The following is a 71363-nucleotide window of genomic DNA, read 5'->3' as shown; positions in this document are numbered from 1 at the left end:
CGCGTCTGCGACAATATATGTATCGCCTCATTGCTGATTTGATATTTTTTCACTCGTAAAGACACCGCTCCATTCGCACCAGAAACGCGTTTCACGGGTTTTTCGACCGCTACGGTTAAGTTTACGTGAATAACGCAAGTGCCGTGGCTCACTGCCAGCCAGCGCCTAAATCTTGTTCCAACGTGTGACTAGCGCCAGCTCAAGCGTCCCATACCGATTCCGTATTTGGTGGGTTTCACTAGTTTCACAGACAAAACAGTTTTTCTATTGACTTCGGTGCTGGAACCCGTAAATGCCATGCGATATACGATCTACGATAGTTTACGTATGCGATAGTTATACAGTGTTGCCGTGGTTTAAACCAATGTAATGGCCAATAGCAATGAAGATGCCAGTGGCGCTCGAGTGTGAATCATGAAATCGTGTGAATCCGTGAAAATCGCATCGCTAGCAATGACGAAGGAACTATGTGATGTGATATGGTGTAGAATACATCAATGATGAACAGAAAAAAGTGCTTATTGGTAAGTGACTAATTACCTTCATCTCACAAGCACCGTTTGACAGACTATGGTGCGAACTCCTAGTTTGGCCACTCCGCCTTGCAACATTGAAATTCGTATGTCTGCACATGACTCATTTTTTGTTCAACCAAGTATTTTTCGGACTCTGTGTCTGAAGTTATGTAAACAGTCAAGAGCAACCTGACAAACTGATGATAATTTATGTTATCCAACTCTCGATTCAGTATTTCCCTATATATATTTTAATTACAGAATTTATGAGTGAACATCTCGAACTGCATGGAGGCAAGTTTCTTACCACCTTTACATATAAACATGGTCAAAAACTTTGGGAAGAAGTTACAGCAATACTCCCTGAGATACCTGGTGCAATAAAACAATGAAAGCAATGGAAATAGGTATATCTTATGTAGATAGCATGCTTAGATTTATCGTAAAAGACAAAATTTCGCGCTTTTTTATGATATAACAATTTATGACTTGATTAATCATTGAACAGCTGGTATTAATCATTGCCTTGCTGATTTCTACTGTAGAAGCATTGAAGCTTGAATCAATCTGCTGTAGGCCACATTTCTTTGGACTCAGTTCTTAGCTTATTATATGACTGTACTATTACACAAATTAACTTTAGATGCATCAGATTGTTTTAGATTTCTTTTGTGAATATTTGGCAAATTACTGATAATATTTAAAAATCATCACTTTCATAAAATTTAATTTTTCGCATGACCAAATAGCCAGTTTGTCGAGTTTATAGCCAATAGTAGATACTGGTGATAAAATTCATATTCACTACACACAACTGATTCTTTTCCGCATCTTATTCTCAGACTTGGCAAGACATGCGTATTTTCACGAAGGCCGAAAATACTTCTCTCAAAAACCATACCAGAGGAACTGGAGGACCTACCTCAAGTCAGGTTTTCACCAAAATAGACTAAAACGTCCTGGCACTCATTGGTCCAACAGCTGTGGAAGGGCGTGACACAGTACAGGAATCCAACGTGGAATTTGTAAGCAAGCATCATTACATTCTAATATAATTGGTTCGCCCTTTGATGATGATTTCATGAATTAATCGTGATTATTACCGCCTACGTTCTAGACGTGGAACGATGATCCAAAAGGGTGCGATGTAGAGTACCTCTCGGAGGATGAAGGAATGGTAAAAATGTCTTCGATGCAATACACCCTGCGACGCCTCGCTTCGGCGCGATCTGGACGAAACGGAAAAACAGAAAACGGAATTGGAAGATTATTGGCCGCCAGACGCGTAATCGCGTCACTGACGAAATTCGACAAAACTTACTTAATTAACAGATGCAGATGCGGCGAAGTGGCTGGCTGGGCACAGGCTGTTCACCAGCGGAATAAATGGTAGAGTGGCATGGGTCAACAACGAAAATTTGGGCACAAACAAAATACAAGGAAAACACAAAGCAAATTGGTAATTCCGGGAGACCGTATTTCAACAAATTCTTCGGCAAGAAATGCAAAATCGGGAGGTTAACAAAATCGGAAGTAATTTGATATAATTCGTTTAATAGCAAGAGGTTATTTACACGGTACTCACAGAATCATAATTGCAGTATTCGGGAGGCCTAACGAGAGATTACTGATAACTTTAACGAATCTATAAGATGTTGGGCGATAATTACAAACGCGAGAATTGCACGGTTTTACACGGATCGCTTCTTTGTGACTGATCTACGGTAACAGAGCAAACATATTTCACAAGATAATCGGAAACGAAACGGAACAAATTATTAAATTCAGGAGTAACAAATTACTCAAAGAAATTACATATCATACCGTACAGAATCACCAGATATCACCAAGGCTTTGTTACGTCCCAATAGCATGCACCAGCGCTCTCTCTTAGATTACTTAGACACGACATGTAATTACTTTCAAACTCTCGTAAACGTTCTTTACTTGTAATATTTCAACTACTTTCAACTTTGTCATGAATACTCTAGAATAATCTAGTATGAGCGAAAACTTGTCGGGTAATCTGAAAAACCATAAACTCTATAACATAAACATTTTCCAGGGTCCAGCACACATTTTTTCCAAAGATATGGGCAATATGGTCATGCAGCAATATGGTCATGCAGCAATATGGTCATGCAGCTGCACGTGCAATCACTTGAGATAGCCGTCACACTACGATACCAAGAAAAACCATAAAAATAGACACCCCGAATCCTGAAGACTCAGTTAACGAAAATCAAGTCCTAAAAACGGAACACACTGAACACCCACATCCTAGAATAATCCTGCGAACTCTCAGACACGAGGGTCCATCCCTCAGCCCTCGCGTTGTCCGAATCACAGCATCCCTACCGCATAGCATCTTTTTTCAAGTTCCAAATTAACCAATAGTACCGTATTAGTCTGAATGTAAGTCGAGATTTTTGGTGACCAAACGTTACCCCGAAATCTGTACTCAACCTAGATGCGGGGTCGACTGATATTCGTGATTTCGAGAATACTCTTTTTATTGACCGAAAACACATTTTTATCGACCGTTCATGAAAATAGTTCACCAGTGGAATCCACATCACGTAGTATGCACAAGCGCGTAATGAATATCAAATATTTAAACTTTAATTTTTTCAAACAATGGTCTTACGTGTTGAATATTTACCTACAAATAGAATATTTTGCACGCGCAATTGTGATGATTGTGAGGAAAATGGACATTTGAAACGCGGATAAGTTAGAAACCAGAGGTTCCTCAGAGATTTCAGCTGAATCGAAAGACTCGTCATAGTTATGACGTGAATTTCAAGCTGATGGTAAAGCGGGAAGCAGGAAATGGCAACAATTGTAGAGCTGCGGCACAATACGGCATTTCAGAGAGAAATGTTCGTGATTGGCGTCGTATGAAACAGAAGTTGAAAGGTGCGAATCCAAAACGTCGTAGCTTCAGGGGACCTGAATCGGGAAAATATTCAGATCTCGATAATCAAGTTTTAGCCTATGTATCCGAAAAACGATCCGAAGGTTTTGAAATTAGTCGCGAGGTGATACAGTTTGAGGGTCTCGAAATTGCAAGGGCTATGAGTATACCGCATGCACAATTCAAGGCCAGTACGGGATGGTGCAGACATATGATGAGGAGACATGGTCTATGTTTACGGAGAAGAACTACCCTGGCCCAACGATTACCTGATGATTATGAAGACAAGCTACTCCAATACCAGAGATTCGTATCACAACTAAGGAAAGAACACAACTATTCACTTTGCCAAATGGGTGACGCCAACCAAACTCTAGTTTACTTCGACATGCCTGCTAATACGACGGTAAATGCGAAAGGTGTGAAAAGTGTACTGATAAAAAGTTAAGGAAATGAAACATTGAGGATAACCGTTATGATGGCGGTCCAAGCCAACGGAATCAAACTACCACCATACGTAAAACGCAAGCGTCCACCGAAAAAAGAGCTCCCGTCTGGTATACACGTTCGCTGCTAAGACCACAGATGTATGAATGAAGATTTGGTGAAAGACTGGCTGAAGGTGATGTGGAACAGGCGACCTGGTGCTCTACTCCGGAAGAAGGCAATGCTTGAACGAGACGCATTCCGCGGGCACACTTCTGTTGATGTCAAACGTCATATGTTAAATTTCAAATACAGATTTGGTTATCATCCCAGGAGGTATGACATCACAATTACAAGTTCTCGATGTAGTGGTCAACAAGCCTTTCAAAGACAAATTCAGGTCTTGTTATACGAAGTGGATGCTGGAAGGTGACCATGCTCTGACACCGACTGAAAAAATTGGGAAACCATCCGTTCCTTTGTTATTGCAGTGAATTAAAACGGCCTGACAATCTATACAAAGCGAAACGATTATCAGAGGTTTTGAAAAATGGTATATAAGTAACGAAATGGACGGAATCGAAGACGATATTATCCGGGAAGATGGGAATGATTCCATACCAGATAACGAAAAATCATCTACGGACGACGACTCTGACTAGGATTCAAGACCCGAGAAGAACACTGAGGAAGACTGATATTTAGACGAACCTAGACTCATACGCACGTATACGTCTATTTGCTAATCTGAGTAAAACATGCAATACCTATTATGAATAAAGGATAAATAGTAGTAGGTCTTTGTGATGATGGGTGTTCTATCGTTTCATCAAAGTCAACTTATATTGGGCGCCGAAAAAAATTCTACAGATGCAAATTGTGGAATCCGGGGTCGGTTTGTTTCCGGGGTCGACTCATATTCACACCAATACGGATATTCTCGTGCCCACGCGGTTATCCGGAATTGAACCCCTCCGAAAAACTCCCCTGAATCACTCATATAAAAACCCGATCTCGGCAGATCTCATCCTTCCTCTCAAGATCGCAACTTTCAGACATTTGGATCCAGATCAAAATTGTCAGACAATTTTCCAAAATCTCTACAGAGAGGACAACATGAAATCGCGCACTCAATTCTTGTGCGCAAGCGCGAATCAAAGCGACAGCTGCTAGCAGGTTGTACCAATTGCCTCACAATCAGATTTCAGCGTTAGCTGTTAAATTGTCGATCGCCAATACAGCTGAGATCGCGGTATTTAAATACGACTGAGATATGTTGTGTCAGGTGAATAATGCGACACAAAACCTGACACAGATAAGTGGGGTGGCACAGCATGGAATAAAATTGATCAATTGAATGAGAGATTAATTAAATGTAGTGTGACGTTGCATTTTTGCAGCCGTCACTTTTGCCCGGAAAATACCGTTCACGTCCCGTATTGCCCGTATGACATCCATTGCATTGCCATCTCCAAGAAACGGTCTTTGCTTAGCCATTTGTAGTCATTTAAATTTCTCGCCCAGACTCATCGAGACCATCGAGATCAACAAGAACCTCCGGGATATCAAGAGCATCTGGACCTTTGAGACCGGTGATTCGCCGAAGTACCGCCGAAATACCGAACCTGACGCTCTGATGAGAAGGAAGTGTGAAACTGCGTCTGGATGCCACGCCAACGGCGTACAGCGTCCTCTGAAAAGCGCAGGACTAAGCCTCCCGTTGCCCAGACTCACCAGCCAGGAGCTGGACCAACCCCTCAAAACCTACTGTCTCGGCCGTTGAAGGATCACCGTGGTTGGCCAAGAAAGCTCCCGGTGATCCATCGAAGAGGACTGCGAGGAAGGACGTAGATGCAAGTCCCAATGTGGCGCATCACGATCCCGCTCCTCCGGTGCATGTTGGCCCGAGGAGAGACCCGGAGAAGTCTTCTGAGATGGCGACAGGACCAGGAGAACCGAAGCCAGCAATACGCCAGTCAAATACTGACCCCCGTCACACGTCGTATCACCAACGGTTAGCCCCAGGTGACACCACGTATCGCTGATTGCTCCCACCAGCCATCCCGTACCGCGGCACGCGTTCCGCGCACGCTAAAAAAAATCTACCTAGGGTGGGAAACCGATATCCAATAATCGCCGGAATTATGGATCACGAGGTCAACGACCGTCATCGCACACCGAAATCATCGCCTGATCCCCGGAACCAGCAAGGATCTCGATCTTCTCCTACGCCGACAGTCTTTGTGACCTGACGCATTTTACCAAGCTTTTCGAGCCCGATTTTTAGCCGTTTTCTTAATGTTAACTAAGTTTTCTTTTCTGTTATTTTCTTCTTTTTTCTGGTGCCTTTTTGATTTTTCTTTCATTCATTTGCGAAAATTTCTTCAGCGTTAAGTGATAATTGCGAGTGCATCCTGCTACCGCCAGCAAGGTAAGAAACCCATATATTTTATGTGAAGCCAACGATAATTCAGCGAGGCAAAATTTATCCGGTTGATCGCTCGGAGTGTTGGATCGAGGGATCTCTCTCCGGATTCCCTTATCGTCTGCCGCCGATCTGAATTATCCGAGGGCCGAGTCTTTAATGATTGGGGATTGTCGCTATTTCGCCTATCGCTATCGCCAGCTTACGCCCTATTGTGTTATCCCGCTTGGACTTGGTTATCTGCAATTTTATTAATATTATAATTCTGTTATTACCGCTTCACTGTCTTGCCACCGTTCTTGGAGACTTTCGCCGTAGTTGTAGCCGTGGGATTAGCGCCCGTAATTTGAAGATCTATCTATTTCCGGTTGATGCTGTAAGACGCCACGTTAATCCGCCTAACGGATCTTCACGCCCGCTGCCTGAAGCAGCGTAATGATAGTCTTTTCTTGTGTTTCGCTGGAACAATTGATTCCCAATTACGTGATAATTCGCCTGTTTATTGTGACACAATTCCCGACAGCTGATCGTCGGTGTTTACGACCACTCCGCGGAATAGCGCTGAATTTGGAAAGATTGTATTGCGCCCGGCGCGAATCCGCATCGTTTCTGTGGAATTCATCGGAGTACCGACCCCGCCAACACATTTTCCAGTATTATAATCACCTGATTGATGAGGAACTCATGTATTATTGAATGATGATCGAATATTGAAAATCGAAATCGATATTAGAATTGAAAATTGAATATACGGAAAGGAAATCATCGTTTCGTGATTGACGGCAAACCCAGCCCCTCTACCTTCTTTCCCACGCGCAAAGGAATCGACCCTAGCATGAAAAGTCCCGAGAGCAGCCCGAAGATAAACACCTAGCTCTTCATCAGAAGCTGAAAAGTTCACTGTGAAGACTTTGAAATTCTCGAGTAGCAGGTTAGACTCTACTCCCCAAATGTTCCAAACATCCTACGGGTCTAACTGTCAAACAGTTACTACTTAACCCTTCCGAAACTTTGTAGTTGTCGAACATAGGAGATGCCAAACAAGTGTCAGGTGTGCGAGATCGCCTGTTACTAAGAGAGGCCTGTTACTCAACAAATGCAGAAAACTGCGCTCGCACAGATTGTAAGTGAATTAACCCAAAGAATGCATACAAGCGAGACGTACAATTTTTTTCCACATCCGAAGACGCTTCTGAAGAAAAAGAGAAAAAATCGATATTATGAATAACGATAGGTTCCGACTGGCAGAATTGAATCGGAAGAACAAAGAAATTACTGAAAACCACTGAGAAACCACTTCTTTCCTACGCGCAAAGAAATTACCCTAGCATAAAAAGTCCCGAGAGCAGCCCGAAAATTAACAACTAGGTATTCTTCCGGAGCTGAAGAGTTCTCCGTGAAGACTCTGGAATTCTCGAGTAGCAGGTTACAGCTCATGTGAACCTAGCATCTCATTTGCTAGCATCCGTTGAAAAACTTGGAGTTCTCGAAGCATCCCCTCGAGTTCCATAGTTCCTGAAAAGTTAAATCGATAGTTCTGCAATTTTTACCCCCAAAAAACGTTTTCGGAGAAATGAGATGCCAACGGCCGGAACCTAGCATCTCGTTCGTTAGCATCCGTTGAAAAACTTCAACGATCCTGGAGTTCTGTGATGAGTTCTGGGTAGATTGTGAAGAGTTCTGACGGCAATCCTCATGATTTTTTTCCGTAGAACCGATACCGAAAAAGTTCCAGGACGTTAACAAATCCGAAATTCGGGGGTAGTCAATTTTTTGAGAGTTCCAGGAGTTTCTTGATAAGTGGTAAGTGACGGGGAGTTCTGGCCTCTGAAATCATCTGAAACAATTGTTTATATCATTTTCCACGACCGCTCTACCTCCGAGAGTTGTAAACAGTCACGCGAAACGAGAAACGAACCTAAATAATAGCGCCGGTATACATCGTACCAACGTAAATTTTTTTTCTGATATTGATATTTTTTGATATTTTTTTGTATTTTTCAAAATTTTTCTCCATATTTGCATCAACTTCATAATTTTCATTATCTGCATCATTATTTTCCATTATTTTTATCATTGTTTCTTCAATTTTTTATGATTTTCAATATTCTTCCCTCCATTCTTTCATCATGTTCATCATGTTTATCATTTTCATCATCATTGTTGATGATTTTCATTTTTTCTTTGTTCATTCCATATCTCTTTTGTTTCAAAGTATTTTTATTTCTTCCAAATTCTTTTTTTATCTTCATTCTTCCACCTATTTTCCTGCTAGTTTTCCTTGAAAATCAGAAAGCACATACATGAAGAAATGGGGTTTAATTTCTTCAGTCGGCTTAACGCTTTCTCGTCTACGACGCATGTCATCGTACTTGCACCAATACAGTCCGGTCTTTGCATAAGCCACATAGTGTTCGCAATCATAGTGAACCAATCCAGCAAGAACGTAAATATTACCGCCTAGCGAGATTGTCGATGATACCGATTCAAGTCGGTGAGGCGTTGTCAGACGTGCTGAAACGTAATTCGAATCCGTTATGATTGACAGGTCAAGCAATATGTGAGGGCCGTAGACGACTTCATCCTCTCGCACATTTTTGCAATTCCTGCAGGTACGTTTTGACACGAGAGCGTCATCTATTGCTTCTTGCATCATTTGGAATCCCTTGTTTAACAATATATCCACGTTAACTGATAGTGCAATGCAAGGATGACTGTTCCGATAGCCGCAAGTACACGAAGTATTTGTTGTACAACTTGGTTGCTGAGTAAAAAGATAATCAGCTAAGTGGCTAACATTGCATAGGGCATCCAAACGCATGATCGTTCTCGTAAAGAAGACTATCGTATCTTTGAACAGGCCCAATTCGCACAATATGGTGGCTCTTTCCACGTAATGTCTAGCAAATATTTTTTTATCCTTTAACACTGTAAGTACTAGTTGAATTAGCGGACTCGGAGATGAGTTGATTTGATCGTGGTAATTCTTGTTACACGCAATGCCACTTAAAGTTACCTGAAACAAAGAATCAAACGTACAAGTCCTGATAATATTAATGGACTTTTTCTTTATAGTCATTTGACCTTTTAGAAGGCCATTTTGGAACATCGGCAGTTGTGAATGTCTCACGTTCTTGATGTAATCCCATTCCGGACATTTGTCAAGACATGTTGGATGACATTTTTTTTTCGGAAGAGGTTCATTGTCAGTTATCTGAGTTACGTCTATTTTCTCGGCCTGATCACCCCAATTTTCATTAATATTCCACTGCTTGAAATCAATGGGTGTACTGGTCTGACGCACTTCATCGATAACGAATGTCGAATCATCCAGTGTGACACTACTTGGAGATTTTCGTACCTGTGCATCGGGCCCTAGAGTCACTGGAACATCGGTTATTTGTTGTTTTGACGTATCGTGAATACCTGATAACAAACCGGCACCATCTTTTTCATTCTCGCTGGACTGTAGTTCTGTCGAGTCGTTCTCATACACTCTTTCAGAACGGGTGCTAGCTTGTAACTGTGCAACTTCATTCGATGCAAGTTTCAACTTGCCATCTAGATGGTCATCGATGTGTTGCAGAACGAATTTGTCAGGGCGGGTTGGTAAGATGCCTTTCAGCGATCTTTTCATATCGCCAAACTCTGCTTCTACGGCAGAAGATGTAGCGATCGACATGCCTCGTTCAAAGTGAAGGCGCATTATACCGGTCCACAGCGGTGTATAAGGCATGAGCTGCTTCTTAAATTGTTCGGCGAATTTTGGATTATAGCAACCATTGATTACGCTTCCTTTTGTAGATTTTTCTGCGAGATTCTTTGCAGTATGATAAATTGTGTCAGCCCACGTCCTCCAATCTGTATCGGATGCATTTTCGTCCTGTAGATGATCATCTTTGTCTTCATGTCCTTTTTTTTCATCTCGGTCTCCTTCAGAATGATCCTCTTCGTCATTCACAGTCGTGCCTCGGATGACATCATTTATAGATTGTATGCATGTTTCAGCGGCTACTGCTACATTGTCCTTTGTGTAACCGATGAACTCACTCAATGATACTACGAGTATCGCTTCGAAAAAGGCAGTCAATATTTTCAAATTTGACATTTGATGCGCCTGCCCTATACTGTACCGGTTTGCTTACAATCGGCAGATTTAATGTGAATTTTGGGCGCCAAGTTGAAATTCAACTAATTTTTTAGACTCTTCTCCTCGGTCGATTGGACATACGTCCTTGGGCCGGATACAAAAAATAAATAGGACTGGACTATGATTGCGTCGTAGGAAGGAAGGATTTATAGTGGAACATAGGTTTTTATTCAGGACACACACAATGATATGGGAATGATAGGAATTTACAAACACTTTTTCTTAAGGCTAAGAGGATTTCTTTCCTTTTTTCACAAATTGTTTAATAACAGATATCCTTTTTTAGGGACTATCCTATCTATCTTTATAACTCTTTCACGTTTAAGGATTCTACTATTTTCTATACTAGGGTCTCCTATACTTAGTAGAGAACAACCATATCCCGGATTTTAGATACAAGGAGGGAATTTAATGCAACCTCAATGCGTTGACTTTTAGTATTCAATTGAGTTTAGGGGGAAAGGAATATTGAGGTGGTTATAGCTCCGGACAGGCAAAGAAACCGAAGCGTCTCCGCGATGCCGGCATGCGAACCAAAAATAGGGGAAAATCAGAGATCTGGACAGGCAGCGAGACCGAAGCCACTCCGCGATGCCAGCAACTTTACCGGGCAAAAGAAGACTTTTTAAGAGACCTTTTGAAGATCTGGACAGGCAGAGGGACCGAAGCCACTCCGCGATGCCAGCAACTTCGCTAGGTGATCAGGTACAAGGGATATGGTGATCCTGTTTGAGCGAGGAATTCGGTGGATTATATATCCCCTTCATCCTTTTGTTCCCACGAGAGGCCACTATTCGTTCGTCTCCCTCTAGGAGTCACATATTCAACTTATCTTATTTGCTCGGGGCCTTCTGAGGTACTCCCGGCGATCGTGAAATTAAAACAATTGCTAGCTCGCTTCACGTATACTGACCTACACACTTCCGTGGATCGGTATTCGTGTCGCTTACTTCTACGTATCTTTTTCTTCCTATCTTTAGAGGATTGGGCGCACCACGTTACAATGCTCCCCTAATGAATAGGTCTAAATGAGGAGAGTTGATCGCAACGTTTTTCGTTGAGTAGATCTCGATGCTTTTAGACATATTTATTACAGTAAGGACCGTGGTGTAGACCTAGTTTATATGTTTTTTTTTTTTTATTTGAACATAACACATAAACATAAACATGTAACACGTAATTAATAATAGTATTTCCAAAATTGTCTCTCTTTCGTAACATTGGGGATCATCACGTTCTTTGGATTTAGAAAAGTGTTTTTAATAAATTTAATTTGTTTTTTGTTAGTTTTCGAGGAATTATTCTGTCGAGGTCGATGCACACTTTTATTGGGGAATGTCTTTTTGGGGCCAGGGATTTTGGGGGGATAGGGCTGATGCTTTTCTTCTGGGGTTCTGGGAAAGATTTGCACGGGGAAGGGGGTAAGGGTGTGATGAGTTCGGGGAACTGATAGAACTTTTGTATCACCTGGTCGATCAGATCTTCTTCGTGAACCATAGAAGTGGCGAAGCTGGATGAATGCACAGGTGTGTAGCCTCCTTCTTCGTTTGTGTATCCTTGGAAAAAGAACGGGTCACTCAATCCTGGCGTATCATTTTCTATCCCGATATAAGGGCTGTCGCCTATCCACCATAGATGAGCGGGACACGGGTATGGACGACGGGCCTTCCTTTCAAAGACGATTCCTGGTTGGTCTATCGGAATGAGCTTCCAGGATTCACCCTGTTCATCTTCTTCTGGCGATACCTCCGTTTGGACACCGCGATGAGTCTTGCTGCTGAGACGAGTTGTTTGCTGGCATCTCCCCAGCACATGGCGCCCCTTGGCTAGTATCCAGGGTCCAGGCATCAGAATTTTCTGGGCGGCATATCCTGCGATTGCTCGGAGGAACACTCCTTCTTTACTGGTCTGAGTACCGACCTCCCGGGTTCCGGGGAGATAGCAGCTAGTTTCTTGGTCAGGCATCTTCCTCGTTAATTGCTCGATTTTGAACTGTGACATTTCGTCAATCAACTGTGATTTATATAGGGATCCGTTTGCCATCGCCCGCACCAATCAGATGCGATTTCTTAGAATGCGTTTTTTGTCTTTTTCATGGCATTTCTAGTTTTGGCACGGATTTTGAGTTTTCGTGGTGTCGTGTGCATCGTCATCATGGCTTTCCTGAGCGGGACCACTTGGAGTCTGCTGGGTTTGATTGGCTTTTGTTCTCCCAGCTGATTTCTTATCCTCGTCGTTTTCGTAGATTCGTGATGTCCCTCGTTAGTTTAATTTGGTTTTTATTTTCATTTAGGGAGGAAATACTATTGCTATACTACTCTCTATTTTACTTTCCTAGTTCTAATTTTCCTTATATCTACGAAGGTTATTCCGGTGGAACACCCCTTTGATCCTATTGTCCCTATGAATATCTGTTAATTCATAGGCATTTGCATGAGGTCGACTAGTTATAGTGAATGGTCCCTCATATAGGTGAAAAAATTTATTTATTTTCTGTTCACCGACGGCGGAGGTCCTCAATGCTGTCACTAAAACTTGCTCACCTATTTCTAACGGTGTTGACTCGATTTTGACTTTATTTCGTCTCGTGGCACTCCGCGTTAGATTGTCATGAATTAATCGTATTTGGAGGTTGCGCGGCACCTCAGAGTTCCACGGAATTTTCAATAATTTTCTTATCTCATCGTCTGGTTTCTGACCGAAATGTGCCTCGTATGGAGTGAATTTGGTACTTTCATGGGTTGTTAAGTTAACATATTTTTGAATTTGGGGAACGATATTCGCCCAACTAGTGTGTCTCGCACTGCAGTACGTGCGAAAATAACGCCAAAGTTCCCTCATGATTTGCTCGGTCGGGTTACTCTGCGGATGGCGAATTGGGGAAAGTAATAATTTAATGTTGTTATCCCTGCCGAACTTCTTCCACGTGAGTGAAGTGAATTGGGTACCGTTATCTGACAAAATTCTCTTTGGCTTTCCGAAGTTTCTAAAATAATGCTCCCGTAATTTTCTCACGCAAGTGATGGCGTTTGCCTTTTTTATCGGGTATAGTGTGATGAATTTGGAAAATAAATCCATGGTGACGAATAGGTATTTTACGCCAGCTGTAGATACGGGTAGGGGACCATAGATGTCTACTGTTAGAACTTCATTTATGTTCGTAGGGATGTAACTGGACATGTGCACATTCATTGCGCTATTATTAGGCTTCGTTCGTTGACATATATCGCACGACACGACATACTTTCTAATATCCCGGTGATATCCCGACCAGATGAAAAACTGATCCATGTACGCGATGCATTTCTTACTACCCGCATGCCCTGTGATTCGGTGAACATGCTCAATCATTTTAGTAGTCATGAGGCGCGGAAGGCAGATCCTCCATGACGGATCACTACGTGTATTTTGACAAAGAACCCCATTAACGATTCGATATTGAGGGTTTGGAGAATCCTGATTCTCTTTGACTTTTTTAATAATCTTACTATATTTTTCATCTTCAGCTTGGAGTTGAGCTATATTCTTGATATTATTTTTCAATTCGCGACTGATCCCTACTTCTAGACGAGAGATATGGACCGTATCCCTTTTTTGTGCTTCGACTTCAGTTTTGTTGTCTTTCAACGGATTTCGACTGAATAAATCGGCGACCACATTATCGCGACCCTGGCAATGATGTATCTCAAAGTCATATTCTTGCAAGAATATAGTCCACCGGGTGATTCGACTATTGTGAAATTTTGCCTTCATTAAGAAGGATAACGCTTTATGATCTGTGATGATTGAAAATTCTCGCCCTAACAGATAACTGCGGAATTTCGTGGCCGCGAACACTATGGCTAACAGCTCAAGTTCGGTAATGGAGTAATTCTTCTCAGCGGAATTCAGGCAACGGCTGACGAGGGAAATGATTCGAGCATGATTTTCATGATCATATTGATAAAGTATAGCGCTGATCCCCATCAAACTCGCGTCGGTTTGGACATAAAACTTTTGATCCAATGAATAATGACTGAGAACCACAGAGTTGAGAAATTTTTGTTTTAACTCGTCGAAATGGCGATTATGTTCCGGGGTCCATTCCCATTTATTCTTAGGACTCAAGAGATTTCGAAAAGGATCGGTATAGTTTGCGTATTTGGTGATAAAGCGACGGTAATAATTACATACACCGAAGAATTTCTGTAGTTGCTTTAGATTTTTGGGTGGAGAGAAATTTTGTATTGCCCGTATTCGATCCGGATCAATTTTCACTCCCGTAGTTGTTGAAATATACCCGAGAAACGTGATCTCCTTTCGGCACAGAAACGTCTTTGATAATTTAAGCGTGAACCCACATTGAATTATTCGCTTAAGTACTTGATCAAGGTGATCAAGGTGTTCGGAAAATGTCTGTGACGTTATTAATAGATCGTCCACATAAACGGTAGTAAATTTTGCGAGATCGTTTCCAAAAGCGAGATTGACGGCGCGTATGAATCCGCTGCTTGCAGTTTTTATTCCAAATGGGATTCGGCAGAATTGATAGAGAGAAGAGTCATGTAAGAACGCGGTGTAAGGGCGTGACTCGGGAGCAAGGGGTACCTGCCAGTATCCGTTCGTAAAATCTGTTGACGTTATATATCGAACATTGTCATATTTCTGAATGAGATCGTCTACTGGTGGGGGTCTTTCATGATCAGCCTTCATGTATGAGTTTAATTTTCGAGCATCAAGGCAAATGCGAATCGTTCCATCTTTTTTGACAACAGGGGTAATCGGATTGAGATAAGGCGAGCTACTCCGCTCAATTATACCATTATTTATCATTCGATTGATTTCCTCACTGACCGAGGCCCGACGTGAATGGGGAACTGAATAAATGGGACCAGTGATGGGACTATCCGTAGTTAAATGTATTTGATGTGCGTATCCCTGAACACATCCGGGTCTATTACTGAAGGCTTGGGAGTTTTGTAAAAGCACTTGCTTTAGATCTCCTTTCTCGGATTCGTTCAGAAAATCTATTTTTGTTATCATCTCCTCTATTCGAGCTGGAAATGACACTTCTAATGGCACGGGTACATCTCTTGGTACAAATATTTGCTCAAATAAATTATTATCTGGAGGATTGGAATTCCCTTCTAAAATGTGATTTAGGCCTGCAGTTAGAGTCTGGGGTATCTCTTCGGATGGAATGAATTTCAACTCGTGACTGTTCGTTTGAGGAGGTCTGGGATTGCAACCGAAAAAAGGTTCCGTCAATGTAATCCCTTTTATCCGAATTGATTGTGACTCACTATCGAAAGCTACCTGATTGTTATGAATCCAGTCGATTCCCAAAATTAAATCTTCATGAGCTAGCGGGAGTACGAAACAGATGGTTTCAATTGTTAATGAATCGACTTGTAAATCTAACATAATTTCGTGTTTCACGATAGGAGATTTGTGAAAGAATGCCCCGTGAACTTTCATGTTTTGAACGGGTAGAATTGCTAATTTATGACTTTTCTTGAGCTTTTCAAAGAATTTTTCTGATACGCATGTGATTTGGCTCCCCGTATCTACCAACGCTTGAATTTGAATGTCTTCTACGAGAACCTGGAGTCGTGGACAGCCGATTAAGTTAGATGAATTTTCATTAATTTCGCGTGGAGGGTTGACCTCGTCCATGACTTCCTGTGTGATAGTGTGAATGCTCTGATTAGGGTCTAGACTGAGACTAGGTTGGTCTAGACCCGACGTCGGTTTAAGGAATCTCTTGACTCTTCATTTTGGGATTGTATTGGTGCGCGAGTTGCTTCTCGAGCTTGGGGTAAGGTATTCTGACTTTGCTGCCGTGAGTTTTGATTCGAGGGTGAACTATTTGAATTCAATGAATTGATCTGACGACGCGGTGGTTCGGAGTTTTGAGGTGGCGAATTTTGACTTTGCCATCTCGATCGCGAATCTTGATTCTGCCCCTGCGAGCTTTGATTTTGCCAACGCGAGTTTGAATTCTGCCAACGTGAGTTTGAATTCTGCGCATTATAGTTTTGATTTTGAGAGTTGTTTGGATGCGTATTGCGATTGACACTCTCCTGATCTTGATTAGATGCCGATCTTTGGTTTTGGAAAAACCGATTGGAAGAGTTCCCAGGTGGGTTTGGGTAATCTAGATACATTGGATGCTCCATGATGCTTAACCGTTGGATAATCGAGTCGGTATTGGCGCAATCAACACTTCCGATGAGTGATTGTACTACTTCGAAGGGAAATTGCCTAATTACATTGTAATTTATTTCAAACGTCGTCATGCGACTATCAACTTGAAGAGCTCGATGCACCTGGTCGTAGAAATATTCCGTGAATGATAAATTTTCCCGGGGATCTAACCTACGATTCAACCATTCAGTTTTTCGACGAAGACGAATTGCCTCGTTCCAATAAGTCCGTAAGAATTCTTCGACAAATTCTTCGTAAGTTCGAATTTTTGTTTTTACAACTCCAAACCAAAGCTTGACACTCGGACCGAAAATGTTGTTACGCGTTTTTATCTCTGCCAGTCGGGCATCACCTATGATTCCCCATTTTTCAAACCAATCATTTAAATCGCTTAGAAATTCAGCAGGAAACACGTTGTCTCTATTAGTAAACACGGGTGGGTTACTTCTAGCTAGATTTGCTAAAACCGGTAAGGGAAACTCAGTTAAATTCCGCGGTGGAGAGGGCTCGGGTATGACGTTATTTTCACCTGCACTTTCTAAATCATGGATTAAAACTTCTACGGGATTCGACCTGACTGTAATATGATCGATCTTTCGTTGTAACCGTTCTTCGGTAAATTCTATTTTTTCGAGGGTTTCTCGATTTTGAACTGTTAACTGGTGCATCCCATGTCGTACTTCGGTGCAAAAGCTATTAAAAGAAGATACTAGTGAAGCTATGGTACTACTTTCTTTGTCTGCCATTGAGGAACCTTCGTCGCCAGAGTTATGTTCGTGAGGGTTTGCCTCTTGTGTTATGGTTTCCTTATCCACTAAGGACACGGATCCTAAGCGTCCTTCACCACGGGTACGCGGCATAGTGCTTTTTTTTTTTTTTATGAATGAATTACTTTTTGTTTCCAAAACAAGCCCCGCGTTGGGCGCCAATTGTACCGGTTTGCTTACAATCGGCAGATTTAATGTGAATTTTGGGCGCCAAGTTGAAATTCAACTAATTTTTTAGACTCTTCTCCTCGGTCGATTGGACATACGTCCTTGGGCCGGATACAAAAAATAAATAGGACTGGACTATGATTGCGTCGTAGGAAGGAAGGATTTATAGTGGAACATAGGTTTTTATTCAGGACACACACAATGATATGGGAATGATAGGAATTTACAAACACTTTTTCTTAAGGCTAAGAGGATTTCTTTCCTTTTTTCACAAATTGTTTAATAACAGATATCCTTTTTTAGGGACTATCCTATCTATCTTTATAACTCTTTCACGTTTAAGGATTCTACTATTTTCTATACTAGGGTCTCCTATACTTAGTAGAGAACAACCATATCCCGGATTTTAGATACAAGGAGGGAATTTAATGCAACCTCAATGCGTTGACTTTTAGTATTCAATTGAGTTTAGGGGGAAAGGAATATTGAGGTGGTTATAGCTCCGGACAGGCAAAGAAACCGAAGCGTCTCCGCGATGCCGGCATGCGAACCAAAAATAGGGGAAAATCAGAGATCTGGACAGGCAGCGAGACCGAAGCCACTCCGCGATGCCAGCAACTCAGACTGTGCAGGATTTTACGGGTAAAGATCTGGACAGGCAGAGAAACCGAAGCCACTCCGCGATGCCAGCAACTTTACCGGGCAAAAGAAGACTTTTTTAAGAGACCTTTTGAAGATCTGGACAGGCAGAGGGACCGAAGCCACTCCGCGATGCCAGCAACTTCGCTAGGTGATCAGGTACAAGGGATATGGTGATCCTGTTTGAGTGAGGAATTCGGTGGATTATATATCCCCTTCATCCTTTTGTTCCCACGAGAGGCCACTATTCGTTCGTCTCCCTCTAGGAGTCACATATTCAACTCATCTGGTTTGCTCGGGGCCTTCTGAGGTACTCTCGGCGATCGCGAAATTAAAACAATTGCTAGCTCGCTTCACGTATCAGGGTGGCCACAGGTCAGGGAAAACCTGGAAAACCTGGAAATGTCAGGGAATTATTAATCGGTCAGGGAAACAGGGAAATGTCAGGGAATTTTGTCGTTAGCCAGGGAATTTTTTTAAGCGTGACTACAAAATTGGATTTCACTATCAACCGAATTGCTATTTTTATAAATGGACGTGCGAAGTCGATTCAAATAGACCGCGTATGACGCTGTGCGGCGCTTGGCGCTTGCGCCGGCGCATCAACCGCAAAGGCTCGCGGGCAAGTCTGTGCAAGTGTGAGAGCGCAGCTCCACTCACCGTGGCTCGAAAAATTGAAGCTGTATTTTTACTTTCATTCAAGGTACGTAAAACATTGAATTCACTCGACATTTGATGGTTTATTATCGAGGTTAGAAACATCAATTTTATCGAGCAGGATGCCGCAATAACATATCAACAATCATAAACACCGTAGCTATGATAATTCCGAAAAAATTCTTAAAAAGACCATAAAACACCTTGTTTGTGTTTATTCAAACATAACATAGGGGAACGCGGGGCAATATGGGGTAGTGGGGCAAAATAGGGACCTCGAAAATTTTGTAAAAATTTGTTCAAAATGATCGAAAAGGACTCAAAACATCATTCTGGAACTAAATTTTTTTTTCTCTCATGCTTTCCTTAGGTACCCCGTTTTGCCCTACCTTCCCCTATATCGATTTTCATCATTTCGAATTGCATTTTGTCAGATATTAATAATTAATATCGTGTGTGTAATCGCATAGGGTCGTAACCACCAAAAAATGCAATTTTTGTGGCGAAAGGGCGTATAATTTTTTTTCATATTATTCTCTCTGAAAATGATCCAAACGGTTGAAGCAATTGAAATTAAGAGATTGGAAATGTTCATGCAAAAGCTCTCGATAACAACCAAACGCATGGATCAGTCGAACTGAGCTATGTTTCAAAATTTTTGAATATACAAGTAAAAGGTCGTAACCTCAATTTTTTTCTTCTTTCTTCCATGCTTTAGTACAGCCTCATGCCTCTAAGAACGCGATATTTTTCATATTTTACTTGCATAGCTACTATCTACGATATATACATATATATGTATACATACATATACAAAACTGTGAAAAACGTTCGAATTTTCTCACCGTCGCCATTAATAGTCAGTTTTCATGAAAAATTAACCGTTACATTTGTCAAGTTGACTCGTTGAATTTCTAGAACATTTGCCTAATTTTACTTCATCATTCTTTTGCGGTATAGATATCGAGCCCATAGACGAAAAAAATGGGACCTACAAAAAACACCAAATTCAACGAAGAATGGCTTCAGGAGGTCGATTTCTCCGCGTGGCTCAAAGCTGTTTCCGGTAAACCGCATAGTGCTCAATGCACTTGGTGTCATACTACATTTTCGCTAAGCAATATGGGTAGACGTGCGCTTTCAAGCCACGCCGAATCGAAAAAACACCGAATTATATGGAACACCAGGGGGAAATCCCACGATGTTGCTGCATTGCTCTCACCCAATGCACTTCAAGTTGCGCCAATCATCCCGGCTATCAGGAATCCGTCTACATCTCAATCAGCTTCAACTGCGAAAGCCTCTACCACGACATCGCTATCGATCGATTCAGCAGAACAGGATGGACTAGAAATCCGTTCATTGCAACTGCCTAGGATTACCTCATTTCTGTTATCAGAGAGTGTGACTCGTGCGGAAATTTTGTGGTGTTTGCACACCGTGGAAGCACACAACTCATTGCGTGCGGCTGCCAAAGGTGTAGCACTTTTCACGCTTATGTTTCCGGACTCAGCAATTGCCCAAAAAATACAATTGCAACGTACGAAATTAGCGTACCTATTGGTGCATGGCCTAGCCCCATTTTTTCATAACGAGCTCGTTCAAGACTGTAACAATTGCACTGATATTGTGGTTGGGTTTGATGAGTCTCTCAATAAAGTTGCGCAACTTGGGCAAATGGACATTACTGTCCGTTTCTGGTGTCAGCGAAATAACCAAGTGACAACGAGATATTTCACATCTGCTTTTTTAAATCACGCGACTGCTGCAGATCTGCTACGCGCATTCACATCGGCTCTGTCCGAGCTCAAAATCAAGATGCTTCTTCAAGTCTCCATGGATGGGCCGAATGTCAATGTCAAGTTTCATCGTGATCTCCGTGAGAGCTTGGCTTCGGACCCTGACGATCCCCTGCTAGTTGATATTGGTAGCTGCGGTTTGCATACCGTAAATTGTGCATTTAAGGCGGGCATCAAAGCAACCTCATGGCAAATTTCCGAATTTCTCCGTGCTCTCTACGTTATCTTCAAAGACACACCAGCTCGGAGAGGAGATTACACACACTATTCCGGCTCAAAAGTATTTCCGCAAAAGTTCTGCAGCGTGCGATGGCTAGAAAATGATTCAGTCGCAGAAAGAGCGGTTGATATCATACCTAACGTCAAAAAGTATATTGAAACACTGTCTAAAAATAAAATACCTGACACCAAAAGCTTCAAAATTGTGCAATCGATATTGAAGGATCCTCTATTAACGTGCAAACTAAGATTTTTTCAATCTGTCGCAGCCGAGGTGCAACCATTTTTAACGGAGTTTCAAGCTGATAAGCCAATGGCTCCTCTGTTATTTGAATCTTTGTGCAAAGTGATTCGAAACATCATGAGTAGATTCGTTAAAAGTGAAGTCTTGAATGCCGCAAAATATGTACACGAAGTCAACTTTTCTGACAAACAAAATCTTCTCGATATCAAACACGTCGATTTGGGTTATGCAACTCATGATGCGATGCGAAAAGTACGTACCCAACTAAATGACCGTGATATATCAGTATTTCGTCAAGAGTGTCGAAATTGCCTCCAAAAATTGGGTGAAAAACTTCAGATGCGTTCTCCTCTGAAATTTACGCTTACAAAAGGAATATCCTGTTTGGATCCTGAAGTAGCTGTACGACCAACCATTCGCGATGCTCGTATTGGACTTGCTCTGAAAGTCTTAGTGGAAAATCGGCGAATTACTGGCGTCGATGCTGATAAAGCTCACAGGCAATTTATGGACGTTTGCAAAACAAAAATGTTCGAAGAATCAATGGGAAAGTTTTCTAGAAAAAACGATAGATTAGATACTTTATGGATGTCGCTGGTTGAAGGAAGAGAAGGGGAGACAGCAGAACTGACTTCATTTCTGAGAAAAATCTTGATCCTGTCCCATGGAAATGCTGATCTGGAGAGGGGATTTTCAGTTAACCGAGAGTGCCTAGTTGAAAATCAAAAGCAGGAATCACTAATCGCACAAAGGCAAGTCTATGATTTCGTCACGTTAGCTGGAGGCGTTGAATCAATTATTATTACGAAGAAAATGATTCATGCTGCTCGCAACGCCCGAACGCGATATCAAGAAGCCTTGAATCGGCAAGAAAAAGAACGGTCCCAAAGTGATCTTGCAAATGCTGAAAAGAGAGTAGTTACACTTCAGCTTCGAGAACTTGAAAAGCAGAAACGTGAACTGATAAGGAATGCCGATACAGAAAAAGCGTACCTGGACGACCAAATAGCCTTGCTCAAGAAGCAATGCATCTGACTGCAGTTCGAGCCAATTATGAGTTGTTGAACTTCTTATTCTTTCTATCAAGTACCTGTATTTGAATACTATAGTCAATAATTAGGGTTAAGTAAACGAGGGATATTGATGTGCTTCGAATTTCTTTGGTTTCATAAAAACCATATTTAGTGATAACTTTCTGTGATAAAACTCGAAATGTTTCATTTGAGAGCTTCCTCGAAGTTAAAAGTGCAATTTAATGAAAATAAATTGATCTATATAAAACTGGTCGAGAATTGTTTGTCATCTTATTTCATAAAAAAGCGGACATGGTGATCACATATTCATCAATTTTTAAACTACTCTTTGAATGTAACGAATGAGATTCAAGTATCCCAATTTCTTGCTGTTTTGTTCCTCTATTCGATCAGGGAAAAACTTAATTGTTAGTCAGGGAAGTCATGGAAAAGTCAGGGATTTTTTTTTCTCAGATCGTGTGGCCACCCTGCGTATACTGACCTACACACTTCCGTTGATCAGTATTCGTGTCGCCTACTTCTATGTATCTTTTTCTTTCTATCTTTAGAGGATTGGGCGCACCACGTTACAATACACCGTTTGAAAAAATTGCGGACAGCAGCACCTCTGCCATCCAAACATACCCATCTTGTGACCATATGAATCAGATGACTTACATCCAGTCGGATATAAGTCTCCGGAAGTGTGCCTTGAAGCAGTACCGCGACATTGTAGCATTTCTGTAGGTAATCTCGAAGATCATGACACATGCCAAAGATTTTAGCAACCGCGATTAGTAAGGCCCACCCGAAGTCGGTCACGACTACCGGTGGAATAGGTACATTTCTGGTTAGAATATACCATAAGAAATATCCAATGGCTAGAGCAGTCTGATCGGCGGATACCATCTGGAAAACCGGAACGCTGCCTTCATTAGTGATGATCATACATTGATACAAGAATATTGCGGGATCGTGTTTCTTCTGTCGTTTAACAATACCACCAGTTGCATCAATGGTGAAAATTGCATTAGGATTTTTTTTACAGCGTTCCGTATAAATCTGCTGCTGCTCCGGTGTTCAATAAATACAGTAGAATGTTTTCAGTCCTATTTTATGAATAGCGCACACATGCCTGCCATTCTCAGAATGCTGATATAAATTCAACGCCGGGTTACCAAAATGTAGACCATGGATTTTTAGCAAATGTTGTTCTTTCGCTTTACGTAAGACTTCCCTGCTTGGAAGTACCGGGGGATCCTTGTCGCCAGGATTCATTAAGCGTTTCGCCTCTTCATATCGATATGTTACCGCTGCTTTTCGTTGCTCTACTAATCGAGTTGCTACCTTTTCACGTCGATCCCCTTTCAACTGTCGCTTTTTTCCCCCCGTATGACATTTCGGACGAATATTTTTTATTTCGACTTCAAATACGACATCGACATCCTTGGCCGGTTGTTTGTGCAAAGTACCGTGGATAGTGGACTTGCACTCCAAACACTCGCCGTCAAACTTAGCGTAGACTTTGGCCGTTGCTCGACGGTGAGTGATATTATTTTTGAATGATATCACACAATCTATCTTGTGCTGCTGCCATATTCGGTCAGCAATGGTGTCGGTCCACCCTTCACGAAATTTCCAGTACAAACGGCCGCAATACAGTTTTGGTTCAGGCTTCATCGATTTATACTTATCAGCTGAAACGACAATTTGGATTTTTTTCGAGTACGCTTCATCCGTTTTGCTTACGACGTCCTGCCGACTTGTATCATAATCCACAGAACTTTCGTCGTATTTACTTACCTCACTAGATTTATTTGCCAGATTATATTTTTCCCTGATACGGCCTAAAAATCTGTTGCGGTTTCCTTTCAAAATAGTGTAAACATGCTTCGGTGTAATTTCGGAACCGCGATCTTTCATACGCTGCGAAATAATGGCATAAACGGGGTGGGAAGGTATGTAAGGATCTCCATTATCATCAACCGCTCGACAATCGGTTTCTGATAAAATTTCATCAAGTACATCTTTATCATACATTTTGGTTATCTTCGATTGCCAGTGCCTTCGGTGTAATGCTTACGCAACAGAAAATTTCAAGCGCTGCGAGAAAAGAGGTTGAAGATGAAAAAAGTAAGCCCACTTAGCAAGGAAAGAAGAAAATCAACCGCAACCTAACGCGACTTTCAGAAACGTCATTCGGGCACTAGCGCTTGGGAGCTGCTATTGCAAATCAGTGCAATTGCAACGATAATATGCAACAAGCTGCAACAAGCAACACACGTCGACCTGGTCAACGTGTTCAGGGTTTGGACTTCTTCAGGGAAACCCTCTTGTTGAATAATTCGTATTATTGTTTTTTCACTTCTTATTAATTCCTCCACAATTAATGGGCCTTTTATCCCTCGTTTTCTAGAGTATCTCACAAATCGAAGGCAGTAGGCTATTATTCTGGTTACCTTATTGAATGAAGAATATTTGGAGAAAATGTTTATCATTGGATTGATAGTTATCAGCATCACTGCTGCTCGTTGCTCTGGAACTGGATTGATGAAATCAATTTTTTGCTTCGGCCATTCAGCCTTGTAAGGTAGCCACGCCGGTCCATGCCACCACAGTTTATTCCTGATCAGCTGGTCAGCTGTCACTCCTCTCGATAAAATATCCGCTGGGTTATCTTTCGTTGGGACGTGCTTCCACTCACACGTCTTGGCCAATTCCTGTATTTCAGCCACTCGATTGGCCACAAAGGTCTTCAGTTGGTTTGGTGGCGTTCTCAGCCAGTGTAAAACTATAGTTGAATCGCTCCATAACACGACGTCTTTGATCTGTTCTTCTCCTAATGCTTTGACTACCGAGTTTAATAATTTTGCCAGTAACCAAGCTGCGCACAATTCCAATCGCGGCAGCGTTATCTTCTTCAGAGGAGCTACTCGTGACTTTGAACTGACTAGTAAACAACTAGCTTCCCCATTCTCATTGTACGATAAAGCGTATATGCAAGCACCGTATCCCTTCTCCGATGCGTCGCCAAATCCATGTAGCAATACATAAGCTGCTCCATTTCTTGGATTTACATTTCGTGTGATTTCTAATCGATTAAGTTCTCCTAATGTGCCATAATAATTATTCCAAGTTGTCTCAATAGATGCTGGTACTGCTTCGTCCCAAGCTATCTTCCATATCCATAGTTCTTGTAATAACACCTTGGCCTGCATAATAACTAGTCCGATGAAGCCTATCGGATCATATATTTCTGAAATGGTGGATAATATTGTCCTTTTCGTAATCTTGGGCATTTTCTTTATCGTTAGATTGAATTTTAGGATATCCTTGGTATTGTCCCATAATAATCCGAGAGTTTTCACAGCCTCTTGTTTATCCAAAACTAATAACTTCTTAGCCTTGCACTCATCCGCCAAGTGCTCTAAAACTCTTGTATCATTGGTTTGCCACTTACGTAGCTCGAAGTGTCCAGCTTTCAGCAGCTGTGTTAGTTGGTTCTGTAGTTCTATTGTATCTTCTAATGATTTGCTGCCAGTAAGCACGTCGTCCATATAAAAATCTCTTGTCAATGCTGTAGCCGCTCGTGGGTACTTCTCACTATCATCGAGAGCCAATTGTTTGAGGCAGCGCATAGCTAGGTACGGAGCACAGGCTGTGCCATAAGTTACGGTGTTTAATTCATAAATTCTTAAGTTCTGATCTCCATCCTTTCGCCAAATAATTCGTTGAAGGTTTCTATCTTGTTCTGCTACTTTTACCTGTCTGAACATTTGGGCAATGTCTGCTGTTATCACGAATTTGTGCATTCTGAATCGCAAAATAATATTGATTATCTCTTCTTGTAGATTTGGACCTGGCAGGAGCCTATCATTTAGAGAAGTTTGGGGCGATGTCTTCGCCGATCCATCGAAAACAACTCTAACCTTTGTCGTAGAGCTTTCAGCCCTTATGACAGGATGATGTGGTAAGTAATAACAAATTTCTTCTCCCTTATCCTTGACCTTGATTCTTGACATGTGTCCCGCCTCTTCATACTCGTTTAGAAATTCCATATAATCTTTTTTCAGCTCAGGATTATTTTTCAATCTTTCTGCTAGAGCGTAGTATTTCCTAGTCGCCTCCTTTTCTGAATTTCCTAACTGTTCGTCTGGATTTTGTGGTAATCTTACCTTAAACCTGCCTGCTTCGTTACGTGTGTGCGTGTCATTGAATTGTTCCTCGCAATATCTTTCTTCTGCGATCAATTGTCTTGCCATTGGCAATTCTTCCATTTTCCAAAGTCGTTCTATATTTTCTTCGACTGTTGATATTACGTTTAAGTTGCAAACATTTTTTATTACTTGCGACGGATTCTTTATAACTTGCTCTCCGCCTACTATCCATCCCAGCAAAGTTTTATGTAGTACTGGCTGTCCCTTTGGCTGCAGTACTTGACCAGCGCACAACAGTTTCCAAAACAATCCTGCACCGATAAGCATATCGATATCACCTGGTACATTGAAGTCTGGATCTGCCAAGAGAATGCCATCTGGTATGTTAAAGCTTGATATGTCTAGTTCAACTTGTGGCAATCTTTCTGTTATTCGTGGCAAAATGAGATAGTCTTGTTTGTTATTGAATTTACTTGTGAGCGATTCTAATTCAATTGTCACAGAATATTGCACCTTTACACTTGATTGACTTATTCCTGACAAAGGTATATCAATTCTTTTGAGCGGTAGTTTCAATTTCTGAGCTAGTTCTTGCGTTACTAAATTCAGCTGCGAGCCTGGATCGAGTAGGGCTCGACAACGTATGGGCTTATCTTCTATATCGTAGACGTATACTTGAGCAGTAGAGAGTACTACCCTTGAATTAAGTTGTTTAGCACAATGTGCCACGGTCATTTTCTCTGGTGGTCGATTCTCCTTTTCCTCGGTTGCTTGTGACGTAGAAGATTCTTGGGTGTTACAAGCCACTTGGGTCCTACAATCACCCCCCTTACAATCTTTGCTTATATGGCCTTTTTTCAAACAGTTTCCACATAATCGGAGTCGATGTACTTCATTCCATTTGTCTTGAGTGGATAATTCTCCAAACCTTTCGCACCGATTGATGAAATGATTTTCCTGGCAATATTCACATTTTGTCTGCTCTGCGGTAGCGAGCATTACCTTTCTCCTGGCACAACACTCACGAAAAACCTTTCCAAACGCGATCCCACTAGCTGTAGCGAATCGAAAGGTAAACAACTTTCCATAACGTAGGTCTCTTTGACAAGAATCTTGCTTCAATAGCTAGATCGAGTTATGGTCGCCGAACGTGACTCAAGTATGACGTTCATCACTCTCTCAACCCTTTGTACAAATCCGTAATGACTAACACCATCCTCTTTCCTACCAGCATACCAATTTCGATGGAAGAATCGGTTCCCGTTCTAATACCGCAGACCAAGAGTTCCTGCACCCTTAAACAAACCGAAGATGAAAAATCCGGAGCTCCCTTCCACGTTACCCGAAAGAAGACAGTCTTTTTTCTGGCACTTCATAGAACATGGGCTCCTCTACAAATGGTGAAAAAATGAGATTTTGCTCCTAAAGCGCCCATGTTGAGTCTCAATGTTCCAGTTCAAATTCAGCAAAAACATAAAACCTACCTATCAGCTACACAGTTTGCATCGGAATGTCATTACCTCATGTTCATTTTGCCACCGCACACCGAACTCAAAGTCTAGTGACAGTTGATTTCAGTTGCCTCAAGTTCTGTTACAATTCACAAAAATTACAGCTAAGGAATAGTCCCGAAAAATAAATGAAGGAAAAAAAGAAAGAGGATGAAGCAATGCTCACGAGGGTTCATACATCATCATCAGTTCCATAGCTGATTTTTTGTTATTAAAAATGTATTACTGTCATTGAATGTTTGCCTATCTGACAATGTTGTGTTGAGATATATCTTTGTGCAACTTCTCCATCGACTCATCTCTAAAGCTACCGTAGATGGAATCGGCTGCACAGCCTACGTCATAGTGTCGTTTCACTGTCAGTTCACTGTCATTTAGGAATAGCAGATCTAACGCAAAACCTGCTGACTGTTGATTTGAGACAAGCCCTGTAATAATAATAATAACAATGACAACAGCAATAATTATAGTCATACTAATATTATAAAACAAATGTAGCTTACCTTAAACAAAGAGTGGAGAGAAATGGAAAAGAGCCCAACACAACCAAGAACAGTAGAAAACAATGCTGTCGTAAAAACGACTCATCCTTTCTCATTAGAACTTCTCAAAGGCGTTCAATGTTGATGACAGCGTTAACAAACACAGCGGAGCGTGGTTGCACGAAACGATGGCCATGATCCGATATGAGCCGGAAGCGCTGAAAATCTAGAGGAAGAGGAACGTAGCTTGTGGAAAGTCCAGTAGTGAGACAAAACATCACTGACAGGGGACCTATTCATTAACTTTTCGGTACGGTTGGACCGAACGGTACGGTACCGAAGGCCAATCAGATCTCGGTAAATCTGAATTACCGCTGAATTACCGAGATCTGATTGGCCTTCGGTACCGTACCGCTCAGTCCAACCGTACCGAAAAGTTAGAGAATCCCAGCGCTTACAACTAATATCGGAATGTAGCCGACATTGTTTGAAATCAGCACTGAGCGTAAATTCCCTAGTCTCCGACCAATGGCAAGTGCCTCGTTCACCGTAGGTACAGTGACGAATGAGATCTCGCGCTATCGGAATCCAACATATCATGGTTCGCTCTCGATGACAGCTCTAATTTCGTAGCTGAGGTTGTAGAGTGCACTTTTAGATTACGTTGTTTTCATAAAGTTTCAATAATTTTCAGAGTTAGAGTAGCGACAGAACAACCCACACCCTATTGATTGTAACAAGTGCATCTGCATTAGTAAGGGATTAGCTAGGCTAGGTCGCGTGGGTCTATTAATAATTAGGTGCGTTAGGATAAATAGGTTAGTTAGGTTAGGACGTCCTCCATCTCAAGAAATCTCACGATTCCGAGAAAGGCTGCTCTAAGCGCCACAATCTGCTGCTTTACGCAATCAGATCAGTTGTTGCTCTGCAAACAACGCATTGCTGCTTTACGCGCAACATATTGCTGCTTCACGCACAATACAAAGAGATAGAGGACTTTCAACTAAACGATTAACCAACTCGCAATCATGGTCAGTTTGCAGATACCAGTTGTTAACGACAGGCTACTAAATGTCATTGAATCTGGCGAATGGCTGTATGATGATCATATGGATCATTTTTCAATGCTTCTGAAAGAATTTTCAGAATATGCACCTCAGGAGACGTGGCGGGTACAGATGCCAGGTACAATAAAACCTGCATCACCTACCACCAAGCATGTGCAAATTTTGCACAGTGGCACGCACGGAGCGCAACACTGGGTTTGTAGTTACTACGATACAAAATCGATATGCATATACGATTCTATGAATCCAAAGGTGCTCCACAAGGACCACGAAATATATTTAAGGGCGTTGTTTCCATTCTATAACTTCCACCAGAATCCTGTACAATCTCCTACAGTACAGCGACAGCCCAATGGGTCTGATTGTGGAGTATTTGCGATTGCTTTTGCCATTTCTCTTATATATGGGGAAAAACCTGATCAGGTAACATATCATGCAACCCTTATGCGGGCACATTTGTTGAAATTATTCAAAAACAATGCAATTCAACCGTTTCCATACGTGGACGGAATAAATAGCGCTTCGGCGGTCAAGGTCATCTCTTCTCCCAAACCTCAAATGCCAAGTGAAATCAATCGCTTGACAAATGAGGTTAGGCAAAATAAAAAGCTGCGGAAAGATTCGCAAAACAGCGCAAAAAAAGGACGTACCGAACAATCAGCAAAACAAGTCAACAAACCGCCTGAATCGGTATTGGTAACTGTTCTTCCCGTTCTCAATCGCAAAGACAATCAGTTAGTTAATGATAAGACTTGTCGCACAACACAAGATCCTTCTGTTAATAAAAATAGAGAGAAGATATCTCTTGAAAATCAAAAGAGCGCGGTTCGCCCTACACCGCCTTTTGATGCTACGTCCAAAGACATAATAACATCAGGTGGGTGGTTGACTGACCTGCACATGGATCATTTTAGTCATATCGTCAAAAAATGTTCGTCATATTTACCCCAAGAAACGTGGAGTTCAAATGCCGGACACAATTAAGCCAGTTTCATCGAAGGTAAAGCATGTGCAAATACTGCATAGCGGTAATACAGGATTGGACGGGCACTGGGTGTGCATTAGTTTTGACGGAAAATCACTCTGCATATACGATTCATTAAACAGAAAGACTCTTCATGAGCACCATGAGATATACTTGAAAAAACTGTTTCCTTTCTATCAGTTTCAGAGCAAACATATCAAATTCCCTCAAGTCCAACAGCAAAGTAATGGATCCGACTGCGGAGTCTTTGCTATTGCATTCGCGATATCGCTTATTAATGGTCAGAAGCCATCAAGAAAAAATTACGATATCTCTCAGATGCGAACACATCTGCTAAAAATATTCGAAAGCAACCTTATGGAAAACTTCCCATGCATCAACAAGAAAAGAAATATTGTTTCGGTAAACACTGGTTCCTCTAGAAAACGTCAGGCACCTGGCGAAGATGTCGGGGGACAATGTGTAGAACAAAGTAAAAAGAGAACTTTATCGGACGAGATAGCACAGATCAGAAATAAAGCACCGTCCAAAAAAAAATACCCATCCACCGCAAAAGGATGTGAATAATAATAATGATGACGATAATATTAAACAAGATGATGATGATAAGCCACGGAAATCGATTCAGAAAAATATACCCTCAGATAAGTCCCCAGTGAAACCACATGATAGCAATAGATTAGGACACGTATCGTCGGTTGTAAATGATCAGACTCATGATCATCAAGAACAAACGCTCGTCGATGAGCGTATTTCAGACCTTGAAAAACGTAGAAAACAAAATAGAAAATGTTATCATTCGAATAATGAAAAGCTGAGGGCTCGACAGCGAGACCGTTATGTCTTGGATAAAGAAAAACGCCTTGCTAGAAAAAAAATAGATATCTGCTTGGCATTGATCATCAGCGAACTCTGAAACGTAAACGTTATATGTCCAACATTGAGAAAGAACGTGAACGGCTCCGTAAACGGTACGCTGCCCAAACAGAAAGAGAACGCGCGCGACTGAGAGCTAATTATTTACGCCGTCGCGATTTGCAGATGCAATATAATAAATTTTACTACATACGAACCAAGTGAAAGGACCGTGGCAAAAAAAAATGTACCTCACAGAGAGATGGTGCAAAAAGTTAAGGGCAGAACATTTCATTTGCCCCTGCCTCTCGAAGAAACTTTGAAAAAAGTTTGCCGGCAAACGGATCCAATTAATCTCGAACACGAATTCTACATCCTGGTTCGTGGTATCCCAACAAAATCAAAATTGGTTCGGGAACAACTAGTCGATATGAATAAAGTGTGGGAAGCGTTAGTCTGGCTCAAAGCGAATAATCCTCAGTATTCGAAGATCGAGCTGCCGCATCAGCTGATCTTCTGCTGGCCCATGTAAAAGAAGTGGAATTCCAAATACAAGACAATCGAGATACAAACACAGTTTCTGATCACGAAGACGATCCTTCAGTCGAAAAAAACGAGATTCACGATGAAATAGAAGCTGACGAGCGTACAGCGTTACTCACTCAGGCTTCGGCATCGGATGCGCTGTACGAACAGTTTACTATATATCCGATGTACGAAAAAAAAGAAAATGAAACGGCGACAAATCTCTATCAAATGTTGAGAATTCACGACGTGCTATTAGATAACCGTGAAAAAACACTAGACTTGCAATGTTTTCCGCACTTATATCCTTACGGTTGTAACGGACAACACGAAGATAGACCCAAACGTCTTACTCATTTCGAATTTATCAAATCGAGACTTATGTCAAAGCATTCACAATTCAGAACCGATCAACAATACCTTTTCTATCTATTGAACGATGCTAACAACAGACAACTAAGCGGTGGTATTTATCACAAATTAAATATCATTAATCCAAAGGAGCGATTTACCGCAGCAAGTTATTTGAGTAAGCTTTCCAAGGAAGAGTTGGAAGGAAATTTGAATGCTATATTTGCAAGACTGCGTAATACGGAGCAATATTGGAGTAGGCCAAGAAATGACGTATCCTGCATGATATACAGAGCGGACAACGTGAAATTGCGCACCCCATTCGCGCGTGCGCGATGGTCGTCATTTGTTTCGCAGAGTAGCCAACACACTCCGATTTCAGATTCAGCTGTCAAATTCGTGGTCGATGTTATTATGGTCGAGTTAGGTTAGACCATAATGCGATTAGTTCGAAATGAATATACGTTAGAATTTTACCCAACAAAAAATCAGCTTTCACATGTAACGATATTAATCAGTCTTCAAAATTACCGGTATATGTTGAAACCTGGACTGTGTGGTCACTGGTCAAAATAAAGACTATAGTATCGAAAGGCGGAAGGACGAAAAGGATTTGGCACTCTTGGGAAGAAGGTTGAGGGGAGAGGACTAAATAGACACTCCTGGGATTTATTTTAAACATTTGTGAACACGTGCACAATTTGAAGTTAGTCCGATCCCATTAATCTGCAACAGATAAATGCAATTAATATATATAAATCAACCTATAAACAATAAATATAAAACGAATAATATTCCAAATATCACAACTAAACAATAAAAGTGACATAAGATAATTACCTCATCGCCTTTTGTTACAAGTGTTAATACTGGAGTCTCCATTCAAATTCGATCTACGTGCCTGAAAAGGAACGAAACTGTGAGGTAACGAAAGGAGTTTAACAAGGAGTAACATCCCCAAGAGACACGATTATTCTATTTATACAATTTTATATCAATGCCCAGTCGATCTTTTTCTTTATAAGGACAAAGGGTTATATGACTTACCTGCGACGGTTTTTATTTTATTTATTTATGTATGAATGAGGTATGAATGCGTGAGCTTATTTAACTGGCCTTCTTCAATAATTTATAATAAATTGATTTGTTTTTCGATCGATGAGTTATTGTCACGCTGGGGGAAATCTCTGCACGGGATCTCAGCGTAAACGCATTGCATGGTCCGATAGGAAGGTTAGTGCCAGTCGTGTAGGGCTGCTGTCGCGCTGTCAAGACGTCGTGACCAACGTCATGATGATTGACCGCGGGCAGTTAGCCGCCTCCTCTTGGCGCTACCTCCAAACTCTTCGTCAGATGTCTTTGACGTTTGTCAATCTGACGTTGCCTAGTTGGCTGTTATTATTGTAAATAACAGTCTGTTCAGAACTAGCGAAGGGAGCGCACGTACCTTTTCTGAATAAAACAGACTAATTGCTAATCTAATCCCCTGACCCGTTTATTTCTACTCCGGTTATCCGCCCGGAGTAACATTATAATAATTATTATACTATCATTATTATTATATTGATTATTATTATGAGAAAATAACACTGATCCAAATTTAATATTACACACATCGGTTGATTTATTGAACATTACACCTAATAATGATTGAAGTACACAGATTGTTTCAGTTTAAAATTTATTATTTTTATTAATTATTTGAATCACAAAATTAATTTCTAAATAAATATTAAAGCAAAGTACATTGTGAAATTCAACAGACAGTAAGTCCTTCGAAGATCACAGAAAACCATATTTGTTTAACAACTCCGTGGAGACAATTATATCAGTAGTATCTCACCTTGTGTACACCAAAATACGTGTTCCGCATGGCACTACTCACTTGGGATCCCCGTACCTCCGTCGAAGTGTAAGACCTTCCAGACAGCGTCTACTGTTGAGGTGTTGAAACATAAATAATGTTAATGAAACGTTCTGTGCGTCGTGTTGTGATATTTTGTGGAAGTAACAATACGAATGAACAATACCGACCATAAGTGATATGTATTCAAAATACACCTCAGAGTGGCCATATTATCTCCAACGGTGACGCATGAAGAAACGTGGAAACAGAAAAAAGTGTTAATAAGGCATTTTTTGAAGCTATGTGGCATATTTGGAAGTGTGCAATGACAATGAGAACTCACCTTAAAATAATGGGGGGGCAGGTAAAATTCCCCCGCAGCCTGAACATGCACCGAGACCTCAAAGAAGGTGTTCGAAATGCAGCCTTTCCGCTGCAGAACAGTACCCTAAGCGATCATAGAAAGCGTTGGTGGTATTAGAAATCTGTTCAGGACGGAGGCCCTCCAGAATTTCCAACACCCTGTTCTGCAGCTCAGCAACATTCGCTATCCTCCCCCCTGCATAGAGACAGTTTTTGAGGTATCCCCATAAACCATAATCTAGCGGGGAAAGATCTGGTGAACGAGCTGGCCACGCGATTGGACCGCCCCTGCCGATCCATCGTCCGGGGAATTGCCTATCAAGATAGGCTCTGACGGCAGCCGTGTAGTGTGGAGGCGCACCGTCCTGCTGGAACCAGATGGGTTCCTGGTGCAAAACAAAGTTTTCTATTACCATTCTGAATGATGTTGACCAGAATAGAACTGCATTGATTAATATGTTCTGAAGTTATTATGCTTACCTTCACCATCCACTGCCCTTAACACGTTCACGCCGGGGCCGATTTTAATTTGTTTTGCCATGAGGCGGCGCTCAAATTAATATCGCGCTTCATTTGGCGGCGCGTGGTTATTGCCTGTTCAGACCTGCATACGCGTTGTTTGTTGCTCTGCAGTACAGTGAAATCTTATTGTGCAAGTTTTGTAACTCGTGTAACAAATTTCCGACTGTAAGTATAATTAGAAAGGTGATTAGAAATGTTTTTTTAATTTTTACCCTTATAAAAAATAGATAACATGGATATGGAAATAAGTGATTCGGATGAATCTATAATTACAAGCAGGAGAAAAGCGGCAAGATTACGAATACTTTCTTCCTCTTCAGACGAGGATTTTGTTAATGTTATCAATGAAGAGAACGAATGTTCCACGGAGGAAGAAGATTTGATTTCTGAATCAGAGAACGAGGATCACGAAGAAGAATGGCAGGAAGTAAAAGAAAGAACCGTAGTAATAAATGAGTATTCAGAAGAAGAGGAATTTTTACATGAAAATATTGACTGTAATGACCCTTTTGCCTTATACAAACTAGAGAAGATAGTTGATGAAACAAATAAATATGCTACTCAAAGTATAAATAATTCTTCATCTAGCAGTAGAATACACCAGCAGGACTGGCAGTCTGTTACAAGAGATGAAATGAATACTTTTTTTGGCATATTGCTTATTATGGGTATTGTGCAATTGCCAGAAATTAGATTGTATTGGTCAAACAACGACATGTATGCGAACGCACGCATAAAAAAGGCAATGAGACGTGACCATTTTCTATCTATTCTTAAGTTTTTACATTTTTCGGACAATACCACAGCCAGAACTGAAGATCGGTTGCATAAAATTCGAAATATTATTGAAGCAATTGTAGATAATTTCAAGAGTTCTATAAAACCAGGCAAAAATATTGTTATCGATGAAAGTATGGTCCCATGGAGAGGACGTCTAGGCTTTCGCCAATACATCCCAGGCAAGCGACATAAGTATGGCGTAAAAGCATACAAATTGTGTTTGCCTGAAGGCTACACTTATAATTTCGAAATTTATGCCGGGAAAAATGGAACGATCATTAAAAAATCACATTCCCATGACGTAGTAATGAGATTATTAAGTGGTTTATTGTTTGAGAGCCGCACACTATTTATTGATAATTATTATACAAGTGTCCCTTTGGGTGAAGAGCTTTTAGAGAAAAATACATTTTTTTGTGGTACTGTAAAAATGAACAAAAAAAGTCTACCATCGCAGGCAAAAAAAAAAACAAAAACGTGGTGAAATGATGAGATTTGAAAATCGTAGCGGTGTAAAATTTCTGAAATGGACTGACAAGAGACCAGTTTGCATGTTAACTACCTCAAAGAATCACCAGTGTAAATTTGTGCAAGGAACAAATGGCCGAAGAAAGCCCGATGCTGTGTTTGATTACAATATTGCAAAAAAAGGTGTTGATTTATCAGATCAACTATCGGGGTACTACAGTTGTTTACGAAAAACCATTAAATGGTACCGAAAAATAATAATACAATTAATATGCGGAACTTCCCTCGTGAATGCGTGGTATATTCATAAAAGATGGGGCACTAAAAATATGACTCTGTTAAGATTTAGGGAAGTTATTATCGATAACCTTTTGTCCAATGAACAAACATGTCGTTATATACCGTCACATAAACACGTTCTTCAATCATATGAAGGATCGGCAAGAGACACCCGTAAACGCTGCAAGGAATGCTATAAAAATATGTCCAATAAAAAGGGCAGAGCTTGTGCAACTAACAATACTAAAAGAGTTAAGACATATTGTGGGCTTTGTGAGGGACAGCCAGCACTTTGCTTGAAATGTTTTAACAAATTACACAAAAAACAATAAATAATGAAGTTATAAATAAAACAATATTAGATTTTATGTTATTTTAACCGTATTTGAATTTTTTGTATAATACTGTATTATTATGTTTATTGAACAAAACTTATGTTTCTGATACATTATTGATTATAACTATTATTAAAAATAAACGTTTTTAATGAATAAACGTTAAATTTTCATTATTTAAATTCTCAGGGTCTAATAGTCTAATAATTCAGAACACAATCGAATGCGTACCGCTGGTGGCCCGCGCCGCCCGATAGGACAGTATAGTGCGGGCCACCGGTGGCCCGCGCCGCCCGATGAGACAGTTTAGTGCGGGCCACCGGTGGCCCGCGCCGCCCGATGAAACAGTTTAGTGCGGGCCACCGGTGGCCCGCGCCGGCGTGAACGTGTTAAGGCAGGGATAATGTCCTACTCGAGTAGACGAAGATATCTTTCGCCGTTGAGGTTTTCACCTAGGAAGAAGGGCCCGATGAGACGGTCTCCAAGAACGCCGAGCCAAACATTGAGTTTCTGCGGGTATTGTGTGGATGTCTGAACCACCAAATGAGGATTGCTGCGAGACCAAACTCGGACGTTTTGCCGATTTGACCTCCCATGCAACACGACAGTACTCTCGTCTGTGAAACAGATCCTACCGAGTAGTCGCTCATTGGCGTTCAACTCTTCGATCATACGCCCACAAAAAGCCATACGACTTTCTGCATCATGAGGCATAAGTTCCTGGTGTTGTTGAAACTTATATGATCGGTAACCCGCTTCATGCAAACCATTCAGCACCGACGACTTGGAGACTCCGAACTCTTGGGCAACCTTCGACGCTGACTGGCTTCCTTCCTCGTAGGCCAGGCAGATGATGAGCCTGGTATCTTCGTCTAGTCGCTTCGACGGCTGGACGACTGGCCGTCGGGCTGCGGAGCTCAGGTCTCCCGTAGCATCAAAGCGTTTCACAATCTGTTGATATAAAGTTGTTAGAGAACGGAGTTATTGATAACGAGTGAATTTTTCTGAAAGATTTTCAACTTACACTACGGACCGAAGACTCCGAAATCTTTCTATCAGGGTTCATGCCACTCATGAACCCCGATATCTCCCGGTAACTTCTTCCTTGGTGACGCTGCCTTAGCATCTCCCTCTTCTCCGGGGTCGTCCATACGTAATTCGGCATCTTTTGTTTTGCACTTGCACTTGCTATGTCTTTGTTTCGAAAGAGCTCGAAAGAGTCGTTTCGCACAGAGACGCTTGCAATAATGGCTTTGCACTAACAATTTGCAAACGCCTAGCAACAATTTACATAGCAACCAAACAACCCGCCCATTCATACCTCCGCGGAAAAACATTTTCGAATTTACCGCCCGAAATCCTTGCCGTGATTGGGTATCATCACCGTTTCCTGTCATGATCGCAGCCGGTAGCCAATGGTATAGCTCGGATGTAAACTCGATACTAATCAATAGTGATCGATAATGCCGCTTGTAACGGTCTCTCGATCGTCGCCAGAGTTTTAAGAAATAAAATAGATTAATCAGATAGGTACACATATATATGTATATTATATAAGAATATTTATTGAAGGAAAGATATATGTATATATTAAATCGTCATTATTATACTTTGCTCAAAATTGATTGTCAAGAATTTATTAATATAAATGTTGTATAAATTAAAAATGTGTTTTTTGATAAATATAAAAATTGGCCGTTGAGCTCATGGAATACTTCCCTTTAATCATTCACGCAGTCACACATTCATATAAATTAACACATCACAAATACAATTATTGATCGATCGCGCTTCGTCTAGTATAAGGTAAAATAGAGATATTGAGACAGTTTTTTTTTGTTGTAAAATTTAAGACGTCTTTGTAGCTGTACGTCTGATTGCCAAGTCCTTTATAATCGAGCCAAATCTTTTAGGAAACCTCGGTACACCCGCAAGTCCCACTTCTCCCGAAACTCCTCCTTTTTTCTGTGTTATGTGACACTATCGGCAGTATTGACGGAAGATCTTCTGTAATATTTTCCAGCTTCATGTTCTGACAGCTGTTGAGACAACTGCTGGTCAATCTGGGCACGTTGATATTACCGACGAAATTGTTGGTTTTGTGGTTGCGTATGGTCGGTGTGTTGCTTGATTGATCGAGATCGATCTTTTGTGGATTCGGAACCGGACCATCCAGTGCATAAGTTTGGATCCACATCCACTGCGTTACTTTGCATCAATTTGTCGTGGTTTAAAATCTTTGTATAATAACGTGGATAGTTTACTATGAATTCAACATGCCGTCCTCTGGTTTCTGCTGGTGATGCTGTGTGGCTATTACGATATTACACGCTCTGGATCAAACGAACGATGAAATTCTACATCAAAACTACAACTCCTCTGACAGATCTGATAGAGAACTAACCCATGTTGATGTATCCCTCTGACAAATTTATCTCCTGTGGGAAAAAAAAAACCTTTGATACAGGTGATGAAATTCTACATCAAAACTGCAATTCCTCTGACAAGCCCGTCTACTACAAAGGAATTGACTTTTTCGATGCAAGCACCGAAGTTACCCATTGCAGTTGAAACCTTTTCGATGAGTGTATTTCTTACAAAAGTACTATATCCCTTGTCTTACAATCAGATTATAGGTCTCTGTCGGTGTCGAAACAACTGTCACGAGTCTCATTCCTTCTGGAAGTTGGAACTCTTTTGATGCTAACGACGAAGTTACCCGTTGCAGTTGCAGGTAGTACATCCATTGTCTCAGATGATAGGTCTCTGTCGGTGTCGAAATAACTGTCATGAGTCTCATTCCTTCTGGACGTTAGAACTCGTACGACACAGGTAACAAAGTTCTCTGTCAATGTCGCAATTGCTTCAATGAGTCGAATTTCCTTCAATAGTTCTAAGTTCTCGATTAAAGTTGCAGTTCCTATCTTTTTAATTTCAGTAAGGATTGATGATGATTGATGATAATTATTCAGTTGGCCAAATAAATTTCAGACTTAATCATGTCAAAATCATTTGAGTTTATTTTTTAACCTGTCATAATTTAACCTTCATAATATTGTGAAGTTTCTATCTACATTAAAATCTCTCATTCAATTGATCAATTTTATTTCATGCTACGCTGCCCTACTTATCTGAGTCTGGTTTCGTGCCGCATTATTCACCCTGATACAACATAACCCTGATACAACATAACCCAATCATATTTAAACACCGCGATCTCAGCTGTATTGGCGATCGACAATTTGACAGCTAAAGCTGAAATCTGAGGGAGTTGGTACAACACGCTAGCAGATGATAAATTCGCCGGTCGTTTTGACTCACGCCTGCGCACAAAATCTGGGGCCGCAATTTCACGTTGTCCGCTCTGTATAATTACGGACCGGCGACATGGTTCCTCACATTAAGTCCAAGCGAATGGTTGTGGTCGGATATGACAGAATATCTACGCGAAGTCGGAGGCTCCTCCGCCGCAAAGATGTCACCTAGTCAGTCGGTGGCCTCTGATCCAGTGTCTGCATCCAGATTTATCGAAAATAAGTTCAAGGCTATGCTCGATGTCATATGTTCTCCAGATAAACCCATTGGGGAAGTAACGAATTTCTTCTGGAGGCGAGAATACCAAGGTAGAGGAACGCAGCATTTTCATTTAATGATCTGGATCAAAGACGCTCCGATTCTTGGAACGTCTTCCAATCAAGAAGTAGCAAACTTCATTCTCAAATATGCTACTTGCAGAATGCCATCTAAAAATGTTTCACCAAACCTCCATCGTCGTGTTAATACACATCAACGGCATACACATAATTCCTATTGTTTGCGAAGTAAAGCAAACAAAAATGGCAAAATTGGAAAAGTGTGTCGTTTCGGGTTTTCTAGACCAATCACGAATAATTTCGTTATGCGAGAAGTGGCCATTTCGATTGCTGGTAGACGGACGCTAAAGTCTAAAAGCCGATTGTATGACCTGCCCCGCTCCGAAAAGGAAGCCAATATCAACGACTACAACCCGGCAATTCTTACGGCCTGGAAAGGGAATATAGACATTCAGTTCATCGGAGAAAAAACTACACTCCTGAATCGGTTCGTCACTAAATACGTCGCTAAGCCCGAAAAAAGCAACTCAGACACAAGTTTCGCAGACGTAAATTCCACGAAATGTTTGTTCAGTCGTTTATGGAATTTTGCCTCGCGCATGTTGAATCATAGAGAATGTGGAGCTCGTGAAGCCGCCGATACTCTATTGGGGATCCCATTGTAGGGCACAGATCCGGAAACTGCCATCAGGTGGGTAGACGTGAAAATGTTCAGAAATAGAAAAGTAAAATCTCGCAAGGAAATCGAAGCCTTGGAGGCCGATTCCACTGAAATATTTTGCGATTCGTTAGTCGATACGCATTATCCCGCACGACCAAAGAAATTGGAAGCTACCAACCTCTACGATTTCGTACAATGGTACGACATAACTAAGGTAGAGCCCACAGGTCAAGATGTAGAATATTATACGATGGGCAAGTCGCTGTACTTAACACTAGGTTTACGGGACCCGTCAATTTGACGGATTTCAAACTTTGAAATGAAACACGCAAAAAACCTTAATCTTAACTATTTTGCATCGTAAATTTATAATTTCATTCAAAGAATTTATACGCACAATTAGTATTTTCCTAAGCTTTATAAATTTTGAAAAACGTATCTTGTATACCTATTTCTACGGAACCCGTCAATTTGACGGGTTAGCTGATTACGTCAACAATCCTTATATATTTGCTTCGCTTGTAAAATTATACCTCCAATAGCAAATATAAGACTGAAAGAAAGGTCTAAGACCCCCGCCCCCCCCCCCCCCCCCAACTCATAATCTCAATAGCGCCTCGATAACGAATTGTGTAGCCCGGGTGTCAAATCCTCGCGTTATTCGAAACTCAAAGCGTGCAGCAGACTAAATGTCGTATCGAAAAGATATTCAGTTCATGTGTTGGTGCAAACATAAACAACACACACAAGGAACTTTCACAGCCTGCGGTAGCCGACGTTAGGCTGCGATATGAATCTGCAATAATCCCCGCTGTCTTCAGTATTGTCGCTGCAGTGACAGTGGTAAGAACATTTTTCGAAGACAGTGTGCAAAAGTTTTGGTTATTGTAGTCACCCGCTTATTGTAAGTTTTTACAATAGGGTAATTGAATTTTGCACGGTATTTTTTACTTTCACCAATCACCCTTTTCTAGCAATCATGAGTAGAAACACGCGATATAATAAGAAATTGACAAAAATTACCAACATCAATGAGGATTGTTCTGATGTGTCCTACGAAGAAGATCAATATGAATTAGGTGAAAGTGATGATTACAGTAAAGATTCTGAATCCACTGAAACTGAAGAAATGGAAGGATCTTCGGATAGTGAAAAGGAAAACCTCTTCAATATACGTCGTAACAAGAAAAGAAGGCGGATTATTTCTAGTTCTGACATCGAGGATGAGAGGACGAGTATTCCAATTACATCCAGAGATGTAATGGAAGAAATTGAAATTGCAGTTGACGGGACACGGTGGGTGAGACTGAAAGCAGGGAAATCTAGGGGTAGGCCGTCCGTTCATACTATATTCAAGGATATCGTAGGGCCTACTGGTTACACAAAAAGAAATATTACGTCGGGTTGTGTAACTAGTGCTTTTCAATTGATAATTGACGCTCACATTATGAAACATATAAAAGACTCCACCGAAACCGAGGCACGTCGAGTTTTGAAGAACGACTGGAGAATTACAGTTTCTGAATTACGTAGTTTTCTAGCAATACTATATGCCCGGGGCGCGTACGAAGTAAGAGCATTGAAAGTATCTTATCTATGGTCCAAAAAATGGGGACCTTTTTTTTTCCGAGATACAATGACCAGAGATAGATTTATGCAAATTCTAAGATTTATACGCTTTGATAAAAGAACCGAACGATCCGAAAGGTTACAAACCGATAAATTTGCACTCATTTCTGAAGTATGGAACAGATTTATAAGTAACAGCCAGGCTTGTTATAAACCACATCAAAATATCACAGTGGATGAACAACTGTTTCCAACTAAAGCCCGTTGCAGATTTACACAATACATGCCAAATAAGCCGTATAAATTTGGCATTAAGTTTTGGTTAGCGGTTGACGTTAAATCAAAATATATTTTGAATGGTTTCCCTTACTTGGGAAAAGATGACACTCGATGCTCAAATTCGTTGGGCCAGTTTGTAACGTTGAAATTGGCCGAACCGTATTTACATCGAGGATGAAATATCACGACCGACAATTTTTTTACAAGCATCCCGCTGGCCAAAAAATTGCTTGGACTAAAGACAACTTTGGTTGGGACCATCCGCTCGAACAAGAGAGAACTACCAAAACCAGCGAAAGAAACAAAGGACAAAATGCCGTTATTTTCATCAAATTTATATAAATCAGACAACTGCACGCTTACTGTATATAAAAGTAAACCGAAAATAAAAGTTCTTCTTCTAAGCACCAAGCATAGAAATATACAGATAGAAAACAATAGAAAATGTGTTCCAGAAACTATTACATTTTATAATAAAACAAAGTTTGGTGTCGATGTCGCGGACCAGATGGCACGCAAATATAGTGTGAAAGCAGGGTGTTTTCGATGGCCTCTCCAAGTTTTTTATAATATTTTAGATTTGGCAGCGATAAACGCGTGGATATTGTACAAAGAGTGTACCGGATCGAAAATATCCAGAAAGGAGTTTATATTTTCTTTAGCCGATGAATTAGCTGGAAAAAACAAGGAGAACGTTCGTCACAGTTCAGACGTTTCAGATCGGTCACTTTCAACATCGGGAGTGCGAAAAAGTTGCCAAGTGGGCTACTGTAATAAAAATAGAAGCAGTAATTGCTGTATGTATTGTAAAAATATCGTATGCGGAAAATGCACAAAAGAAATTCAATACGTATGTAAAAAATGTCCTCGATAAATATGATTATGTAGCCTTTGTATTATTGTTATCATTTTCGTAATAACTTAACAAAAAATTTGACTTATAAGTATTTTATTTTTACGTGAAGCCTTATATTATTAAACTCAAATTTAGTTTGAATAAATTGATTTTTTAAAAATGAATACGTATTTTCATGCACCCGTCAATTTGACGGATGCTCGTAGAGATAGGTATATAAGAAACGCCCGTAAACCTAGTGTTAAAGAAGCGTAAGCGTCCATGCCTAGTAAATCACTACAAAAATAACGTGAATATTCAACCCGAACGTTATTTCTACGCCTTGCTGCTACTCTTTCAATCATGGAGAGATGTAGATGAACTCCGCAACGGGTGCGATACTTATGCTGAGTCATTTCAGTCAATGCAATTAGAACTTGCACAAGCACTAGAATATCACGAACGCATAACCGAGGTACAAAAAGGTATGGAATATGTGAAGGAAATGATTGACAAACAATTCGCAGATAATGCGAAAGACAATGATAATTCAAAAAATCTGTATCACTCGGCTGCGTACCTATCGAGGCTGAAGGTGCAATGAAAGAATTCAAAGACGCTGCTGAGAGAGTCGAAACTGTAGACGTTTCAGAAATGATAAGCAAGCTAAACATGGATCAGAAACGAGTTTTTGATCAGGTTATCAAAGCGGTGGGTTCCAATCAAATCCTACGTCTTTACGTCAGTGGCGAGGGAGGAACTGGTAAGAGCTTCCTCATTAGAACTATCAGATGCTGGATTAAGCAGCATGCTAGTAAAGATACTGCAATAACCGCATCAACCGGAATAGCAGCATTCAATGTTGACGGCTTGACTGTTCATAGGCTTTTTCAATTGCGAGTTGAACACGGCCGCACTCCAAAATACAAACAGCTGTCAGATGCGGTCCATAAAACCATACGGGACCAACTCAGAAACGTTGCCCTGATAGTGATAGACGAAGTTTCGATGATCTCGAAAGTAACGTTTATGTACATACATCTTCGATTAGTCGAAATCTTCAATACCGCAGACTGTGAAGATGGTTGGTTTGGTAATAAGCATATTCTCCTTTTCGGCGATTTGCTACAACTTACACCAGTTCACGAGGGACCCTCGTTCACAAAATTATCGAACACCGATGTCGAAAAACTCATAGGTGCAATGGGCAGTGTGGATCTGTGGTGTAATTTATTTACATACGACGAACTGACGATCAATATGAGGCAAAAGAATGATCGAACTTATCGCGAGATACTCTCACGAATACGCCTTGGGATCGTTACTGATATGGACACGAAAATGTTGTCATCGAGGAAAATCATATTCAAAGCAACCGAGTTCAGAGACAGAATACGAGAACTTTGCAACTATATAAATAATTTACCTATCGACACAGTCTGTCTACTTCCCACGTGTCGCATGTGTGATGTTCTCAATGAAGCTATGTTGAGCGCAATTCAGACTGACGAGATACACTTATTGGCTCATGATACGGTTGATTGTCCACCGTACTTCAAAAAAAAAGTTCAGAAAATGTTGAACACGGATGACGAAGACAGTTCTCGAACTGCAGGTCTTGCAAAAATGATTATTGTGAAAATTGGTTCGAAGATAATGATTAGACGGAACATTGATGTTACGTTAGGCCTCGTCAACGGCACTATCGGTACAATAACGGCAATATCCCGAGCTGCTGATACCGGCGACGTAGAAACAGTGCAAATTGTCTTAGCTGCAGGCGTCGTACATATTTTGGAGCGCGTTGATGTGAAATTTGAGGTAATGGAAGGCGCCTTTGTTATCCGAAGACGATTCCCTATTTGCCTCAGTTACGGTATTACAATTCATAAAAGTCAGGGCCTGAGTTCAAAGAATACCGTAATCGATGCAGGTAATTCCGTATTTGCTTCTGGCCAAGTGTACGTTGCTCTTTCACGAGTAACTTCATTAGAAGGTCTGCATTTGATCAATTACGATCCATACTCTGTGTTAGCAAATGGGGCAGCCATTTTAGAATACAATAGATTGAGAAAAGAGTATCGTCCAGATCTCATACCGATGCCTCTTACGTCAGTAAGAGCACAGAAAGTAGCTGACTGCAGATGGTCGATTGCAAAAGATGTTGTCACATGTCAGGTACCAGCTGAAGAAAAAACTGCAGCTAAATTGTGGCAAATAAAAGGCTTACGAAACGTCGATCACGTTTCTTGCTACGCTAACGCAACGATCCAGTGTATATTTCACTGTAGAACATTCAGGGACCATTTATCACGTCAAAACCAAACAGACGATATTTTTAAAATGTTGATCGATTGTTATGCTAGATCAGAAGCCCCGGTAAATGTATTTCCTGTCAGGGCACTTGCGGGTGAACACTTTACTGCAAATGAGCAACAAGATGCTTCAGAATTTTTAGCCGGTTTAATTTCTCACTGCGAAAATCTCAGCATAATAGTTGAGCACCAGCTCACGATAAAACTGCACTGCAAAGATTGCGGTTACACTAATACCTCAATCGAACGGAGTAACATATTGTTACTGGCGCTGCTCAAATCTTGCAAAAAACCACCGAGCTTATCTGACCTAATCAATGATAATCTCTCGCACTGGAAAACGGTCGAAGGATCGTGCGGTACTTGTGAATCGAAAGAAATGAGCGTAAAAACTGACATATCATCAGCAAACAGGTGTTTAATTATTCAGCTAATGCTATTTTCAGTAGAGAATGGAAAAGTCACGAAAATGAATGGTTACGGTATAAAAGCAGTACCTACAGAGAAAATCATGATCTGCACTAAAGTGTACGAGGTTGATAGTGCGATATTCCACCATGGCCGCAACATAACGATAGGGCATTATACAAGCATGCTTCGAGAAGGGACGTCTGCCTGGGTGAACGCTAATGACGCGAACATCAGAAAACAACCCTGGCCAAGAAATGCTTAGGACGCATACATATTCTCCTTGCGGCAAATCTAAAGGCAGTGCCAGAAATATTGTAAGAATATGAAGATAACTACAACAAGCGAACTAAACAGACGCAATGCAATCGCGTTTATAAGCCCTGCATGTCAGTAACTCCGCCATTGGCGGTCCCAACCCCGTATGAGAAAGGAGGAGGGCTGCATGCAGGGTTTATAGTTACAAAAATATATCCGGCGGAACTAAGTGCAATACTTGAAATGAATTAGATATTCCTATTATATTCCTTACAGACACGCAGGGCGCCCCAGATCGACCTAGGAAATAAAAGTTTAAACAACATTGATAATGGACCGCCTCTTATAACTTTCAGCTTCGAACTAAAGATACATTAGGGCAAAATAATAATCGGAGAACACTGCGCTTCGTGCCATATACAGAGAGGACTCGTGGACGCGGGCCAGCGAAGCTCACGCACGTAAAATTTTCGTGGTGGACTGAGAAATGTCAATCCAAAGTACAACTCGGCCTTCATTTGTCGCGGTAGCACCACTGCGTCAACATTCCGATATTATCGCAGCAGTTGAATTTTAGAAAAATTCGGAATGCAGTGTTTACTATCAGATGCCGTACGGCTAATGTTTATAAGCATTCGTGTTTGGAGAATGCACTCCAATAGGAAAGAAAATAGAACAAGTTCGGCCGTAGAGACGAGAAAGAGAAGAAGGTGTGTAAAAATAGCGGATGCGTATCTGCTGTTATCATGTAAGTATATTTTAGCACATTTTATTATTCTGTAAGTTAAGTATTATAAAGATTATGATTTTCATATTGTACTATCATTTTTCAGGAATGATGTGTTATCTATTGGTGCAATGACTGGTGCTTATTTTTACTTCGAGCGGTCACCGATTGAGTCGACGGAAGAAAGTTTCAGCAAAGATGAGTTTGGAGTATCATCTTCCTTGCAGTTACTACAAGATCCTTTGGTTCAAAGATCCTGCGTCCTACTCTAGATCCTACTCTAACGCTACCAATGAGTTTACAAGTCTCTCTCGGTGAGTTCTTGTACAGAGTACATTAATATAGCTATAATTATGTTTCTCAAATATGTCATGCATACTTCAATATCTGTCATTTAGATCAATACGTGAGACCTTTGGTTCATCTGCTGCGACTAGTGGTATCTGCTATCGAGCAAGAAGGAGTATCGACGGGCAGAAATACTGTAACTGCGTGCCAACCATGTAACCATCAACCAAAGGTGTACCAGAAGCTTGAACGTGATCAGGCTGTTTTGTAACGAATCTTCTGTCATCATTTATTCAATAAACTGAAGTTGAAGTGCTCAGCATGTCCTTTTATGTTTCCTGCAAGAATTCAGTTTTCTTCCTGGCATAATATGAACCAAGAGCTCCTCTCTGATCCTATTTATCGGTTAAAGCCACAGCCAAACTGAAACCTGGCCATCTGCCTAGCAGTTGTTCATAAGTTAACTATTATCTTTCTTTTTATTTCATACCTACTGTACCGATTCATCATAACTAACACTCTTCTTTCACCCACAAGCATATCGATAATGAAAGAAGTATCATTTTCTGTTTCGATATCACAAACCAAGCAAACCGATGCCAAACAATTCGACCCTTGCTTCCATGTTACCTGAAAGGAACCGATCTCTCTCCTGGTATGTTGATAAACACTGATAAGCTGCAGCTTCGAACCCAAGATCCATTTCGTCAAACTAATGATCTAAGGATATTGCACCTGGCGACTTGTGATAAAATTGCACAAATATGTCTAGTGAACTGAAAAAACGTGGACTCCAAATCGCAATTTAGCATCTACCGAGCCTTCTTATTCAAATAAGACACATTCTCCGAAGCATAGGAAACCGACCTGCGAAGTAATTAATCGTTGAACTGCAAAGGCATAGTACTATACCGAATCTCTTGATATCTGCTAAGCTTAATCGTGATGGTAACTAAATTTTTTTCAACCCATCAAATATCTTACAACAATAGTATACAAACGTAACCATAATCAATACTACAATATTCTTCAACATACAAAAAGTTATCAAATCCCCCCAAAAGGCACCTACGGTGCAAAAAAGTTCGCCAAGTACATTAAATGTTAAAGAATAACTACTACTCAAATATCTTTAATGACAAAAAAGGGAAAATTCATTAATAATTCGAAAAAAAGGATCCAAATCAATTATAGTGCCAAGTACATGTAACTTTGCATCATGCACAGAAGTACTAGAGAAGACTGGAATGAACATACAACGAACAATAATACCAAGTGTAAAAATATAGAATTAGAGAATGAATCAATTAAGATCAATTCGAAGAATAAAAAGAAAAAAAAAAACTGAATTAAATTAAATTAAATTAAAAATAAAAAAATAAAAACTTGGAGGCAGTGGGACTTGGCGAGCTTTTTCGGGAAAAAAAATTCACGGTGAACAAGAGAGAATACTTAAGAAACTATTCGAGGCAGGGCGCTGCTATCGTTTCTAACGCAATACTACCAACATAACATTGAATTCCCCAACAGACTCTACTGCTCAAATATTCTGAACATCCGACGGATTTATCTGTCAATTAGTTACTACTTAACTTTTCCGAGACCTTGTTGTAGTTGTCGAACATAAGAATGGCCAACCAAGTGTCAGATGTGCGAGATCGCCTGTTACTGAGTAAGGCCTGGTACTCAACAAAGAAAAAAACTGCGCTCGCACAGATTGTTCAGTGAATTAACCTAAAAAATGCATACGAGCAAGACGTACAATTTTTTTCCACATCCGAAAACGCTTCCAAAAAAGAAAGAGAAAGAATCGTTATTATGAATAACGATTTATTTCGAATGGCGAAATTGAATCGAAAAAACGAAGAAATTACTGGAAACCACTGAGAAACCACTTCTTTCCTACGCGAAAAAGAATTACCCTAGCATAAAAAGTCCCGGAAGCAGCCCGAAAATGAACAACTAGGTATTCTTCGGAAGTTAAAGAGTTCTCCGTGAAGACTTTGGAATTCTCAAGGAGCAAGTTTGACTCTACTCCTCAAATATTCTAAACATCCAACGGGTTTATCTGTCAAACAGTTACTACTCAACCCTTTGGAAACCTTGTAGTTGTCGAACATAAGAATGGCCAAACGAGTGTCAGGTGTGCGAGATCGCTTGTTACTGAGTGAGGCCTGGTACTCAACAAGAAAAAAAAACTGCGCTCGCACAGATTGTTCAGTGAATTAACCTCAAAAATGCATACAAGCGAGACGTACAATTCTTTTCCACATCCGGAAACGCTTCCAAAAAAGAAAGAGAAAGAATCGTTATTATGAATAACGATATATTCCGACTGGCGGAATTAAATCGAAAGAACGAAGAAATTACTGGAAACCACTGAGAAACCACTTCTTTCCTACGCGCAAAGGAATTACCCTAGCATAAAAAGTCCCGGGAGCAGCCCGAAAATGAACAACTAGGTATTCTTCGGGAGCTGAAAAGTTCTCCGTGAAGACTCTGGGATTCTCAAGAAGCAAGTTGGACTCTACTCCTCAAATATTATAAACATACAACGGGTCTATCTGTCAAACAGTTACTACTCAACCCTTTGGAAACCTTGTAGTTGTCGAACATAGGAATTGCCAAACAAGTGTCAGGTGTGCGAGATCGCCTGTTACTAAGTGAGGCCTGGTACTCAACAAAAAAGACTGCGCTGGCACAGATTGTAAGTGAATTAACCCAAAGAATGCATACAAGCGAGACGTACGATTTTTTTCCACATCCGGAAACGCTCCTGAAAAAGAAAGAGGAAGAATCGTTATCATGAATAACGATAGGTTCCGACTGGCGAAATTGAATCGAACGAACAAAGAAATTACTGAGAACCACTGAGAAACCACTTCTCTCCTGAGCACAAAGTAATTAACCCTAGCATAAAAAGACCTGAGAGCAGCCCGAAGAAAAACATCTAGGTCTTCTTTGGAAGCTGAAGAGTTCTCTGTGAAAATTCTAAAAATCTCAAGTAGCATGTGAGACTCTACTTCTCAGATGTTCGAAACATGCAACGGGTCTGTCTGTCAAACAGTTACTACTTGACCCTTCCGTGACCTTGTTGTATTGACTGCTTCAGGAAACGTGATGGGAGTCAAATCACCGAATAGCAAAATTTTCCAGATCCATTTACTGGATTTGACAAATTTTAGACTTCTTTTGCAGTGAGATTGTTGTTTGCTATCGGTGATCTATAGCAAGTCGCAATCAATGGTTTGCCAGAATTTGTCTCTATCGATACGGCTTCGAGGTCAATACTATCCACTACGAAGTTAAAGTCGACCGGATGTGAAATTAGGTTATTTTTCACAAGAATTAAGATACCACCATGTGAATTATCTGCGGTACGATCAAACCTGTAGGCAAAGCAGCTATTGAATTCATATTTTTGATAAGATTTGAGCCAAGATTCTGAAATCACTATTACATCAAACTCCCCAACCAGGTTAAGCAAGTTCAATTTGTTGCCAATGCTACGACAGTTTCACCGTATAATTTTTGATGGATTCATGATGTATAAAATTAAGAGAATAGAAAGAAAGAAAAAGTGGAAAAAGTATGAATTAGGTATTTGATTTTAGAGGTTTGTGTTACGTCCCACGGGACTCCTAAATTCAAAATCTTTAATATCCCCTAGATTTTAACTAAACAAAGGTCCCAGAGATGACCATTTGAACCTGAGATCTTGCAGATGTGGAATCTGGAGAGTCGGTCGTAAAACCCTAGAATAGTCTAAACAAATCCCTGGTCCGCACGCACATTTTCAGGCCAAGACCCTTTTCTTCATATTGTAAACCACTCCGAGTTCGAAATATTCCATTAGCTTCATATATTGCTTCAATTATTAAGAACCACTTTTTAACATTTACTAATGAACAATTTTAAACCGTCTCCGCGTTAATAAAACATTATCACACACTCGTTACACTTGTTAAATTGAAAGAATTCAGTCAAAATTTCAATCTTATAATACAAAATCCGTAAAAAACATGATCGAACCTTCGTTCAAAAACAGAAATCAATGATTCAAATTCACTAAGAATTTTCCATTCCGGAGTTGGTAAAACTCCAGTTTGTTCATCAAATGATAGTAAACTTTCAAAAACCGAACAATTTCTCGAGGATAGTAATAAAACTCAAGTGTTTGTACCCCAGAAAACTACCCCAGCATAACCAGGCCCAAGTGGGAGAAAAACTCAACCAATGGGATATTTTACACATTTTGAACAAAACAGATAAACACATACGATTGGAAGAACCCCCAAAAGAGAATTCTAACCAATTGTAGAGATTTACAAAATACCGCCCTCAAAATCTTGGTATAAAATTGGAACTCAACTAAAAAATCTCAGTTCATAGTTACACAGTTTCAGTCTCAGTTACATAGTTCCAGTCTCAGATATACAGATATACAGTTACAGTTCCAGTCTCAGTTACATAGTTGCAGTCACAAGAAACAGTTCCGGACAAACAGTTACAAAACTCGCAACACAAGACTCAGTCACAGACCAAAAAGTATCAGACAAAAACTCACTCACTTAACTCATCCACCAAGAACTTAACTTCAGTCCAGTTTTCTAAAAGGTTGAATCGGAAGTCCACCAGTGCAGTTCGCACCATCTTCTCCAATTCCAAATCAATTCGAGCAAGGTGTTATTCTCATACATTCTCCACTCTTTCCAAAATTCTTACTTCCCCAATTCATACCACTCCCGATTCTAACTTGAGTTTTTCTTTTGATCAACTGTTAGTTAGTATTTTTATATTATAAATTTTGTATTTTATATTTTATTCTGGAAATATAACCACGTATTCATTCAAAATTCACCCTTGTTTCCAATAATTAATTCTTCAATTTTACCAATTTCAAATTTATTCAAAAGGAAAAGTCTGTGTCAAAACGGACTCGCTTTAACCGGCTGATGTTCGTTTTCCTCTAGATTTTCCTTATGAATCAGGCGGCTATTGAGAAACTCGCTTAACCCGGCTGTAGTTATCTCAAGAACCAAGTGATTCTTACGAGTAAATTCGATTTTTATATAAAATTCCATGAGAAGGAAAGCTGGACGCAGGGTCCAGTTACGTCGGCTTCAGAACCAACTTACACAATCTATTGCAGTTCCCCAAAACGAAATTCCTCAGTTTATTTTGGATAGTTATTTTAATACGGAAAACTTACCTTCAACCTCTGATACCCCCGAAATCCCCAACCCTTCTACCTCTGCGTCAGCCAATAATTCTTATCCCCGACAAATTCCAGTAGAGTTTAAACCTAATTTTCCCGATTATAAGCAAATCAATAAATCAGATCCCAGGAGACAAGCATATAAAACCAAATCCCTTTTCGAGTAAAACATCATCCTCAAATTTCCCGTGTTATTATTAACCACCGCTATTTCCAACTTTGCACTGGTCTCGAGTCCCAGGTGAAAAGTGGACCCAAAAAATCGAGACACACACTCTCCTGTTCACGTAAGATCCATCCCAAACAAAACTAAACCGATCGGACGTAACATTTGCTTGCTCTTATATAGATTTGTAAAAGGTTATTTAAAAGTAAAAGTGGACCCAAAAAATCGAGACACACACTCTCCTGTTCACGTAAGATCCATCCCAAACAAAACTAAACCGATCGGACGTAACATTTGCTTGCTCTTATATAGATTTGTAAAAGGTTATTATATTTTGTTCTGTGCTACGCCAATGTCTTTCAATACTTTAGTCTTTCTTCCACTATATTCGAGATTTTGGAAGCTACGTCTGGAGTTATGAGCTCCAGATTTAGAGAGCCTTTATTCAGTTTGTCTGTTACTGAGGTTAGACGTTGATTCTTCTTTTGAGACGAAACTGTTCGACGAGAGATCTCTTCGTCTTCTTGGCTGGAAAGAGTTAATGTTTTCGGAACATCCGAGTCCGCTCCGGACTCAGCTGACGTACTAAACTCCAGACTGATCACTGCCTCAGATGTTGCATTTCCATGACAGGCTTCTATCGTTGAAACATTGGGATTTCCAAGAGAACTTCAAGGAGAAGCTTTCAAATTTTTTTCCGCCCGAGATTCTTTGCTATTGTGGTTGACGTTGACAAACTGTGATGTGGTATTTTGGGTAGCCTGAGCGTAGGTTATGACATCTCTTTTTTGGAGAACCGGAAACTGTTGCTTAGTTCTTCTTGGTCCAGAAACAATATCACTGAAAACAATTTTTTTAGCTTCAAAAAAAGAAGTGTTGTCATATGCCATCGTAACATCAATCTTTTTGTATTTCCGGTATATAGGACAGTTGGAGTCGTTATTTGTATGAGCTTCTTTACAAGTGGAGCAACGAGGTGTCTCTGATTCAAATTACACATTTGGATGTTCTCATGTCCCCACACATGATACGGATCGTTTTGCTTCTGCATGTTTTGCTGATATGCCCGAATTTAAAGCAGTTGTAGCACTGTATGGGTTTCCCAACATTAGGGAATACATCTGTTTTCACTCTAAAAATTGAAATTTCACTGCGTAGAATTCGACCGGCAAAAGTTAATATTGCTAGCAATTTGTTTGCGTGGTTTGGCTTGGGATCCGTTTGTCCTGACTACACATAGCTTCTTGATTTCTCTTGTTTAATCTATTTATTTCTTCGACTCGTACACTAGACTCGATTCCCGGAATAATATCGTCATTTGATAGCTCAGAATGTTTTTAACGATGCCTTTCTGAAACCCGGTAAGTGGGCATCAAGATTATTAGGTGACAGGGATTCGTCAATCCAGAGGCGATTTGCTTCTTCTCTTTTGCCAAAGATTATTTCGACTTTGAACTCATTTCTATTTTTGATACGGGAGATGGTTCTGTACGATTTGTATAGTATACTGCCAACGAAATATTCGTTCGGAAATTTACCATCGTCGACCTTCCTTTCAATCCAGATGCCGAACGGGCCATAATTTTCTTCACCATATCTGTTCACGAGCTCGCTTTTTTTTCCTAAAGGATTAGGTGTTGGCGAGCCTTCGGTTTGTGATTGTGAAAACTTAGCGTAGTTGGGAGAGTCGTTTTTTCCATTATTCGCTACACTGCACGATATTGTAGCGGAAATATATTTCTTGCTAGCAAGGTCTTGACTATCATATTCTGATTTTCTTTTAGAGCTTGTAGCCGACTGTGGGTTATAGGACACGTCGACTTCCCTTAGCGCTTTATCTCCCAGCTCCGTCGTAATTATAGGATAGCCTTCCACGAGGCGGGGGCCGTATTTCGATATCATTTTACCTAGGAGGAGAAATAGCGAGGATGTTTGGCACTTGAGAGCAATAAGAAGCAAGACCTGCGCCCGAACAAAGGCTCCCCAGTCTCCAATGCTTTCTTTTGCCAAATTTTCACTTGACAAGGGACGACTGCACAACACATATCTTTTTCACAGCCTCCTGGAGCGGGCTCTCCTCGACGAAGTGGCAAATGTCTCTATAGTCGCGCCGCTGCACTTCGGATGTAGGTGCGACGAATCAATTTTCGAAATCTAATACGAGCCTGGTAATCCAATATAATTTTCGTGAGTTGAAACTCCGAAACGAAAAAATTTCTGTGATTCATCGCAACAGCAGAAATACGTATTGTTATGAAGAATGGATGGACACACGCATATGACAAGCGAATAAACGCAGAACAATCCATACTGACCTATTTGAACACCACCCACCCACAGTGGAAAGTTTGCCCGCCTTCTTATATTTCACCGGGCCTATTTCTTCTATGGGAAGGATGGGTGGCGCGTCGCCGCCTGGCGGCGTTTCTTGAAACTGGCCGAGTACGTTAGAGCTACGGCGTTGACTGACGATTTTTGAAGACAGTCGGCCGTGGGTAATTATTCGAAGCAAGCAAAAGGGCATGGGGGCACGGCTCCGGCCGTGTGGTTCTGCATAATCGGTCGCATCGGTAAAAGGAGAAACGATAGTATGCTGTTACGGCAGCACAAAAAACATGCTGCCGCATTATCCGCCGAATGTGCTGCGGTTTTTACCAGAACTTGCACGCGAGCTCATTTAGTCTCGAGCAATAGAAGGGAAAGCACAGTCAACGTCGGACCTTATGATAGCTGTAATGTAACTAAATATTTGATTTTTATTGGTAACTTTGAATCGTATGCGAAATGAAGAATCTTTTTCGGTATTTGTCGGCCCAAAATAACGTGTTTTCTCTCCCGCTCATTGCCCTATCCACCATACCAGAAATAATTCTTCTATCCATTTGAGGATGGGTGTTTTTATTTATATTTGCAGAAATTTTTTGATTACAAATAATAGACCATATCATCAGATGATTAACACACCAGTTCTAGGTATTTGATACACATATTAAGAAAAACACATATATTCTATGAAAATTCAGTCTACGTGTGTGCTGTGTTCCTTTTTCATCACTATAGGAGCATTTCTCCTACCAAATATAATGAGCAGACATGATTTTGCCCAATATTGGAGTAATTGATGGGAAAAAAGACGTGATTTCGGGCTTACAAATAACGAACAAGATCTGGCATGAATTTCTCAAATATAATGGCCGTGTAGTGCTTACATTATATGGCCTACCTCCTGACATTCGCAACATTGTATGATAATATGATCTCAATTTTCACAGAACCAACCAATAACGGAGCAATACCTCCGGTACAGGGTGTACAACATCGCTGCCCCAGGTACAGGACATTCTGTACCGGAGGTATCCAAGAACGGGCAAGAGTAATTTTCACCAAATTGGTTTGTATGACTACGGCACGAAATTTCTACTCTTTCCATATTGAGTATTTGAAATAGAACTTGAAAGTTATAAAATGCCGGAGTATAACAACGGCCTTCTATAGCGCGTTGAAAACACAGAAACGTGTGAAGTTTTAATTTCTCGTCAATTTCAATTTTGTGTCTTTAGACAAAGAACTTAGTCTCTCATGAAATTTTTGAGCCTATGTGACCTATTACTGCTGCTGATCGTTGTGAAAATCATATCATTTACTCAACTCTTGTTACATTACAGAAAGAAGCGAAAGAAAAAAAAAAGGGGCATCAACGGCGGCGGCGGCGAGGGGCGGCTCATAGGAAGGGGCCGCTACAATTTTATATTCAACATTTATTAGAAATAAAAATTTTATTCTATTCTGAACCAACTTGATTCAATTTTTTGTTTCCTTACCATTTTGGAATGAGTATCTCCGGAAAAAATTACAACAACAAATAGACATCAATGTAGGTAAATTGAAATACATGAAATTAGGAATTCTGGAAAACTTTCAATTGTAGGTCTCACGAATAAAAATCAAACATTAAAAGCAAAAGAAATAATTACGGAAGTGGAAGAAAAAAAAAACAGTTGAATTATATCATACAGGATGTATCCGAAAGTGAAGCATTCATTTTACAGTATATCAATCGCACCAAAGTAAGTTATTAGCGAAACATTGTTCAGAATAAAGTCGTCTTTTTACAGAGATACAGGAATGCAGAGCTTTCGAATTTAAATGCATTTTTTCCATCAGTAATTCAAAAACGGTTACATTGATAATACAAATGAAACTAATTCTTACTACAATTATCACTGTGAACGTCAGTTGGTCGATGATTCAAAAATTGCGAGGTCAAAAAGGTTGTTATATTCTCTACACTGGCCATTCCACGTGAAGTGGATCAATCACCTCTCAAACATTTTTTTAATTTTGCATGTCGATTGTTCATGGGGGGTTAGAATTTTGTGCCAGAGGGTTTTAGAATCAGTGCGAATTTTGATTTACTATCAACAGTCGAAAAGGTGAGCAGCGTTTTCTTCATGAAATCATAATTTCGACAAAAAAGATGTTAGATTCAATTCTTTTCTTCAGCATTTATGCGGATAGTGCCACAGATTCAGGAAAAAATGAGTGGGTTCGACAAAGTTTATTCATCATAAGATTAATTCAACAATCAACAATTACTTCTTTAATGATTTTAAAAACACTGACGGATAGCACCGAAAAATTGAAAATAAAATGCTGACATATACAGTAGAACCTCGATTATCCGGGGTTGAAGGGACCGAAGACTTCACGGATAATCCAAAACCACGGATAATCGGAATTAACTATTCGTAACGAGATTTTATTGGGTAGAAGAAAATGGAAACCTAATATATACGCTTAACCCATACGAGCATTTACATCATTAGTTTGAAACTTTGGTGACTTCCATACATACATTATAGTTATTCTAGTAATCACCCACCCTAGTCCTGTTTCTGGAAAAATTGTGTCAGTTTCGTCTGCTTCCGACTCTTACTCTGGTTTGAAGCTATAACTTGTCTCATTCTTTTGAGATTCAAGACATCGACAGTTGTCGCGTTGGTCTGCTGCTCAAAATAATCTGAAACGATACGAATCGCCTCTCCAGCTTCTCTGTGAGTTATTGGCGTAACTGTGGGCAAACTTTCTCCACACTCGGATCCATCTTCTGCTTCTGATTCCATAGAGGTTGAATCCAATCGTTGCAGAGCTTCTCGTGCCAGCTCTTCGTCTGTGAAAACTTGATGTCCCGAAACACTCTTATCGCATTGTAACCACGAGTGGATTTCGGTTTCTTCGAAATCTGCTGATCCGTCAACTTCTCGAAAAACTGCTGCGAAAGCTTCAGGCGAAAGAGTATTCTCAGATATATCCGAGGTATCATTCTGGACCTCGATGTCATCTGTTGCTGGCATTATTTTTTGGAACGCGCGTTCGATGATTTGACTTTTCACTCCATTCCATGCGCAAGCGACTGCGTAAATTGCTTCTTTTATATTAAACGATTTCCAGAATGACAGCAAATCAGAGTCATCGATCAAATTGGTCATTAGATTCCTTCTGTAAAGTCGTTTCATAGTTTCAATCACCCCTTGATCCATAGGTTTGGCGATGGAGGTCACATTTGGTGGAAAAAACATTACACAAATATTACCATCTTCAGATTCAAGCACCTCCTCATTGGGATGCGAAGGAGCATTATCCAGAAGGAGAAGAGCTTTTTGAGGCATATTCTTCGCCGAAAGAAAATCTCGAACTGAAGGTACAAATTTTTGGGTGAACCAATTTTCGAAAATTAATCGTGAAATCCAAGCTGACCTTTGGTGGTAATAATCGACCGGAAGTAGGAGAGTGTTCAGGTGTTTAAAAGCTCTAGGATTTTTTGATTTTCCGACGACAGCCAACTTGAGTTTATGTTCTCCAGATGCATTAGCACAGCATAAGACGGTAATGCGGTCTTTGTTCGCTTTATAACCAGGAGCACTGATCTCATTAGCAGCTGCAAGGGTTCTCGAGGGCATAGCTTTCCAATACAACCCGGTCTCATCTGCATTATATTGTTACTCCGGGCGGATAACCGGAGTAGGAATAAATCGGTCAGGGGAATAGATATGCAATAAGTCTGTTTTATTCAGAAAAGGTGCGTGCGTTCTCTTTGCTAGTTCTAAACACTGTTATTTACGATAATAACAGCCAACTGAGCAACGTCAGATTGGCAGACGTCAAAGACATCTGACGAAGAGTCTGAAGGTAGCGCCAAGAGGAGGCGGCCGACTGCTCGCTTTCAAACATCATGAGGTTGGTCACGACGGCATTTGCCTAAAACCTCAGGGAAAACCACAGAAAACCCTGAGGAGTTCGCTCGACACCCTAACCTAGTATTAAAAACTAAAGCCAGTAGGGCAGACAACAGGAACCTTAGATACTTGTATTTCATAAGGTTAAATTGGGACGCTTATTCACAAAGAAATAGTTTCCGCGACCTCGGAGCATAATACATGGAAAACTTCGTCAGGAGAAGTTCGTGCGTCCAAAACAAGTACGGGAGCAGGAACGGCGAAGAGCGTCCGATCCTTAAGCCACTCCTCTCGTACTTGATGAAGCGAGGTCAAATAGGCCAGGGTTGGGAATCTCCGGGAAAGCCGTGAGCGCGCGGATTTGAAAAGTATCTTGAACGCCCTTATGACGTTGGTCACGACGTCATGACAGCGCGACAGCAGCCCTACTCGACTGGCACTAACCTACCTATCGGACCATGCGATGCGTATACGCTGAGATCCCGTGAAGAGACCCCGTGATGAAATGTGTCATCGAACGATAGTTAGAATAACAGATAAACATTCGTTACTCACCTTCATCATGGTCCGGACCTTCGACTCGCATCAAACCCGCCCTCGTCGCGCAGCGCTCTAGAAACTCACGCAGCGTAAATCTACAGAAGATACAAAAGCTCATAAGTTATATGTGATTTTCTGTCATATCCGTCAGTTTTCAATACTCGATAATCATCATTTTTTGTGATTCTTTTCATTTCTCTAATTCTCGGTCAAGTATCAGATTACATTACCTATCGACACTCAGGCTGTGCTGAGCATTGCGGATTACGGTGTCCCGTGCCATATTACGCCTGGTGCGCGCCCGTCTATCCAAATCACCGTTCTCCAAACGGTCCAGACCAATTTCCTGATCGACGATCATAGCGGTCAGATGCTCTAGCAGAAGTGACAAAAATCAAAGCATATTGCACTCAGAATTGAAATTATCAAAAGCGCGTGTCCGCTATTCATGCGGGGAGAACAAACCCGTCGAGCCATAAACCCCGTTGGAATTGAAACTAGTTTCGAATCCGAGCTACAGACTTCGACGGGTTCGAGGATGTGATATCGGAGCGAATTCACACCATGTAGGCGCTCAGATAATATATTTTTCGTGAGATCATCACCTATGAATTTCCAAATATTCGGATGAAGCCCCCCGAGCTTTCGTCTCGCTTCGTTGTGGAAAGATTCCACCAAGTTGTTTGTACGGATGGGGCATCCATGTACGCTGACAATGTCAGCAAGGGGTCCCCATTGTCGGCGAATATAGCTTAGAAATTGCAGCACGTTTGGATGTTCGATGGCATCGTGATCCGCCAATCTGGCCAACAAATTCAAGCCCTCTTCAAAGCGCTCTGACGGAACCAACGGCAGCGCCATTGCCATCCCGAGGATCCTGGTGGGTGCGGCATTGAGGCCCAGGTATCTCCATCGCCGTAAGAGAGCCTTATCGCGACAAAAATGGTAAGTAAATGAAAGATTCCATATGAGAGAGTACGATATGGTGTCATAAATAATCCCCCCAAAAGGCACCGACGGTGCAAAAAAGTTCGCCAAGTACATTAAATGTTAAACAATAACTACAGTCCAATTGTCTTGAATGAAGAGATGAAGAAAACCTGATCGATAATAGGAAATAGAGCATCTAAATCAATTGATGTGCCAAATACATGTAACTTTGATTCATGAATATGGAAGCACTAGAGAAGATTCGAATAAAATAACATAAAATTAGAATTAAGTCAATGAAAGTCAAATCAAAGAATCAAAAAATAATAATTCAAATTCACTTGTTTTGCTTTGATTCCATAAAACTGACGACGATTTTGTAACGAAAATTACAACCGACTCATCGGAAAATTGATAAATTTTATCGAACCGCTCATTGATTCCTCAGCCAATTGCTATGACAATCGTCCGGGAACACACTGTTTTTATCTAAATAATTCAAACGTATTCCACGTGCTTCACCTGTTTAAAATGAAACCAGCACCCATGTAGGCTGGCCCCGGGAAACACTTCGCGCAGAGCGCTCATAGCCGCGCGTTCATAATCGCCCATGGCGAAACGTAGGTTTTGTTCTATTTCGGGTGCAAGTTCTAATATTTTGCGAAAAATAGCTGTATATAGTGCCCTCGTCTTCGCACTACACAATACGAATACAGCCGCTAGTCCCTGTAAAATGAATTGTATGATTTATAACGTGTTGAACCTTAGACCGGAAGCTTGGATGATTTTTCATTGTCACGTTTGATCGTAAGATCATGATAGAAAATGAACATTTATATAAATTTTCGTATACATACGTATATTGTATGCGTTTGTTAATTCATTATTCAATATCAGAGAATACGTTTCATTGCGAATAAAAGAAATACATACAGTATCCATCACGCGCATATGGATCGTGTATAGTTGGGCGATTGGCGGGCTATTGGGGACAACCTGTAAAATTTATGACGATTAAATTTTATTTGCGATAACGATTCTTCCCAAACCGTGTGACTTATATCATTACGGTAAATTCTAGAGTTTAGGGAAATTTCGAACGAGGTTTCATAATCTTCGAACGACTTTACCTTGAACGTTCCGTCCACATAAATTTCCGCCGAATTTCCCAATCGTCGCAGCATCCTCTCGCTCGCGAACATTACCGCCACGGATCCATCAGTTCCTTCGACGACTCCTCGATAAGATCGTTCAATTGGCGCGTAATCGTACAAGACCGCGCCAAGGTCCCGTAAAGTCGCAGGTGTCGCCGGCCTCAATTTGGTGCGAACACGTTGTATCGCACTTTTTATTACTCCGAACGAAAAATTTATTGCCACTGCAGGATTTCTGTAATCAACAAATTTTTTAGGGTACTTCACAGAGAACTATTGTAATAATTGAATAGTCTTCAATGTCAACTTGAACAGCTTAATTGGCAGAAAATCAAGTAATGGACAAACCTTCGACACACGTCGTCAAAAATCTCCTTCGGAGGAGCGTTTGTTCGACCCGCCAAGTCTAGCATCTCCTGGCGCATACGGGCTTCTTCTAAAATATTGGGATTGGGCTGGTGCCCCTCGAGCGGCCGGTAGACGGTTACCACCCCCGCAGCATCTACTCGCGCGGTACCCCGACAACCCGTAGTTTTACGAGTAGCACATCGGTATATGTGGGGGGACGTGGTATCAATATGGTAATCGTACCCCTCATGTACATACCTGACAGTGTTTTGGCGACTTCCAGCTATTTCCTGCATCTGATAACGAACACAGAAAAATTATATGAAGAACCCCAATTAAAAACCTGTACTGAAAAATTTCCAACCGATGAAAGTGAACGGATTAATATAATATGATTGTAAAATTAAACCTAATGATGTAATACAAATAACGAGAAAAAAAGGAAACACTGTGTATAGTGACAAAACAGGAATCCCATCGTTGGTAGCCGAAAAGTTTCGAAAATCACGACCAAATAAGCTACAATGTTGCAGAATCTCGCTCGCTGCGTTTCGCTGGTTGTATTTCCAACCATCAGATGGCGCTGGTGATTTCAAAATTTCGTTCGAATATTAGCGCCTAATTTCTCATTGGCTGAGAAGTTGTCGGGGATGCATACGCCAGCGAATCAGTGGCCAAAGGTCCACGCTACCGAAGTCATAAGGCTCTTGAAGCGTTAACGCATAGTATCGTGAATTGACAGTATTGATTTTCTTGTGAATATCGCCTTTCTGATTTGAAAAAAGCATCTAATTTACTTCGTTCTCTATCCTATCAAGTATTCGTTCTTCAAATTCTCTGTTCTGTTCTGAATAGTCTTTTTTCTTCATCTTTTCAAACATTGTTCACTTTTTATTTCTAATAAATTTTCAATCTATCTCTCTTTCCCATTCGTTTAACTTTTCTATTTTCATTCACTGCTCTTCTTGCATTTGTTGCTATCTTTTTTTTTTGAAAAAAAGCCCTTTTTACGGCTATTAATTCAGCGGTTCCAGTGAAACGGCAAACGGCGAAGATTAGTTTCCTCTTGCAGTAAGGTAAAGTTCTGTTGTCATACTATAGAAAATAAATTCTGAGATTTTACATTGCATTGTTAATGCTAGATCGACGATAAACTTTTTCTCTCTCTCTCCTCCTTCGCTCTTTTTTATCTCTCCACTAAACAGCTCTTTTTGTGGCTAAAACGACCTACTTCAGCTACAAAAATACATATAGGGTATTTCGCGCAAAGCGGACCGGCTTTTGACCCCCCTACATCTAATCGCGTGATGATTTACTTGGGGTTCTTCATCTAATTTTTCTGTGTTCGTTATCAGATGCAGGAAATAGCTGGAAGTCGCCAAAACACTGTCAGGAATGTACATGAGGGGTACGATTACCATATTGATACCACGTCCCCCCACATATACCGATGTGCTACTCGTAAAACTACGGGTTGTCGGGGTACCGCGCGAGTAGATGCTGCGGGGGTGGTAACCGTCTACCGGCCGCACGAGGGGCACCAGCCCAATCCCAATATTTTAGAAGAAGCCCGTATGCGCCAGGAGATGCTAGACTTGGCGGGTCGAACAAACGCTCCTCCGAAGGAGATTTTTGACGACGTGTGTCGAAGGTTTGTCCATTACTTGATTTTCTACCAATTAAGCTGTTCAAGTTGACATTGAAGACTATTCAATTATTACAATAGTTCTCTGTGAAGTACCCTAAAAAATTTGTTGATTACAGAAATCCTGCAGTGGCAATAAATTTTTCGTTCGGAGTAATAAAAAGTGCGATACAACGTGTTCGCACAAAATTGAGGCCGGCGACACCTGCGACTTTACGGGACCTTGGCGCGGTCTTGTACGATTACGCGCCAATTGAACGATCTTATCGAGGAGTCGTCGAAGGAACTGATGGATCCGTGGCGGTGATGTTCGCGAGCGAGAGGATGCTGCGACGATTGGGAAATTCGGCGGAAATTTATGTGGACGGAACGTTCAAGGTAAAGTCGTTCGGAGATTATGAAACCTCGTTCGAAATTTCCCTAAACTCTAGAATTTACCGTAATGATATAAGTCACACGGTTTGGGAAGAATCGTTATCGCAAATAAAATTTAATCGTCATAAATTTTACAGGTTGTCCCCAATAGCCCGCCAATCGCCCAACTATACACGATCCATATGCGCGTGATGGATACTGTATGTATTTCTTTTATTCGCAATGAAACGTATTCTCTGATATTGAATAATGAATTAACAAACGCATACAATATACGTATGTATACGAAAATTTATATAAATGTTCATTTTCTATCATGATCTTACGATCAAACGTGACAATGAAAAATCATCCAAGCTTCCGGTCTAAGGTTCAACACGTTATAAATCATACAATTCATTTTACAGGGACTAGCGGCTGTATTCGTATTGTGTAGTGCGAAGACGAGGGCACTATATACAGCTATTTTTCGCAAAATATTAGAACTTGCACCCGAAATAGAACAAAACCTACGTTTCGCCATGGGCGATTATGAATGCGCGGCTATGAGCGCTCTGCGCGAAGTGTTTCCCGGGGCCAGCCTACATGGGTGCTGGTTTCATTTTAAACAGGTGAAGCACGTGGAATACGTTTGAATTATTTAGATAAAAACAGTGTGTTCCCGGACGATTGTCATAGCAATTGGCTGAGGAATCAATGAGCGGTTCGATAAAATTTATCAATTTTCCGATGAGTCGGTTGTAATTTTCGTTACAAAATCGTCGTCAGTTTTATGGAATCAAAGCAAAACAAGTGAATTTGAATTATTATTTTTTGATTCTTTGATTTGACTTTCATTGACTTAATTCTAATTTTATGTTATTTTATTCGAATCTTCTCTAGTGCTTCCATATTCATGAATCAAAGTTACATGTATTTGGCACATTAATTGATTTAGATGCTCTATTTCCTATTATCGATCAGGTTTTCTTCATCTCTTCATTCAAGACAATTGGACAGTAGTTATTGTTTAACATTTAATGTACTTGGCAAACTTTTTTGCACCGTCGGTGCCTTTTGGGGGGATTATTTATGACACCATATCGTACTCTCTCATATGGAATCTTTCATTTACTTACCATTTTTGTCGCGATAAGGCTCTCTTACGGCGATGGAGATACCTGGGCCTCAATGCCGCACCCACCAGGATCCTCGGGATGGCAATGGCGCTGCCGTTGGTTCCGTCAGAGCGCTTTGAAGAGGGCTTGAATTTGTTGGCCAGATTGGCGGATCACGATGCCATCGAACATCCAAACGTGCTGCAATTTCTAAGCTATATTCGCCGACAATGGGGACCCCTTGCTGACATTGTCAGCGTACATGGATGCCCCATCCGTACAAACAACTTGGTGGAATCTTTCCACAACGAAGCGAGACGAAAGCTCGGGGGGCTTCATCCGAATATTTGGAAATTCATAGGTGATGATCTCACGAAAAATATATTATCTGAGCGCCTACATGGTGTGAATTCGCTCCGATATCACATCCTCGAACCCGTCGAAGTCTGTAGCTCGGATTCGAAACTAGTTTCAATTCCAACGGGGTTTATGGCTCGACGGGTTTGTTCTCCCCGCATGAATAGCGGACACGCGCTTTTGATAATTTCAATTCTGAGTGCAATATGCTTTGATTTTTGTCACTTCTGCTAGAGCATCTGACCGCTATGATCGTCGATCAGGAAATTGGTCTGGACCGTTTGGAGAACGGTGATTGGGATAGACGGGCGCGCACCAGGCGTAATATGGCACGGGACACCGTAATCCGCAATGCTCAGCACAGCCTGAGTGTCGATAGGTAATGTAATCTGATACTTGACCGAGAATTAGAGAAATGAAAAGAATCACAAAAAATGATGATTATCGAGTATTGAAAACTGACGGATATGACAGAAAATCACATATAACTTATGAGCTTTTGTATCTTCTGCAGATTTACGCTGCGTGAGTTTCTAGAGCGCTGCGCGACGAGGGCGGGTTTGATGCGAGTCGAAGGTCCGGACCATGATGAAGGTGAGTAACGAATGTTTATCTGTTATTCTAACTATCGTTCGATGACACATTTCGTATTCGTAGGGGGTGCCGAGGACGAGGATGAACTGGTTCCACCCGGATTGATGGCTGCGGGGGAACCAGTCATCGGTGATCAAAATATAGGTACTTACTCTATGAAATTTTTTAGACTTTCATTGATTTCTTCGACTATCGTTGACCGTTGACCCAATTGTTTTCAGCTCAAGAAAACGACAATCGTCGTGGTATAAGGGCGATAAGGGGCAACAATCCCCGTGGTTTGCGACGTGCTCGTGGCAGGGCTGCTGCTGCACTACGCCGCCCTGAAGAACCCCGGATTGGGATCGATGACGGTGAGCAGCGATCAGTGTGATTCTATAAATTACAATCAAGGGACGACGAGGTCTCATCGTTGTAGTGCAGAGACAACTTTTCGCAAAATTTTTTAGATTTGAACACTTTTGTTTTACTGGGAAGAATTCCAATTAGGGAATTTTCTCTCACAACGCTCATTGCTATTAGAGATAACCAGCACTGCTTTTGTTTTGCATGGGCCTGGTAATGGTCCTTGCGATTCCCCTCTGTCGCGATAGAAGGGCCTCGTACGTTAAAAAGAAATGATCTGATTTGCAGAGCTTATGCAAACTCAGCTAACAACGGTGGTGAAAGAATGAAAGTCGAAGGGAATTCGTTCATTCGTCTCTAAATGTACTACATTCGTCTCTAGAAATACTGTGAAGGTCGGAAGACAAAAACAACTAATGTAAATAGTTTATGAAGTTGGGATAATATTAATTTTTGTCTCTCCAGTTTTCAATCAGATCTGGCAATTTTTACATTTTGAAATTCAGTGGGAGTCTTTTCGAAGTCGACGGCACGGGTCCGGTAGGGGGGGGGGGGGGGGGCTCTGTCGCCATAGCAAAGAACTCGCAAGATCATTTTCAGGCTCATACTCATAAAAGTAATGTGGACAGGTTCGATGATGATAATGAATCAGGATCCATCAAATACATTGATTTGCTTTTTCATCATTATCAGACGTATTTCCAAAGTTTAAGGCTCGTCAAGAGAACGAAGGTCCATCTCTGACACAGTCTGACTCTTACTGAAATTAATTGCAGACAACCAAGAGGAGCAACCTCGACCGGCTAACCGCGGCCGAGGCAGGGGTCGCGGAAACGCACGCGGGAGTAGGCCTGCGAGACAGCTGGAGGGGCCTGTAGAGATCCGCGATAATGGTACGAGTTTAGTCTAATCATAAAAATCGTTGACTGTAGAATTCCAACGACAGCCAGACATGGGAGAAATATTTTGCGTAATAAGAGAGGATGGGGCGTAGGAGTTTCCTACAATTATCGACCGGGTGACACAAAAATTGAGAAAATCAATCACTAATACGAATCCAAAAACGATTTGTATTATTTGGCCACAAGTGTGTCACGAATGAGAGACACAAGTTTCGATTACTGTTAATTTTTATGTACCGACATAGCAAGATTGATCTATTCAACCGACAATTGGCTCGCATGCAAAAGACCCGTAAGCTAGCGGTCTTCAGAATTCATCGGTCAACGGACAAAGTTGTCCGATCCGATTGAGATCTTCATCGACCGAATACACCGAATAATCGTATCTTCCTTGATTCCATTCATGTCCTCTGTTGATCATCTGAAAAAAACGTATACATATATCTGTCTGATCTTTGGATTTCAAGACGCCAACCGTGATGAGGATGGCGAAGTACCTTTGCCGGAGGGGCGTTGCTCGGTTTGCCTGCTGGAGCCCACAACGCACGCATTCGTACCGTGCGGCCACAGGTGCTGCTGTGGAACGTGTGCACCCCGAATAACGGTGCGTTGCCCACTATGCAGGCAGGATTTCGTGGGAGTATACCAGATTAGATTATAGTGAATTATTATCATCATCATCATCATCATCATCATCATCATCATCATCACCATCACCATCATCATCATCACCATCACCATCATCATCATCATCATCATCATCATCATTGTTATTATTATTATTATCATTATTATTATTATTGTTGTTGACGTTGTTGTTGTTTTTAACAAAAACATATTAAACATAAATTTAAACAGATGAATTATCAATATACATCATTCACTTTTCCTGACCGAATCACTCCGGGAGAGACGGGTCCGCCGTTCGCACGTATGTTTGAATTACTCCACAAAATTCTATTTTATCAATCGGAAGCAAGTAAAACAGCAAAATGCAAATCCCTGTAAGGAACTGATTTACAATGAAGGTTTCCCCGGTGTGTTTCGCTGATTTCATTCGATTTTGTTATATAGGGATCCCGCTGCGCCAATCGAATTGTTCTTGGAGCAGGTTGTCGTGGACTGAAATATAGGCGACGGGTATCCATCCTACCCACGCACGAACACTACCTAGGGGCTGACCTTATAGTATAATTTCAACCGAGCACTGATCGATTGAAATTTCCTGAATTGATAAACTAATAAAGTATCTGTGATAAAAATTATGCGCTAGTAAAATTAGATGAACGACGCTTCTCGCTAACACTCACCTGCTTATTAGTTGTCCTCGTCATCTCTGTTCATTCGCCGAAATCGCTGATTGAATTATTATCGGTGGTTCATTGAGAAGGTACCGGAATTATCTGCGAATTCAAGACTACACTCGATAGTAGGTATGCAAAGTAGGGTCTTGACCAAATCGGTTTTTTGTTTTCATAAAGTAATTGTTCAACTCTGAACTATAGGAATTGAGAGTTGTCATGTTCAAAAATAATACAATTTCTGATAATGATGTATTGAAATAAAGCGCTAAAAAATTTGGCAACCCTGCAAGCGAAGTGTATTCATACTTATGTCCAAACGAACCTGAGGCGGTTCGTTTGGACAGAATCCGTTTTCGCTGTAGAAATGAGTTTCTGTCCAAACGTACCTAAGTCGGTTCGTTTGGACAGAATCCGTTTTCGCTGCAGAAATCACATTCTGTCCAAACGAACCTAAGTCGGTTCGTTTGGACAGAAACTCATTTCTACAGCGAAAATGGATTCTGTCCAAACGAACCTAAGTCGAAATTTCCTCTGTCCAAACGAACCATGGGCAAATTTTCTCTGTAGAAACGAATCCTGTCCAAACGATTTCTGTCCAAACGAACCACTCCCAACAAGTCACTACAATGTGATCACTAAGCGGTGTTCTGGTGAAAGAGCTTGTCGTGAACTGTTCTTGTGCAGCCTAGGTCCCACCATTTCCAATAATGTGTTGAACTGGTCAACGCTCATTCGAATATATTTGAAAAACTGCTCATCATCGTTATCTTTTATGAAAGAATAAAGAGTGTGAAAGTGGCCTTTTTCATTCCGAAGTTGTAACATCGGACGGACCCACCAGCGTCGCTGCTTCCTTGGTCGTTTTCTCTTTTTTTGTTTGTCCCTTGTCTCCTTACCGAGTTCGCATTTAAATAGTGTGTGTTCTACACTGTCTTCTTCGCCGCATTGGTGGCATCTGGGGTCCCGTCTTTTGCCAAATCTAAACAGGTAGTCGTTGAAGCAGCCGTGTCCCGATAAGGCTTGGGTAATGTGGTAGTCGGTGCCCTTTTGTTTGTGATACCAGTTGGCTACGTCTGGTGTTTATTCCGCTTTCTTGCATGCTCTGTGGGTTCATCTAAGTTTATTTCCCTCGTCTTGCGTTCCCATATTCTCATTCTTTCTGCTATGAGGAGGTGTGCTGGAGGAGCTCCGGCTATGACACACGCCGCCTTTCCGGATATAGTGCGATAAGCACTTATTTCTCTTATAAGCGCTTTCCTTTGCGATTTATCCACGATATTCCTATATTTTTCCATTCGTACTGCCTTACCCCATACTGGCGCTGCATATAGCATCACGGATTCGGCGACCCTACCTAATAACTTTCTTCGGATCTGTTTGGGGCCTCCGATATTCGGCATTAGTCTGGCTAGCCTTGTCGTGATTTCCCCTGCCGGCAGCTCTTATCGTGTGTGCCGTGTAGCTTAGATCGCTGTCAATGACAACGCCGAGGTACACCATCTGTGAACTCCATTTTATACGTTCGTTCCTTATGTTAATTCCATTGCACTTTTTATCTTTTCCTCTCCCGAATCGGACTGCGGTTGTTTTTTGGTGTTCCTCCTTCTATCCATTTTATTGTCTTCTCCGTGGCAGCCTCGGTAACTTCAGTCAATGTCTTCTCATTTTTAGCTGCGGTGAGGATCATCGTATCGTCGGCGTAGCATATTGTAAGTATATGTGCCTTGTTGTGGGCTTGCAGCTGTTCGTGCTTTATCTGTAAGACACCGTTAAACATAATGTTCCGTAATAGTGGACCCAGCACGGAGCCTTGGGGGACTCCCCTTTCTACCCTTGTTTTCACTTCTGTCGTGTCCCAGGGTTTGTCTTCCACTTCGCTTGGTATCGTATACGTCAATTCTCTATCCGATAGGTAATCTCCTATGATTTTTCTTAGGTACCCTGGGGTTGTGGGTGCCTGTTTAGGCACCAACAAGGTGGAGGGCCGAGTTTTATGTGTAGAATGGAAGGCGATAGAATAATTATCGGTTATCGCCGATGATCGCCGAGGTGAGGTAGAGGGGCGATCGGGAATTCCTCGATAAGAACCGAGGATTCGCAGAAATCAAAAGGAAGATCAGATAGTGTGTGTCTCCCAGGGTCGTCGCGACGTGCACGTCGAATATATATATATATATATATATATATATATACCCAGGAAATTATAAGATAAGTTTCAAATAAATAATATACATTTCCACGAGAGATAAGGGAGACCAAAACTTGAATCGAACTGTTTTATACTAGGCCCTAATATATATTTTACATATATAAGTCCTTTCTACGCTTGATTCTGTCATATACACAATTATTTCATTTGTCCATTTTAACATATATGTTTTGCTTAAAGCTAAGTCTTTTTACTGCCTGTTATTTCGTTATTGTCGACATTTTCATTTATACAATAATCGTTATTTATTTTTGTGCCTCGTTTTCACCGCAAATTGTTTGTTCACTAATTTATTATTATATCTGTGATAGCGTCATATATTCTCATTTTTACACCTCAAGATTGTTAGACAAGTGGAC

General features: G+C 40.9%; 8 protein-coding genes and 1 pseudogene across 8 annotated transcripts; 6 read left to right on the top strand and 3 right to left on the bottom strand.

Moving 5' to 3' along the window:
• Positions 1-24320: 24320 nt before the first annotated feature.
• Positions 24321-27281, bottom strand: LOC112694947. Its single transcript, XM_025746512.2, has one exon. The coding sequence runs from the start codon at positions 27279-27281 to the stop codon at positions 24321-24323; it is 2961 nt and encodes a 986-aa protein (XP_025602297.2).
• Positions 27282-30349: 3068 nt separating this feature from the next.
• Positions 30350-31243, top strand: LOC125502062. Its single transcript, XM_048659614.1, has 3 exons — positions 30350-30396; positions 30450-30886; positions 30972-31243. The coding sequence occupies exons 1-3, from the start codon at positions 30350-30352 to the stop codon at positions 31241-31243; spliced, it is 756 nt and encodes a 251-aa protein (XP_048515571.1).
• A 3667-nt stretch (positions 31244-34910) lies between these two features.
• On the top strand, positions 34911-36616 carry LOC125502061 (piggyBac transposable element-derived protein 4-like). The gene is made up of 2 exons (XM_048659603.1): positions 34911-35892; positions 36381-36616. The coding sequence occupies exons 1-2, from the start codon at positions 35022-35024 to the stop codon at positions 36614-36616; spliced, it is 1107 nt and encodes a 368-aa protein (XP_048515560.1). The 5' UTR covers positions 34911-35021.
• Positions 36617-41754: 5138 nt separating this feature from the next.
• On the top strand, positions 41755-42573 carry LOC125502139 (annotated as a pseudogene).
• Positions 42574-42935: 362 nt separating this feature from the next.
• LOC125502140 lies at positions 42936-44128 on the top strand. Its single transcript, XM_048659904.1, has one exon. The coding sequence runs from the start codon at positions 43067-43069 to the stop codon at positions 43625-43627; it is 561 nt and encodes a 186-aa protein (XP_048515861.1). The 5' UTR covers positions 42936-43066; the 3' UTR covers positions 43628-44128.
• Positions 44129-44188: 60 nt separating this feature from the next.
• On the top strand, positions 44189-47128 carry LOC125502060 (ATP-dependent DNA helicase PIF1-like). The gene is made up of 2 exons (XM_048659602.1): positions 44189-46628; positions 46846-47128. The coding sequence occupies exon 1, from the start codon at positions 44189-44191 to the stop codon at positions 46574-46576; it is 2388 nt and encodes a 795-aa protein (XP_048515559.1). The 3' UTR covers positions 46577-46628; positions 46846-47128.
• A 10723-nt stretch (positions 47129-57851) lies between these two features.
• LOC105690839 (jerky protein homolog-like) lies at positions 57852-58928 on the bottom strand. The gene has a single exon (XM_012408959.2). The coding sequence runs from the start codon at positions 58926-58928 to the stop codon at positions 57852-57854; it is 1077 nt and encodes a 358-aa protein (XP_012264382.2).
• A 794-nt stretch (positions 58929-59722) lies between these two features.
• LOC125502150 lies at positions 59723-61897 on the bottom strand. The gene is made up of 6 exons (XM_048659914.1): positions 61805-61897; positions 61608-61670; positions 61197-61400; positions 60350-60671; positions 59975-60119; positions 59723-59839 (listed from the first exon to the last, which is right to left on the bottom strand). Exons 1-6 carry the CDS (start codon positions 61874-61876, stop codon positions 59752-59754), a joined length of 894 nt encoding a protein of 297 aa, XP_048515871.1. The 5' UTR covers positions 61877-61897; the 3' UTR covers positions 59723-59751.
• Positions 61898-63750: 1853 nt separating this feature from the next.
• On the top strand, positions 63751-68372 carry LOC125502059. Its single transcript, XM_048659601.1, has 11 exons — positions 63751-63827; positions 63941-64199; positions 64334-64396; positions 64604-64807; positions 65333-65654; positions 65885-66029; positions 66165-66244; positions 66308-66388; positions 66466-66597; positions 67366-67482; positions 67959-68372. Exons 1-11 carry the CDS (start codon positions 63751-63753, stop codon positions 68150-68152), a joined length of 1674 nt encoding a protein of 557 aa, XP_048515558.1. The 3' UTR covers positions 68153-68372.
• Positions 68373-71363: the final 2991 nt, after the last annotated feature.

This window comes from Athalia rosae, chromosome 8 (genome assembly GCF_917208135.1).
Source record: "Athalia rosae chromosome 8, iyAthRosa1.1, whole genome shotgun sequence".
In the NCBI taxonomy this organism is placed as follows: domain Eukaryota; kingdom Metazoa; phylum Arthropoda; class Insecta; order Hymenoptera; family Athaliidae; genus Athalia; species Athalia rosae.
This window is presented reverse-complemented; position numbering and strand designations above follow the sequence as displayed.

Excerpts from the sequence above, each read along its gene's own strand:
- LOC125502150 (XM_048659914.1), bottom strand. The coding sequence starts at position 61,876 with ATGTTCGCGAGCGAGAGGATGCTGCGACGATTGGGAAATTCGGCGGAA. Across the intron at positions 61,671-61,804 it reads ATGTGGACGGAACGTTCAAG|GTTGTCCCCAATAGCCCGCC; the intron begins GTAAAGTCGTTC and ends TAAATTTTACAG. Across the intron at positions 61,401-61,607 it reads ATATGCGCGTGATGGATACT|GGACTAGCGGCTGTATTCGT; the intron begins GTATGTATTTCT and ends TTCATTTTACAG.
- LOC125502062 (XM_048659614.1), top strand. The coding sequence starts at position 30,350 with ATGTGCAAATACTGCATAGCGGTAATACAGGATTGGACGGGCACTGG. Across the intron at positions 30,397-30,449 it reads CAGGATTGGACGGGCACTGG|AAAGACTCTTCATGAGCACC; the intron begins GTGTGCATTAGT and ends TTCATTAAACAG. Across the intron at positions 30,887-30,971 it reads CCCATCCACCGCAAAAGGAT|ATAAGTCCCCAGTGAAACCA; the intron begins GTGAATAATAAT and ends ATATACCCTCAG.
- LOC125502061 (XM_048659603.1), top strand. The coding sequence starts at position 35,022 with ATGGATATGGAAATAAGTGATTCGGATGAATCTATAATTACAAGCAGG. Across the intron at positions 35,893-36,380 it reads AGTAATGAGATTATTAAGTG|ATTTAGGGAAGTTATTATCG; the intron begins GTTTATTGTTTG and ends GACTCTGTTAAG.
- LOC125502060 (XM_048659602.1), top strand. The coding sequence starts at position 44,189 with ATGAAAGAATTCAAAGACGCTGCTGAGAGAGTCGAAACTGTAGACGTT.
- LOC125502059 (XM_048659601.1), top strand. The coding sequence starts at position 63,751 with ATGCGCCAGGAGATGCTAGACTTGGCGGGTCGAACAAACGCTCCTCCG. Across the intron at positions 66,030-66,164 it reads CACAGCCTGAGTGTCGATAG|ATTTACGCTGCGTGAGTTTC; the intron begins GTAATGTAATCT and ends TATCTTCTGCAG. Across the intron at positions 67,483-67,958 it reads TGTAGAGATCCGCGATAATG|ACGCCAACCGTGATGAGGAT; the intron begins GTACGAGTTTAG and ends TTGGATTTCAAG.
- LOC125502140 (XM_048659904.1), top strand. The coding sequence starts at position 43,067 with ATGCCGTTATTTTCATCAAATTTATATAAATCAGACAACTGCACGCTT.
- LOC105690839 (XM_012408959.2), bottom strand. The coding sequence starts at position 58,928 with ATGCCCTCGAGAACCCTTGCAGCTGCTAATGAGATCAGTGCTCCTGGT.
- LOC112694947 (XM_025746512.2), bottom strand. The coding sequence starts at position 27,281 with ATGCTCGCTACCGCAGAGCAGACAAAATGTGAATATTGCCAGGAAAAT.